At 48.3% G+C, this 72,089-nt stretch overlaps 3 non-coding genes and 1 pseudogene across 3 annotated transcripts; 2 read left to right on the forward strand and 2 right to left on the reverse strand.

The window, feature by feature from the left end:
- The first annotated feature begins 28,998 nt into the window (after window positions 1–28,998).
- LOC139242081 (U1 spliceosomal RNA) lies at window positions 28,999–29,162 on the forward strand. The gene has a single exon (XR_011589103.1). It is a non-coding gene; the product is annotated as a U1 spliceosomal RNA (small nuclear RNA).
- Window positions 29,163–30,394: 1,232 nt separating this feature from the next.
- On the forward strand, window positions 30,395–30,597 carry LOC139242083 (U2 spliceosomal RNA; annotated as a pseudogene).
- Window positions 30,598–32,205: 1,608 nt separating this feature from the next.
- Window positions 32,206–32,369, reverse strand: LOC139242080 (U1 spliceosomal RNA). Its single transcript, XR_011589102.1, has one exon. It is a non-coding gene; the product is annotated as a U1 spliceosomal RNA (small nuclear RNA).
- Window positions 32,370–36,306: 3,937 nt separating this feature from the next.
- LOC139242082 (U1 spliceosomal RNA) lies at window positions 36,307–36,466 on the reverse strand. The gene has a single exon (XR_011589104.1). It is a non-coding gene; the product is annotated as a U1 spliceosomal RNA (small nuclear RNA).
- Between the last annotated feature and the right edge of the window lie 35,623 nt (window positions 36,467–72,089).

Below are 72,089 nucleotides of genomic sequence, written 5' to 3' on the forward strand. Positions count from 1 at the left end.
CATCCATTATTTTACACAAATACAGTGGCCATTCAGCATTAAAAAATTAATTCTTATTATAAATTCGCCATCTCACATTAACATAGCTCATTTTGGACTCGCTCTGCCTTACAAAAGTCCTTTGTGGGGACCACCTCTTGGTAAGGCCCTTTTAAGACTCCCGGGTGTATTTCCTTTGTAAGGCGCCATCTTTGATGCAGGAGGATTCCACAAGGCTTCTCCTTGGGCGCCGCCATCTTTGATGCTCTGCTGCTCTGACACGATGCCGCCGCCATCTTCTTCTCCACCGCTCCGGATGCCCTCCGCCGTCGCAGCCTCCGCTCCCCTCCGCTGCCACCTGACTTGCCGCCTCTCCTGCGGCCGTAGTGGCCTCCCCTGCGGCCGCTGACCTCCAGCTGCTGTCGCCGCCCGACTCTCCCTTTGCGTGGGGCCCTCCGATCCGCCGGCCATCCTGGATACCTCGCACCCCGCCGGCTCACCCCCCCCCCCGCAACTAGGCCCCTCTCTGCAGGGCTGTTTGCCTGTGGGGGGGCTGGGGCTGCAGGATCTCTGTGTGAGGTCCAGGCCTGGGGCTTGCCTGTGGGGGGGTTGGGGCTGCAGGGTCTCTGTGTGAAATCTGGGCCTGGGACTTGCCTGTGGGGGGGGTTGAGGCTGCAGGGTCTCTGTGTGAGGTCCAGGCCTGGGACTTGCCTGTGGGGGGGTTGAGGCTGCAGGATCTCTGTGTGAGATCTGGGCCTGGGACTTGCCTGTGGGGGGGTTGGGGCTGCAGGGTCTCTGTGTGAGGTCCAGGCCTGGGACTTGCCTGTGGGGGGGTTGGGGCTGCAGGGTCTCTGTGTGAGGTCCAGGCCTGGGACTTGCCTGTGGGGGGGTTGGGGCTGCAGGGTCTCTGTGTGAGGTCCAGGCCTGGGACTTGCCTGTGGGGGGGTTGGGGCTGCAGGGTCTCTGTGTGAGGTCCAGGCCTGGGACTTGTCTGTGGGGGGGTTGAGGCTGCAGGGTCTCGGTGTGAGGTCCAGGCCTGGGACTTGCCTGTCGGGGGGTTGAGGCTGCAGCTCCAGCTCGGTCGGCGCTGCTCTCTGGGGTCCCGGGGCATGGCAGCACCCCGGGGAGCAGCAGCCTGTGGAGTGATGAAGTCTTCCCAGCTCCCACGGACCGTCCCCATCCACCTCCGGCCGAGGAGCGTCGGCCCATCGCCTGCAACGACCCACAGAGGTAAAGCGTGCGTCTCGACCCCGTGGGATACCTGCACCATCGCTCTGCCAAGAACAGGTATTAGTTCCCTGGTGTAGGTACACAGCTTCGCCGTGACCGGGACCAGCTTGGGTCGTGCAGCTGGGTTCATCCACAGTTGATCAAAAGTTCTCCGACTCATCAACGACGGACCCGAGCCTGTGTCCACTTCCATACTCACAGGGACTCCGTTGATTTTTACTTCCCTTATCACTGGGGGAGAATAGTCGGTGCACATATACAGTCCAAGCACCTCATCTTCTTCTACCTGCTCCTCGCTGAACAGTAGATCATCCCCCATCTCCTCAGCCACACGGTGAGTCGTGTTTCTTTTACACATACGCTGAAGGTGGCCTTTCATGTGGCAGGTATTGCATGTATACTCTGCAAACCTGCACCAGTGAGCCCCATGGCTTCCTCCACAGCGCCAGCATGGTGTTATTTGATTGGCCCCCCTCAGCGGACTCTGAGTTCCAGGACCCCGAGGTCCGTGCTCTCTGCCCCGGGCAGAGCCACGTTCTGCAGTTTTGTCCATAGTGGGCACTATCCTGTGGACAGTGCCTGCCGGGTTCGAGACTGTGTGGATCATTTGCTTGGTGCTGCAAGTCGAGGTCATATCTGCCCGGCTGATGGCGATGGCCTTTGTCAGAGTGACTGTGGGTTCCGTGGCTAGCAACTTGTGAAGGAGGCCCTCGTGGCCAATCCCCATGACGGAAATGTCCCGTAACGCCTTGTCAAGGTGTGCGCCAAAATCACACGGCGCCGCGAGACTCATGAGGTCCGCAGCATATTTGGTGATATCCTGGCCCTCGGGTCTGCAGTGATGGTAAAATTTGTATCTGGCTGTGAGGATGCTCTCCTTCGGTTTCAGCTGGTCACGAATGAGTTCAGTCAGCTCCTCTTATGACTTGTCCTTGGCGCTCCCGGGTGCCAGCAAATCCCTGACGAGACAGTAAACCTCATCGCCACAACTGGAGAGCAATATCGCCTTACGCTTCTGTCTCATTGTGTCCATGTCCTCCGTCAGGTCGTTTGCTGTGAAGTAGTACTTGAGCCTTTCCGTAAAGGCCTCCCAATCATTGCCCACGGTAAAATCCTTTCGCGAGCCCAGAGTAGCCATGGTTGCGTGGAGTTCGTCCGCTTCCTTGTCGCCAATGTGGTGTATGTAGCACCCAAATCACTGACTCCACACGGTCTGGTGTTAATCTAACTGCTGTGACCTTCGTCCTTTATTGTTCAGCTCCAGAGTGCCTCTCAGGTGTGGTGGTCAGCCTTTTATACTGCCTGTTGCAGGTACTTCCAGGTTTCCCACCACAGCGCCCTCTGTGGTGTACCATTGTGCTTATATTACATTTAAGGTACCAGGACGATACACACATCAATACATAACACTGACCTTGGTGCGTCTGTCCTCCCAGGGGATTTGCAGGATCTTGCGGTGACATTGTTGCTGGTATTTCTCCAGCGATTTGAGGTGTCTACTGTATATGGTCCACGTTTCTGAGCCATACAGAAGGGCGGGTATCACTACAGCCCGTAAACCATAAGCTTGGTGACAGATTTGAGGGCCTGATCTTCGAACACTCTCTCCCTCGGGTGGCCGAAGGCTGTGCTGGTGCACTGGAGGCGGAGTTGAACCTCGTCGTCGATGTCTGCCCTTGCTGATAATAGGCTCCCGAGATGTGGAAAGTGGTCCACGTTGTCCAGGGCCACTCCGTGGATCCTGATGACTGGAGGGCAGTGTTGTGTGGTGGGGTTAGGTAACATAACCACTATGCTACCACACTTCCTCTGCTCTTCTTCGAAATAGTACATGTTACATTTAGAATAACTCCAACAGACTGTACATCTTAAGCTCAAACTGTTGTGACCTCGGTCTCTTTATTGTAACTCCAGAGTCAGGAGGCAGCCTGGTAGACTGCCTTTTATACCTGCTTGGCCAGGGTATGCCGATGACCCTTGGGTCTTCCACAGGTGCACCCCCTGGTGGCAAGTCTTACACGTTGGTAATGTTTACATACATAACAGTAGCCATGGGATCTTTTGTGTTCACCTGAGAGAGCAGACGGAGCCTCGGTTTAACGTCTCTTCCAAAAGACGGCACCTCCGACAGAGCAGCGCTCCCTCAGCACTGCACTCGAGTGTTGGCCTAGATTTTTGTGCTCAAGTCTGTGGGGTGGGACTTGAACCATTGATGTATCATAGATTCAAAGCCGAGAGTGTTACAAACTGAGCCATGGCTGACACTATTCCTGAATTCCAGAGCTTAGTGCCTGAGCAGCTCAAGACATGGCCACCCAGGGAGGAGCGAAGGGGCTGGCAGAGGTACAAGAGACTAGTATTGAAGCGGTGTAAATATCTTGGAGGATTTTAGGAGGTTACAGAGATAGGCAGGGCCATTTCAGGAGGGCAGTTAAGAGGCAGCCACCTTGATGTGACGGGCCACATTGTCTGCATGCCCCGACACGAGACTCCCGAAACAAAGAGTAGGAATAAACAGGTCCTCTTCAGAATGGCAGGCAGTGACCAGTGGGGTACCGCAAGGTTCAGTGCTAAGACTCCAGCTATTTACAATATACATTAATGATTTAGACAAAGGAACTGAATGTAATATCTCCAAGTTTGCAGATGACACTAAGCTGGGTGGCAGTGTGAGCTGTGAGGGGGACGCTAAGAGGCTGCAGGGTGACTTGGACAGGTTAGGTGAGTGGGCAAATGCATGGCAGATGCAGTATAATGTGGATAAATGTGAGGTTGTCCACTTTGGTGGCAAAAACAGGAAGGCAGAATATTATCTGAATGGTGACAGATTAGGAAAAGGGGAGGTGCAACAAGACCTGGGTGTCATGGTTCATCAGTCATTGAAAGTTGGCATGCAGGTATAGCAGGCAGTGAAGAAGGCAAATAGTATGTTGGCCTTCATAGCGAGAGGATTTGAGTATAGGAGCAGGCAGGTCTTACTGCAGTTGTACAGGGCCTTGGTGAGACCACACCTGGAGTATTGTGTACAGTTTTGGTCTCCTAATCTGAGGAAGGACATTCTTGCTATTGAGGGAGTGCAGCGAAGATTCACCAGACTGATTCCCGGGATGGCAGGACTGACATATGAAGAAAGACTGGATCAACTGGGCTTATATTCACTGGAATTTAGAAGAATGAGAGGGGATCTCATAGAAACATATAAAATTCTGACAGGATTGGACAGGTTAGATGCAGAAAGAATGTTCCTGATGTTGGGGAAGTCCAGAACCAGGGGTCACAGTCTAAGGATAAGGGGTAAGCCATTTAGGACCGAGATGAGGAGAAACTTCTTCACTCAGAGAATTTTAAAACTGTGGAATTCTCTACCGCAGAAAGTTGTTGAGGCCAGTTCATTAGATATATTCAAGAGGGAGTTAGATATGGCCCTTACGACTAAAGGGATCAAGGGGTATGGAGAGAAAGCAACAGTGGGGTACTGAAGTTGCATGATCAGCCATGATCATATTGAATGGTGGTGCAGGCTCGAAGGGCCGAATGGCCTACTCCTGCACCTATTTTCTATGTTTCGATGTTTCGATGAAACAAGTGCTCTACTCGGAGCTCCGACACGGCGAGCGAGCCCCAGGTGGGCAGAGGAAACATTTCAAGGACACCCTCAAAGCCTCTTTGATAAAATGCAACAACCCCACCGACACCTGAGAGTCCCTGGCCAAAGACCGCCCTAAGTGGAGGAGGAGCATCTGGAAGGGCGCTGAGCACCTCGAGTCTCATCGCCGAGAGCATGCAGAAATCAAGCGCAGGCAGCAGAAGGAGCGTACGCCAATCCAAGCCCCCCCCACACCCACCCCTCCCTCCAACCACCGTCTGCCCCGCCCATGACAGAGACTGTAGATCCCACATTGGGCTCATCAGTCACTGGAGAACTCATATTAGGGTGGAAGCAAGTCATCCTCGACTCCGATGGACTGCCTAAGAAGAAGAAGACATTGCTGTGAGTCTGGACTGATGTATAGGATTTATTTGATGTAAATTGACCAATTGCGGTGGTGGGATTTAAACTCAGGTGTCCAGATTTTTAGTCCAGGCCGCTACGATTACTACTCCAGTCGTCCCCATCATCATCACAGGTGGTTCCTCGAACCAGAGTGACTTGCTTCCACATGAGTTCACAGATGTTTCAATGAAGGATCAGTCCTGATCGCCAATCGAGGGGATGGAAGATGTCTGTGCGTGGATTGTCTTAACCTGTGGTGACCGTTGCACACCAGCCACCACACGAGCACGACAGAGCTCAGCTTTTATCCAGTGGCAAGGATTAACCAGGAGGACTGGAGACCAGCTCTGCTGCACAGACCGAGTGCACACACATATCGCAGTGTGGGCTGGCCCTTGCTGCCCCTGGACACTCACCTCTTCTGGGCCCCGTACCCTCATTCACCGCTCCTCCGTCACAATCTCCCACCGCACCTCCGCACCAAACATTCACCGAACTTCCGTCACGATCACCCACCAAATCTGTAGAAAACTATCTGGACCCCTGGGTTAGATTCCCGCCTGTAACTCCCGAGTCCCAGGTATCCTGTATATAAACATGTGATCACCACACACACTCTGTTACTCAACACACAAGTTCCACAGTTTAGAGTCAGTGTCAAATTTTTTGTCTCGTAATACTCCTGTGAAGCGCCTTGGAACGTTTCACTACGTTAAAGGCGCTATATAAATACAAGTTGTTGTTGTTGTTGCAAGTAGCTAAAAGTACGACTGCCAAAGACATAATAACATAAGAAATAGGAGCAGGAATCGGACATTCAGCCCCTCGAGCCTGCTCCACCATTCAATAAGATCATGGCTGATCGTCTCCCTCACAGAATAAATCGAAGAGCAAGTTATTATTGAAACGGAGAAAAATTGCAAAGTGCTGCTGTGCAGCGGGACCTGGGGGGACTTGTGCATGAAACACAAAAGGTTGCTATGCAGGTACAGCAAGTGATCAGGAAGGCCAATGGTATCCTGGCCTTTATTGTAAAGGGGATGGAGTATAAAAGCAGAGAAGTCTTACTACAGTTATACAGGGTATTGGTGAGGCCACACCTGGAGTACTGCGTGCAGTTTTGGTTTCCATATTTACGAAAGGATATACTTGCTTTGGAGGCAGTTCAGAGAAGGTTCATGAGGTTGATTCCGGAGATGAGGGGGTTGACTTATGAGGAAAGGTTGAGTAAGTTGATCCTCTACTCATTGGAATTCAGAAGAAGGAGAGGTGATCTTATCGAAATGTATAAGATTATGAGGGGGCTTGACAAGGTGGATGCAGAGAGGATGTTTCCACTGATAGGGGAGACTAGAACTAGGGGGCATGGTCTTAGAAAAAGGGGCCACCCATTTAAAACTGAGATGAGGAGGAATTTCTTCTCTCAGTGGGTTGTAAATCTGTGCAATTCGTTGCCTCAGAGAGCTGTGAAAACTGGGACATTGAATAAATTTAAGACAGAAATAGACAGTTTCTTCACCGATAAGGGAATAAGGGAATAAGGGATTATGGGGAGCGGGGAGGGAAGTGGACTTGAGTCTATGATCGGATCAGCCATGATTGTATTGAATGGCGGAGCAGGCTCGAGGGGCCATATGGCCTACTCCTGCTCCTTTTTCTTATGTTCTTATGTTCTCAACTGCACTTTCCTGCACTATCCCATCCCTTGATTCCCTTAATATCCAAATATCTATTGATCTGTGTCTTGAATATACTCAAAGACTGAGCCTCCACAGCCCTCTGGGTAGAGAATTCCAAAGATTCACTACCCTCTGAATGAAAACATTTCTCCTCATCACAGTCCTAAATGGCCGACTCTGTGACCCCTGGTTCTCAGAGAATATAGGTGCAGTTTACTCAATCTCTCCTCATAGGACAATCCCCCCATCCCAGGAATCAGTCTGGTGAAGCTTTGTTGCACTCCCTCAATGGCCAGTATATCCTTCCTTAGGTAAGGAGACCAAAATTGCACACAATACTCCAGGTGCCGTCTCACCAGCGCCCGATATAATTGTAGTAATTGATGGTACAATTAAAATCGTGGATACACAAGGGGACAGAATTTAAGATTGCAGATATGTCAGAGGGTTGTCGGTCTGAAGGAGGTGAGGCGGGGCCATGGAGGGATTTGAAAACAAGGATGAGAATTTTGAAATTGATAATATAGGACTTCCATTTCCTTTCTCGGGCAAGTGTAACTGCACTCCAATTTCTGCCTCTTCCTTCATTTGAGAAATGTCATGAATTTGCATTTTGAGACCATTTCTTTTGGTTCAGCTTTTCAACCACATGGCCCATTACTTAATCTGACCTATGTTCCTTACGCCTGTTCTTCAGTACCATCGCATTTAGAACTGAATTGAGGAGGAATTTCTTCTCTCAGAGGGTTGTAAATCTGTGGAATTCGTCGCCTCAGAGAGCTGTAGAGGCTGGGTCATTGAGTAGATTTAAGACAGAGATAGACAGTTTCTTAACCGATAAGAGAATAAGGGGTTATGGGGAGCGGGCAAAAGTGGAGCTGAGTCCATGATCGGATCAGCCATGAGGCCCAACCTACTCAACCTTTCCTCATAAGTCAACCCCCTCATCTCTGGAATCAACTTAGTGAACCTTCACTCAACAGTCTCCAATGCAAGTATATCCTTCCTTAAATACGGAGATCAAAACTGCATGCAGTAGTCCAGGTGTGTCCTCACCAATACCCTGCACAGGTGTAGCAAGACTGCCCTGCTTTTATACTCCATCCCCTTTGCAATAAAGGCCAACATTCCATTTGCCTTCCTGATCACTTGCTGTACCTGTACTTTTTGTGTTTCATGCACAAGGACCCCCAGGTCTCTCTGTACTGCAGCACTTTACAATTTTTGTACAATTTAGTAATTTGTTTTTTTATTATTTCTGCCAAAGTGGATAACCTCACATTTTCCCACCTTCCAGATCACAACAACTCGCTGTGTAAAATTGTTTACTCATTTCATCTATGGCTCTTTTACCAGTCACCTTAAATCTCTGTCCTCTGGTTCCCGACCATTCTGCCTGCGGAAACCATGGGCCGGAGATTGCGGTTGGAGGCTTCATTCGTCCGAATGCCTCCGACCCGAAGAAAATCTGTGAAACTACCTCTTGGTCTCGGAGGACCGTAAGATCCCGGTCAGAGGCCGAGATTCACTGCGCAGCGCACGGGGAGATGCCTTTCAGGTACGGACAGGCTGGCGTCACCTGGGCCTGGACAGCCAATCACCATGCAGTATTCTCATTGATAAAAAGTGAACTCGGTTTGAACGGACTCCCATTATCATCAATGAGAAAAATCCCTAAAATACCCAAACACAGCATAATAAACAAATAAAGCACCTCACATATTTAAAATTTATTGAAATTAAATGTTTTGAAAACATATATATTTTTTTTTTTGTGTTTTAATAATGTTAAAAAAATAAACTTACCTTAATGGACAGGGTTTTTATTGTAAAAGTGTGTACTTAAATTTAAGTTTAATATTTTTTAATACACTTGTAAAATTCCCTGGATTCTGGGGTGGTCCCAGCAGATTGGAAAACTGCAAATGTAACGCCCCTATTTAAAAAAAAGATGCAGACAAAAAGCAGGAATCTATAGACCAGTTGGTCTAACATCTGTGGTTGGGAAAATGTTGGAGTCCATTATTAAAGAAGCAGTAGCAGGACATTTGGAAAAGCAAAATTCGGTCAGACAGAGTCAGCATGGATTTATGAAGGGGAAGTCGTGTTTGACAAATTTGCTGGAGTTCTTTGAGGATGTAACGAACAGGGTGGATAAAGGGGAACCAGTGGATGTGGTGTATTTGGACTTCCAGAAGGCATTTGAAAAGGTGCCACATAAAAGGTTACTGCACAAGATAAAAGTTCACGGGGTTGGGAGTAATATATTAGCATGGATAGAGGATTGGCTAACTAACAGAAAACAGAGAGTCGGGATAAATAGTTCATTCTCTGAATGGCAACCAATAACGAGTGGGGTGCCACAGGGATCAGTGCTGGGACCTCAACTATTTACAATCTATATTAACGACTTGGAAGAAGGGACCAAATGTAATGTAGCGAAGTTTGTTGATGATACAAAGATGGGAGGAAATGCAATGTGTGAGGAGGACACAAAAAATCTGCAAAAGGACATAGGTAGGCTAAGTGAGTGGGCAAAAATTTTGCAGATGGAGTATAATGTTGGAAAGTGTGAGGTCATGCACTTTGGCAGAAAAAAATCAAAGAGCAAGTTATTATTTAAATGGTGAAAGATTGCAAAGTGCTGCAGTACAGCGGGACCTGGGGGTAATTGTGCATGAAACACAAAAGGATAGTATGCAGGTACAGCAAGTGATCAGGAAGGCCAATGGTATCTTGGCCTTTATTGCAAAGGGGATAGAGTATAAAAGCAGGGAAGTCTTGCTACAGTTATACAGGGTATTGGTGAGGCCACACCTGGAATTCTGCGTGCAGTTTTGGTTTCCATATTTACAAAAGGATATACTTGTATCGGAGGCAGTTCAGAGAAGGTTCACTCGGTTGATTCCTGGGATAAGGGGGTTGAATTATGAGGAAAGGTTGAGTAGGTTGGACTCTACTCATCGGAATTCAGAAGAATGAGAAGTGATCTTATCGAAATGTCTAAGATTATGAGGGGGCTTAACAAGGTGGATGCAAAGAGGATGTTTCCACTGATGGGAGACACTAGAACTAGAGGGCATAGTCTTATAATAAGGGGACGCCCATTTAAAACAGAGATGAGGAGAAATTTCTTCTCTCTGAGAGTTGTAAATCTCTGGAATTCGCTGCCTCAGAGAGCTGTGGAAGGTGGGACATTAAATAAATTTAAGACAGAAATATACAGTTTCTTAACCAATAAGGGAATAAGGATTATGGGGAACGGGCAGGGAAGTCGAGCTGAGTCCATGATCAGATCAGCCATGATCTTATTAAATGGCGGAGCTGGCTCGAGGGGAATTTTAGGCCCATTATGTACGAATAATGAAGTGCGGGTGTTTGAGGTTTGTATTAAATGACGGCAAATTCCCGTGTGAAAATCTGTCAGATTTGTGGTCCTACAGTGCCCCCTACTGACTTGTATTTGTAACAGCGTGCATAAGAAATAGGAACAGGAGCAGGCCACACGACCCCTCGAGCCTGCTCCGCCATTCAATAAACTCATTGGCTGACCGATCATGGACTCAGGTCAACTTCCCCGCCCGCTCTCCATAACCCCTTATTCCCTTATCGGTTAAGAAACTGTCTATTTCTGTCTTAAGTTTATTCAATGTCCCAGCTTCCACAGCTCTCTGAGGCAGTGAATTGCACAGATTTACAGCCCTCTGAGAGAAGAAATTCCTCCTCATCTCAGTTTTAAATGGGCGACTTCTTATTCTGAGACTATGCCCCCTAGTTTTAGTCTCCCCTAGCGATGGAAACATCCTCTCTTCATCCACCTCATAATGGTATATGTTTCGATAAGATCACCTCTCATTCTTGTGAACTCCAATGAGTCGAGGCCCAAACTTCTCAACCTTTCCTCATAAGTCAACCCCCTCATCTCCGGAATCAACCGAGTGAACCTTCTCTGAACTGCCTCCAAAGCAAGGATATCCTTTCGTAAACATGGAAACCAAAACTGCACGCAGTACTCCAAGTGTGGTCTCACCAATACCCTGAACAGCTGTAACAAGACTTCCCTGCTTTTATGCTCCATTCCCTTTGCAATAATTAAAAATATAGCAGCCTTTAATGTCGTACAACATTTCAGAGCGCTTCCCAGGTGTGTTATAAAACAAAATTTGACACCTAACCACCTAAAGAGATGTTAGGACAGGTGACCAAAGACACGGTCAGAGAGACAGGATCTAAGGAGGGTCTTAAAAGAGGAGAGAAAGTCGGAGAGATTACGGGACAGAATCCCAGAGCTGAGAACCTCGGCATTTGAAGACACGGCCGACAATGGCGGAATGAAGGGTGTGTGTGAGGTACAAGAGGCCAGAGGCCAGAATTGGAGGAGTGCAGAGATCTCGGAGGGATGTCGGGGCTGGAGGAGATTACTGAGATAGGGAGGAGTGAGGCCATGGAAGAATTTGGATACAATGATGAGAATTTTAAAACTGATATTATAGGATTTCCATTTCCTCTCTCGGGAAAGTGTAACTCCCCTCCAACATCGGCCTCTTCTTCCATTTGCTAAACGTCATGAACTTGCATTCTTGCACCATTTCTTTCCAGTTCAGCTTTCCAAACACACGGCCTATTAATTAATCTGACGTACGTTCCTCCCTCCTGTCCTTCAGTACCATCACGTATACGTTGGGCTATGACTGACTGGGGCTCAACCTGTTGTGTAGCTCAGAATTCAAGTTAAGTTTAATCAGTTGTATTAATTTTACGACTGTGACCATTTTCAGTCTGTTTAACATCTGTTATGTATGCAATAAAGGTTCAAACTGAGCACTGTCTAACTGAACAAGGTACAAATTTGTTCCTGCTTTATTTAGGCCCAAAGTGTCTGACTCACAAAATAGCTGGCCTTTTATACCAGAGCAGCACCATGTGCGCGCTACTCAGGGGCCTCCAACAGTGACACCATCTAGTGGCTACAAACAGCATGTACATACATGACAATACCCTCCTCTGAGGTCTTATCACAGTCTTTCACAGGTTGGGACGGTCCGGTGCTTTACGCTCCCGGGTTGACCATCTCAGTTCGATTCCGACCTTGGGTGAATGTGTGGAGTCTGTTGTGGCTGGTGGCTGGATGGTTGACTTGTTGGGGGTGACAGTGGCCATGTCAGGAATTGCAAGTTCATTTTTACTGAACAAGTCGGTGATGGATATTCCGGGTTCACTGATGAGCCTTGAGTCCACTGAAGGCAGCTGGTGGGTTGGTTAATCGTCAATGGTTTCTTCATCCGACTGCTCTGGCTCGTCTGAGTGCCTCTGCTTGGTTTGATCCATGTGTTTCTGGCAAATTTGCCCATTCTTGAGCTTAATAACAAATACTTTGTTGCCTTCCTTGGCCATGACCATACCAGCGATCCATTGGGGACTCACTGGGGACCCTGACCATAATTCAAAACATATACCGGATCATTAACAGAAATCTCGCGTGACACTTGTTGATCTCTCTTCTGTATTCAACATGATTACTTCAATCTGGATGTGCAAGAGATAACTTGGTCTTAAGATGTCTGTTCATCATGAGTTCAGCAGGCGAGACCCCTGTGAGTGTGTGAGGTCTTGTCCTGTAACTCAGCAGCATGCAAGACAAGCGGGTCTGCAGTGAACCTCCAGTTACTCTCCTCATGCTTTGCTTGATAATTTGTACTGCACGTTCTGCTTGCCCATCGGACGCAGGCTTGAACTGTGCTGACCTTACATGTTTTATGCTGTTAAGTTTTACAAATTCCTGAAACGCCTGACTGGTGAAGCACAACCCATTGTCGCTCACCACTATGTCAGGCAGATCATGTATCGCGAACATAACATTGAGATTCTCTATGGTTGCCGTGGACGTACTGGATGACATGATTATGCATTCTATCCACTTCGAATAAGCATCCACCACCATTAAAAATATCTTGCCCAGGAAGGGACCTGCAAAATCTACATGGATCCTGGACCAAGGTTTGGATGGCCATGACCACAGACTCAGCGGCGATTCCGCTGGTGCTTTGCTGAGCTGCATGCAGGTGTTGCACTGATACTCGCATGCTTCTAGCTCAGAATCAATTCCTGGCCACCATATGGGGGGCCTGGCGATGGCCTTCATCATCACTATACCGTAAGTCAAAGGTCCTCCACCAGCCTGTCCTCACTGCACAGCACTGCCCCCCAGTCATCAAGATCCACAGCACGGCACTGGACACGTGGACCTCTTCCCATATCCCGGGAGCCTCCTATCAATAAGAGCAGGCATCGACGACGAGGTTCAACACCGCCTCCAGTGCGCCAGTGCAGCCTTCGGCCACCTGAGGAAAAGAGTGTTTGAAGACCAGGCCCTCAAAACTGCCACCAAGCTCATGGTCTACAGGGCTGTAGTAATGCCTGCCCTCCTGTATGGCTCAGAGACATGGACCATTTACAGTAGCCACCTCAAGTTGCTGGAGAAATATCACCAATGATGTCTCCGCAAGATCCTACAAATCCTCTGGGAGGACAGGCGCACCAACATCAGCGACCTCATTAAGGCTAACATCCCCAACATTGAAGCACTGACCGCACTCGATCAGCTCCGCTGGGCAGGCCACATAGTCCGCATTGCCAGACACGAGACTCCCAAAGCAAGTGCTCTACTCGGAGCTCCTTCATGGCAAACGAGCCAAAGGTAGGCAGCGGAAACGCTACAAGGACACCCTCAAAGCCTCCCTGATAAAGTGCAATATCCCCACTGACACCTGGGAGTCCCTGGCCATAGACCGCCCTAAGTGGAGGAAGTACATCCGGGAGGGCGCTGAGCACCTTGAGTCTCAACGCCGAGAGCGGAAAGAGCATTTGGCAAACCAGTCCCATCCACCCCTTCCCTCAACGATTATCTGACCCACCTGTGACAGAGATTGTGGTTCTCATATTGGACTGTTCAGCCACCAAAAAACTCACTTCAGGAGTGGAAGCAAGTCTTCCTCGATTCTGAGGGACTGCCAATGATGATGATGATGACCAGGATGTGTGCTGTGTAACTCACGCACAAACTTCTCTCTCCCTTTCTTAGGCATTACAACTTGATTGCCCCACAATATGTAATCTGCTTGAATAGACAGTTTGTCCTTGTGACGAATGTACGGTTTGTCCTCCTTGCACATTTGCTGAGGTATGGCAGACCAATCCCCTTTGAGGATGCAACCCTTTACCACCGATAATATCGGGTCCTGGCTGGTCCAGGTCTTAACTTGTTGAGCCGTGACAGGGGTACCTTCACTCTCAAAAGCATCCATGATTAACATTAAATCCGCCGGTTGTGGCATTTCCACTTCCGATGTGGGCAACGGCAACCGGCTCAAAGCATCGGCACAGTTCTCTGTGCCAGGTCTGTGACGAATGACATAATCATAGGCAGATAATATCAGCGCCCACCTTTGAATGCAGGATGAAACATTAGTATTGACACCTTTGCTCTCGGAAAACAACGAAATGAACGGCTTGTGATCGATCTCTAATTTGAACCTCAGACCGAACAGGTATTGATGCATCTTTTTAACACCATACACCACACGCTAAAGCTTCTTTTTCAACCATGCTGTAGGCTTAATCTGCTTCAGACAAAGTTTTGGATGCATACGCGACAGGTTGAAGTTTCCCCGACTCATTGGCTTGTTGTAACACACAACCAATTCCATATGATGATGCATCACAGGCCAAAACTAAACGTTTACATGGGTCATAATGTACCAGCAGCTTGTTCGAGCAAAGCAGATTGGTGGCTTTCTCGAAAGCTCTGTCTTGCAATGCACCCCACACCCAGTTGTTGCCTTTTCTCAATAGCATGTGCAGTGGTTCAAGTAAGGTGCTCAATTTAGGTAGGAAGTTACCAAAGTAGTTGAGTAGACCCAGGAACGAATGCAGCTCTGTCACGTTCTGTGGTTTGGGTGCATTCTCGATGGCTTTGGTTTTCATGTCAGTGGGTCTGATGCCATCAGCAGCAATTTTTCTCCCGAGGAATTCGACCTCTGGTGCCATGAAGATGCAATTCGAGCGTTTCAGTCTGAGTCATACTCTGTCCAAACGCTGTAGAACCTCTTCCAGGTTGTTCAGATGTTCCTTGGAGTCATGACCGGTGATCAGGATGTTATCTTGGAACAGGATGGTTCTGGGAACGGACTTCAGTAAACTTTCCATATTCCTCTAGAATATTGCTGCAGCCGAGCGAATTCCAAACAGGCACCTGTGGTAAATAAACAGTCCTTTGTGCGTGTTAATGCACCTAAGTCTCTTCGATGTCTCGACCAACTCCTGCATCATATAGGCCGACGTCAAGTCCAGTTTTGTAAACGACTTCCCTCCGCCTAGCATTGCAAACAAGTCGTCAGCCTTTGGTAACAGGTACTGATCTTGTTTCGAAACCCTGTTGCTCGTAGCCTTGTAGTCTCCGCAGATTCTGACTGTGCCATCACTTTTCAGTACAGGAACAATGGGGCTGGCCCATTCATTAATTCGACCGGTGATATGATCCCTTAACGCTGGAGTCTGTCCAGTTCAATTTTGACCTTCTCCCTCATCATACATGGCACTGCCCGAGCTTTATGATCGACTGGTCTTGCACCTGAGTCCACCTGGATCTGCACCTTGGCTCCCGTGAAGTTACCGATACCCGGTTCGAACAGCGAGGGGAACTTGCTCAATACTTGGGCACATGTATCTTCCTCCGACGACAACGCCTTTATGTCGTTCCAGTCGCATCTGATTTTCTCCAACCAGCTCCTGCCGAGCAGCGTTGGGCCATTGCCTGGAACAATCCACAGCGGTAACTCGGGCACCACACCGTTATACCACACGTTAATTTATGCACTGCCAATCATCTTTATCAGTTCTTTGGTGTACGTGCGCAGCTTGACGTTAACAGGGCTCAGCCTGGACCTCACAGTCTGAGTATCCCACAGCTTATAAAATGCCTCTCGTTCATGATCGATTGACTTGCCCCCATGTCCCGTTTCATCGATGCCGGTATCCCGTTAAACGTCACATTAATCAAAATTGGTTTACTCTTGGTTATGAAGGAGTACAGTCCATACACTTCCTCCTCTGGCATCTCGGATTGCGTATCCGGTTCCGCGCTAGTCTGACTCTCATCCTCCGTGTGGTGTGTCGCAGCTCGCTTGCTCATCTCGGACACTTGTGCTGGAGATGCCCCACTCTCAGGCAGCCTTTGCAACTATATTGCTTAAATCGGCACTGCTGGTGCCGGTGATTTCCTCCACAACGCCAACATGGAGAAGTCGGATACATTCCCGCTGGCAGACTTTGGGTAGCCACAGGTTTCGCGAACGCAGCCGGGTAGGCCCTGCCATGTGCCGCTCTGCCGAACGCTAAATCAATCGCATTTACAGTATTTGCCGAGGTTCGGTTCTTCACCGCTATTTGCTTTAGACTCCTGTCCGTCGTCACACATGATTGAGCGATCTGGATGGCCTTTTTTAAATCCAACTCCTCCACCGCCAGAAGTTTGCACAGGATCACCTCGTGGTTGATACCGATAACAAAGAAGTCCCGCAGCATGTCTGCCAACACCGTCCCGAACTTACACGGCCCCGCTAGACGTCTCAGGTCGGCAACGAATTCCGCCGCGCTCTGGCCCTCCGATCGAACGTGTGTATCAAACCTGTATCTCGAGATGATGATGCCGTCATCTGGCTTCAGGTGCTCCCGTACCAATGTACACAACTCCTGTACGTTTTCTCTGTTGGATCACTAGGCATGAGTAGATTCTTTATTGGACCATAGATCTTCGAACCGCACACAGTGAGGAACACGGCCCGGCGACGATCTGCATCGTCGACCCCCTTCATTTTGTTGGCCACGAAGTACTGGTTCAAATGGCTCACAAAGTCTGCCCAATCTTCTCCCTCCACGACTTGCTCTAAAAATCCAATCGTGCTCATTTTCCAAACAAAGGTTCTTGTATTCTCGTAGACAAATGTTATGTTTGCAATAAAGGTTCAAAGTGAATACTGTTTAACGAAGCAAGGTACAACCTTGCTCTGCTGCTTTATTTAGGCCCAAAGTGCCTGACTCACAAAATGGCTGGCCTTTTATACCTGAGCAGCACCATGTGCATGCTGCTCAGTGGCCTCCAACAATGACGCCATCTGGTGGCTACAAACAGAATGTACATACATGACAACATCATTAGCAGAGTTAGCTTGTGAGCACGACTGACTGGAAGTTCAGTTCACTGACTGGAATCATAGGATCGCAGACTGATACAGCACGGAAAGAGGCCATTCGGCCCATCGTCCCTGTGTTGGCTCTTGGGTACAGCTATCCAATCAATCCCACTCCCCCGCTCTCTCTCTGTAGCCCTGCAAATGTTTCTAATTCAACTATTCTTCCAATTCCCCTTTTGAAAGTTACTATTGAATCTGCGTGTTCCAGATCACAACAACTCGCTGCGTAAAATCCTGCTCCTCCTGTCGCCTCTAGTTCTGATGGCGATTATCGTCAATCTGTGTCCCTCTGGTTACCGACCCTCCTGCCCCTGGATACAGTTTCTCCTTATTCACTCCGTCACAACCATTCCCGATTTTGAACAACCTCTATCGAATCCGAAGTTCCTCATCCCTCGTACCATTCGAGTAAATCCAGACTATTGTATCGTTTGTGCTGCTCAGATGGAGAATATAAACTTTACAACTGAGGAAATGTGGAAGAAAACTGAAGTTCGGGTGATACCATCATCACCATCATCCTCGGGAGACCCTTGCATCGAGGATGAATTGCTTCCACGCCAAAAAGGGATGAGTTCACAGGTGTTTCAATACATGCTCCCTGTTCCCCAGTACATGCTCCGTGTTCCCCTGTACCCGCTGCCTGTTCCCCTGTACCCGCTCCCTGTTCCCCTGTACGTGCTCTGTGTTCCCCTGTACGTGCTCCAGATCCTGAACTAAATATTGAAGGGTGGAAGATGCCTGTGGGTGGATTTTTTTAACGTATGGTGGCCGTTGCACACCAGCCACCACACGGGCTTGACAGAGCGAGGTCTTGGTCCAGTGGCAAGGGTTAACCAGGACGACAGGAGACCTGCTCTGCTGCACGGACCTAGTGTGCTCACATATCGCAGTGTGGGCTGGGCCTGTGCTGCCCCTGGGCCCTCGCCTCTTCTGGGCCCTGAACTCACGCCTCTCCTGGGTCCCGGTCACGTCCCTCTACCAACTCTCGCCGCTCCTTCGCCCCGACCTCGCCGCTCCTGATGTACCTGCCCACGCTCCAATCACCGACCTGGACCTTGATGACGTTGCTCCTCGCTGCCGTCGCCCTCCTGCACCAGCTCGCGCTGGACCTTGCAGCGGTACCCCGCCACGCTGCCCATGGCCGCCGCTCACCGCTCCTTTTATGGCCCCGACCTGCCGCTGATGGTCTCTCGCAGGTCGGGGCCGTCACAGGGTGATTCAGGCTTGTAATGGATGATGGCGAAGTCACGTGCGAAACTGTCAGATTAGTGGTCTTGCAGTGCCCCCTGCTGACGTGTATTTATACAGCACCTTTAATGAAGTAAAACGGCCCAAGGCCCTTCGTAAGAAATAGGAGCAGGAGTCGGCCATTCGGCCCCTCGAACCTGCTCCCCATTCAATAAGATCATGATTGATCTGATCATGGACTCAGCTCCACTTCCCTGCCCGCTCCCCATAACCCTTTACTCCCTTATCGCTCAAAAATCTGTCTATCTCCACCTTAAATATATTCAATGACCCAGACTCCACAGCTCTCTGGGGCAGAGAATTCCACAGATTTACAACCCTCTGAGAGAAGAAATTTCTCCTCATCTCAGTTTTACATGGGTGGCCCCTTATTCTATGACTATGTCCCCAAGTTTTAGTTTCCCCGGAGTGGAAATATTCTCTCTGCATCCACCTTGTCGAGCCCCCTCATTATCTTATATGTTTCAATAAGATCACCTCTCATTCTTCTGAACTCCAGTGAGTAGAGGCCCAACCTACTCAACCTTTCCTCATAAGTCAAACCCCCTCATCTCCGGAATCAGCCTCGTGAGCCTTCTCTGAACTGCCTCCAATGCAAGTATATCCTTCCTTAAATACGGAGACCAAAACTGTACGCAGTACTCCAGGTGTGGCCTCACCAATACCCTGTACAGTTGTAGCAGGACTTCTCTGCTTTTATACTCGATCCCCCTTGCAATAAAGACCAACATTCCATTGGCCTTCCTGATCACTTGCTGTCCCTGCAGACAAACTTTTTGTGCTTCATGCACCAGGACCGTCAGGTCCCTCTGTACTGCAGCACTTTGCAATCTTTCTCCACCCGTGAGGGCGGGATTTCTGGGCCATTATTATGAATGAGAAACCCCCCCCCACCCCCCTCCTCCCAAACACCCAAACACCCAAATGTACGATAACAAATTTTTTAAAACACTTCACATGTTTAACATTAATTTAAATTAAAGTTAATGAAATGTGTTCGAAAAAAAAATGTGTTTTTTTTTAAGTGTTGTAATTCGGGTTTAAAATAAACTTACCTTAGCAGACATTTTAACATAAAAATGTGTTTTTAAATGTTATTTTACATGTTTTTTATATGTTTTAAAACTTTTACGCTGCTGAAAGTTGGTTATGAGCCGGCTTTTACCAGGCGCAAGAGTTTGAAGGACATTCGCTGGGCAAGAGATGGGCAAATAGCTCAATCTCGCCCGCGTGGATGTCCTGGCTGCAGGGATGCGTGCAATGTGTCAAGCTAAAACTTGACAGATCGGAAAAACTGGCTTTTGGCGCATGCGCATCGCGTGCCGAAAACGGGCTTTTCCGATATTTTCCCGAGTCCGTACACACTCCGTACGGACCCTGGGGAGGCCGGGATTTCAGGCCCAATATCTCCTAAGGAGGTAATGGGGTAGAAATTCCGACGTCACGGATCCGTACGAAGTTTCTACGGGCAGCTCACAGATATCTCGGGAGCAAGGACATTTCTTGAGCAAGCTTGCGGGATTTACGCAGATCTTGCCCGGCAAATGTCCTCAAAACTCTTGCGTCTGGTAAAAGCAGGCGCCTAGACTACTGTTACAGGCGTAAGAGTTTAAAAACCTATCAAAAACATGATTAAAATTAAAAACATTAAAACTTCTACATCTTAAAACCCTGCCCACTCAGGTAATGTTATTTTAAACCCGAACCCTAATTTTTTTTTTAAATTGGCAATTTTATTTTCTTTAAAAATTATGCATAATAACTTTAATTTCTATGAATGTATTGTGCGAGGTGTTTTTTAAATGTTTTATGTTGTGTTTGTGCATTTTGGGGTTTTCCTCATTCATAGTAATAGGAGCTTTGTAACTTCCGAAACTCCGATGACTGTGAATGAGAAAATACTTACCTGTGATTGGGTGTCCAGGCCCACGTGACTCCTGCGGACGTCCCGACGTGAACACGCTGCGTCGCGCAGTCATGAGAGGCCTCCAGACCGGGATCGCCAGCGCGCGCAGTAGCTTAAGGTAAGGCATTTTATTTCTATTCTGCAGTGCTTTGTCCGTGGGAGGTCCCCGAGAGGGATTTCGGGGCCATTATCTCCTTAGGTGGCTCAATGTCAAATGTTGTCCGATATCGCTCCGAGATGGCCCTTTGACCGAGATTTTGGTCACCTGTCCTAATATCTCCTTTGGTGGCTCTGTGTCAAACCTCTGTCTGATAACGCCCCTGTGAAGGGCCCTGGAACGTTTTTCTGTCTTAAAGTCGCTATATAAATACAAGTCACCAGGGGGCAGTAGAAGACATAGAAACATAGAAAATAGGTGCAGGAGTAGGCCATTCGGCCCTTCTAGCCTGCAACGCCATTCAATGAGTTCATGGCTGAACATTCAACTTCAGTACCCCATTCCTGCTTTCTCGCCATACCCCTTGATCCCCCAAGTCATAAGGACCTCATCTAACTCCTTTTTGAATATATTTAGTGAATTGGCCTCAACAACTTTCTGTGGTAGAGAATTCCACAGGTTCACCACTCTCTGGGTGAAGAAGTTCCTCCGCATCTCGGTCCTAAATGGCTTACCCCTTATCCTTAGACTGTGACCTCTGGTTCTGGACTTCCCCAACATTGGGAACATTCTTCCTGCATCTAACCTGTCTCACCCCGTCAGAATTTTAAATGTTTCTATGAGGTCCCCTCTCATTCTTCTGAACTCCAGTGAATACAAGCCCAGTTGATCCAGTCTTTCTTGATAGGTCAGTCCCGCCATCCCGGGAATCAGTCTGGTGAACCTTCGCTGCACTCCCTCAATAGCATGAATGTCCTTCCTCAGGTCCAGAACTTAAAGAAGGGTAACTTTGAAGGTATGAGGCGTGAATTGGCTAGGATAGATTGGCGAATGATACTTAAGGGGCTGACTGTGGATGGGCAATGGCAGACATTTAGAGACCGCATGGATGAACTACAACAATTGTACATTCCTGTCTGGCGTAAAAATTAAAAAGGGAAGGTGGCTCAACCGTGGCTATCAAGGGAAATCAGGGATAGTATTAAAGCCAAGGACGTGGCATACAAATTGGCCAAAAATAGCAGCGAACCCGGGGACTGGGAGAAATTTAGAACTCAGCAGAAGAGGACAAAGGGTTTGATTAGGGCAGGGAAAATGGAGTACGAGAAGAAGCTTGCAGGGAACATTAAGGCGGATTGCAAAAGTTTCTATAGATATGTAAAGAGAAAAAGGTTAGTAAAGACAAACGTAGGTCCCTGCAGTCAGAATCAGGGGAAGTCATAACGGGGAACAAAGAAATGGCAGACCAATTGAACAAGTACTTTGGTTCGGTATTCACTAAGGAGGACACAAACAACCTTCCGGATATAAAAGGGGTCAGAGGGTCTAGTAAGGAGGAGGAACTGAGGGAAATCTTTATTTGTCGGGAAATTGTGTTGGGGAAATTGATGGGATTGAAGGCCGATAAATCCCCAGGGCCTGATGGACTGCATCCTAGAGTACTTAAGGAGGTGGCCTTGGAAATAGCGGATGCATTGACAGTCATTTTCCAACATTCCATTGACTCTGGATCAGTTCCTATTGAGTGGAGGGTAGCCAATGTAACCGCACTTTTTAAAAAAGGAGGGAGAGAGATAACAGGGAATTATAGACCGGTCAGCCTGATCTCAGTAGTGGGTAAAATGATGGAATCAATTATTAAGGATGTCATAGCAGCGCATTTGGAAAAAGGTGACGTGATAGGCCCAAGTCAGCATGCACGAACCTGGTTTGCAGTACTTCCAGGAACGGTGCAGCCTTGGCTCTCGGCCTTTTGGCTAAGAGCAAAATCATTGGCGCAGAGTGATCTTTGTTTGGGCGCAAGGTTACCTTTGGCGTTTATGATCTGACAAGTTGATCTGACAAAGAATTGGAAAGATTGGCAACGAATAAAATATTTTTTTTTAAATGGATTTGTGAAAGGGAAATCATGCTTGACAAATCTTCTGGAATTTGTTGAGGATGTTTCCAGTAAAGTGGACAAGGGAGAACCAGTTGATGTGGTATATTTGGACTTTCAGAAGGCTTTCGACAAGGTCCCACACAAGAGATTAATGTGCAAAGTTAAAGCACATGGGATTGGGGGTAGTGTGCTGACGTGGATTGAGAACTGGTTGTCAGACAGGAAGCAAAGAGTAGGAGTAAATGGGTACTTTTCAGAATGGCAGGCAGTGACTAGTGGGGTACCGCAAGGTTCTATGCTGGGGCCCCAGCTGTTTACATTGTACATTAATGATTTAGATGAGGGGATTAAATGTAGTATCTCCAAATTTGCGGATGACACTAAGTTGGGTGGCAGTTTGAGCTGCGAGGAGGATGCTATGAGGCTGCAGAGTGACTTGGATAGGTTAGGTGAGTGGGCAAATGAATGGCAGATGAAGTATAATGTGGATAAATGTGAGGTTATCCACTTTGGTGGTAAAAACAGAGAGACAGACTATTATCTGAATGGTGACAGATTAGGAAAAGGGGAGTTGCAACGAGACCTGGGTGTCATGGTACATCAGTCATTGAAGGTTGGCATGCAGGTACAGCAGGCGGTTAAGAAAGCAAATGGCATGTTGGCCTTCATAGCGAGGGGATTTGAGTACAGGGGCAGGGAGGTGCTGCTACAGTTGTACAGGGCCTTGGTGAGGCCACACCTGGAGTATTGTGTACAGTTTTGGTCTCCTAACTTGAGGAAGGACATTCTTGCTATTGAGGGAGTGCAGCGAAGATTCACCAGACTGATTCCCGGGATGGTGGGACTGACCTATCAAGAAAGACAGGATCAACTGGGCTTATATTCACTAGAGTTCAGAAGAATGAGAGGGGACCTCATAGAAACGTTTAAAATTCTGACGGGTTTAGACAGGTTAGATGCAGGAAGAATGTTCCCAATGTTGGGGAAGTCCAGAACCAGGGGTCACAGTCTAAGGATAAGGGGTAAGCCATTTAGGACCGAGATGAGGAGAAACTTCTTCACCCAGAGAGTGGTGAACCTGTGGAATTCTCTACCACAGAAAATAGTTGAGGCCAATTCACTAAATATATTCAAAAGGGAGTTAGATGAAGTCCTTACTACTAGGGGGATCAAGGGGTATGGCGAGAAAGCAGGAAGGGGGTACTGAAGTTGCATGTTCAGCCATGAACTCATTGAATGGCGGTGCAGGCTAGAAGGGCTGAATGGCCTACTCCTGCACCTATTTTCTATGTTTCTATGTTTCTATGAGCGGTAAGAGACTGTGGAGGGACGTGATCGGGGCCCAGGAGAGGCGTGAGTTCGGGGACAGGGGCCCAGGGACAGCACGGGGCCAGCCCACATTGCGATATAAAAAGGGAGGGAGAGAGAAAGTGGGGAATTATAGAACGGTTAGTCTGACATCAGTGGTGGGGAAAATGTTGGAATCATTTATTAAAGATGAAATAGCAGCACATTTGGAAAGCAGTGACAGGATCGGTCCAAGTCAGCATGGATTTATGAAAGGGAAATCATGTTTGACAAATCTTAAGAATTTTTTTGAAGATGTAACTAGTAGAGTGGACAAGGGAGAGCCAGTGGATGTGGTCTATTTGGACTTTCAAAAAGCTTTTGACAAGGTCCCATTGGTGTGCAAAATCAAAGCACATGGTATTGGGGGTAATATACTGATGTGGAGAAAGAACTGGTTGGCAGACAGGAAGCAGAGAGTTGCGATAAACGGGTCATTTTCAGAATGGCAAGCAGTGACTAGTGGAGTGCCGCAGGGTTCAGTGCTGGGACCCCAGCTCTTTACAATATACATCAATGATTTGGATGAAGGAATTGAGTGTAATATCTCCATGTTTGCAGATGACACGAAACTGGGTGGCGGTGTGAGCTGTGAGGGGGATGCTAAGAGGCTGCAGGGTGACTTGGACAGGTTAGGTGAGTGGGCAAATGTATGGCAGATGCAGTATAATGTGGATAAATGTGAGGTTATCCACTTTGGGGGCAAAAACTCAAAGGCAGAATATTATCTGAATGGTGACAGATTAGGAAAAAGGGAGGTGCAACGAGACCTGGGTGTCATGGTTCATCAGTCATTGAAAGTTGGCATACAGGTGCAGCAGGCAGTGAAGAAGGTAAATGGTATGTTGGCCTTCATAGCTAGGGGATTTGAGTATAGGAGCAAGGAGGTCTTACTGCAGTTGTACAGGGCCTTGATGAGGCCTCACCTGGAATATTGTGTTCAATTTTGGTCTCCTAATCTGAGGAAGAATGTTCTTGCTGTTGAGGGAGTGCAGCGAAGATTCACCAGACTGATTCCCGGGATGGCTGGACTGACATATGAGGAGTGACTGGATCGACTGGGCCTTTATACATTGGAGTTTAGAAGGATGAGAGGGGATCTCATAGAAACATACAAGATTCTGACGGGACGGGACAGGTTAGATGTGGGTAGATTGTTCCCGATATTGGGGAAATCCAGAACCAGGGGACACAGTCTTAGGATAAGGGGTAGGCCATTTAGGACTGAGATGAGGAGAAACTTCTTCACTCAGAGAGTTGTTAACCTGTGGAATACTCTGTCGCAGAGAGTTGTTGATGCCAGTTCATTGGATATAGTCAAGAGGGAGTTAGATATGGCCCTTATGGCTGAAGGGATCAAGGGGTATGGAAAGAAAACAGGAAAGGGGTACTGAGGGAATGATCAGCCATGATCTTATCGAATGGCGGTGCAGGCTTGAAGGGCCGAATGGCCTACTCCTGCACCTATTTTCTATGTTTCTATGCGTGCGCAATACGAGAACCACAGTCCCTGTCACAGGTGGGACAGATAGTTGTTGAAGGAAAGGGTGGGTGGGGAGCCTGGTTTGCCGCACGCTCCTTCTGCTACCTGCGCTTGATTTCTGCATGCTCTCGGCAATGAGACTCGAGGTGCTCAGCGCCCTCCCGGATGCACTTCCTCCACTTAGGGCAGTCTTTGGCCAGGGATTCCCAGGTGTCGGTGGCGATGTTGCACTGTACACGACAGGTAACCAGGTATAAAAGGGAGCTCACCATGCTGTACCCTCACTCAGGAGCTGTAATAAATGGACTAAGGTCACCACAGTTCAAGTACAACACCTTACCTCGTGGACTCATTGCTAGAGTGCTCACAGACACAATAGTTTCAAGGAGTGACACATGTAATGTCATTTGTTGAATGTACTACAATGTATCCCGTATTGTACCGAATTGTACTTGAACTGAAAAGCAAGGAAATGTATTGAACGGAACTGCTGTCAGCACCCAAATGTAGTGTATGGGATTGCTGACCGCAGCTAAATGTCCTGAACTGCTTTTGAATGTACTGTATAAATTTTTATATGAATAAAGTATATTTTGAAATGAAAAAAAACAATAGTTTCAAGGACACCCTCAAAACCTCCTTGATAAAATGCAACATCGCCACTGACACCTGGGAATCCCTGGCCAAAGACTGCCCTAAGTGGAGGAAGTGCATCCGGGAGGGCGCTGAGCACCTGAGGCTTTACCTGAAAGAGAGTGCTGGCTCTTTTCATGCATTGCTGTTCAAAGGCTATCGCTTCTCGGCGTTTTGGCTAAGATCAAGTGTAGTATCTATTGATTGGGCATTGGGTACTCAAGAGTGATTACAAAGGTTGGAGAACCGTAAAACCCCTCTGCGATTCCCCGATGCACTGGTGGAAAACAATCAAGACAAACATCAAGAGGTTCTTCATCGCCAAAGGTGTTCAGGAGGCGAGAGGGAGACAGAGGCAATTGTCCCAACTCCAGAAGAGCATGCAAAACCTGCTCCTGCTGCAGTCGATGGGGGTCGATGTCACGGAGGAACTCGAAGAGGTGAAGGGCCAGCAAGCCTCGCTCTTTACCTCAGAGTCCTCCAAAATTATCTTCCTCTCCAGAGTCTGCTCTGTCTAGCAGGATGAGACGTGCTCGCGTTTCTTCTTCCAAAAGGTAACAGGGGGAGCTCTGTGATCACCAGCCTAAAGGAAGAAGACGGTTCTGTGACGTTTTCGCAGCCTGACATGCTGAGGATCAGCAAATTCTTCTATGCCAGGCTGTATGACGTCAAGCCCACAGACCGCGCGGCCTCCCAGTCTTTCCTGTCGTCTATTTCGGAGGTCCTAAACGACAGTGAGCAGGAGAGTCTGGACCACCCGCTAACTCTGGACAAGATGACAAAGACCGTCCGGTCCCTTGCGACGATTAAAACTCCCGGAAGCGACGGCTTACCGGTCGAGTTGTATTCGGCTCTGTGGGACTGGATGGGCCCAGACCTGCTGGAAGTGTATGGGGGTATGCTTCTGGCTGGTAGTATGTCAGAATCAATGAGGAAAGGCATCATCACCCTCATCTACAAGCAGAAGGGGGAGAGGGAGGAAATCAAAAGCTGGCGGCCCATTTCGCTGCTCAATGTGGACTACAAGATCCTGTCAAAGGTCATCGCCAACAGGGTCAAGTCTGCTGTTGAGCTGGTGATTCACCCGGACCAGACCTGCGCTGTCCCCGGCAGGAAGATCTCTGATAGCCTGGCGCTACTCAGGGATACGATCGCCTACGTGCGGGACAGGAGGGTGGACACCTGCTTAATCAGCTTAGACCAGGAGAAGGCCTTTGACAGGATATCGCACACGTACCTGATGGACGTGCTCTCCAAAATGGGGTTTGGGGAGGGTATCCGCAATTGGGTCAAACTGCTCTACAGAGACATCAGTCGTGCAGTTCTAATCAACGGGTGGGAAACTGAAAGCTTTCCGATCAGATCTGGAGTCAGGCAAGGCTGTCCTCTCTCGTCTCTCTTGTTTGTGTGTTGTATCGAGCCCTTTGCCGGGTCCATCAGGAAGGATGCGGGCATTAGAGGGGTGACGATCCCAGGCAGCAGAGGCGCTCAGTTCAAGACGTCCCTGTACATGGACGACGTAGCCGTCTTTTGCTCGGATCCGCAGTCGGTCCGCAGATTGCTCACAATCTGCGACCAGTTTGAACTGGCCTCGGGAGCAAAGGTCAATCGCAGCAAGAGCGAGGCCATGCTCTTTGGTCACGGGACAGACCGAGCCTCCATTCCCTTTTCCAAGTTTCGGCAAGACCAAAGAGTTTCTTTGACTGAGTTGATGGCCCTCCAGCAGCAGGTGATGTCAGTCTCGGTGTGTGTCCCTGGGAACAGCCCATAGAGCACAGAGTCCTGTGTTACGGAGCTACTTGGGATGAACCTCGACAGCAACCACTGCATCTCTTTCCAGACCTGCCTTGCGAAGGCGCAATGCTGAAGGATGTGGGTGACATTCTCGTCCGCCCCACAGCCGACTCGGGGGCACCGTGCCGTGTTGCTGAGACGCCGGCTGTGCATGAACGCTCTGACGGGTAGGGCCCTCCTCACCGCCAACCAAGCTACATCTTGGTGCTTGTGTGAAAGCTCTGGCGATGAGACGTTCTGCCAAACGAGTTTGACAATCTGCTCAGGGAACCACCCGACAGGGTCCACCCTCTCCTTCTTTCGTAGGGCGTCCAGGACCTTACGTGCTGACCACTGTTTTATGGCTTTGTGGTCAAAGGGTTTTTTTTGTGAAAAACTTTCCCACGAAGGACAGGTGGACAGGCATGGTCCAGCTGGTGGGGACGTTTCGCGGCAGCGTGGCCAGACCCATCCTTCGCAACACCGGGGACAGGTAGAACCTCAGCACGTAGTGACACTTGGTGTTTGTGTACTGGGGGTCTGTGCACGGCTTGATGCAGCCGCACACAAAGGTGGCCATCAGGATGAGGGCCACGTTCGGAACATCCTTTCCTCCACTGTCCAGAGATTTGTACATTGTGTCTCTGCGGACACGGTCCATTTTGGACCTCCAGACAAAGTGGAAGACGGCCCGGGTGACTGCCGCGGGACAGGAGCGAGAGATGGGCCAGACCTGTGCCACGTGCAGCAACCCCGAGAGCACCTCACTCCTGATGACCAGGTTCTTTCCTGCCATGGAGAGGAAGCGCAGCTTCCACCATCCCAGTTTTTGCTTCACTTTGGCGATACGCTCTTCCCAGTTTTTGGCGCACACCCCGTCCGCTCCGAACCATATTCCCAACACCTTCAGGTAATCTGGCTTAACGGTGAAGGGAATGGAGGCTCGCTCTTGCTGCGATTGACCTTTGCTCCCGAGGCCAGTTCAAACTGGTCGCAGATTGTGAGCAATCTGCGGATCCGAGCAAAAGATGGCTACGTCGTCCATGTATGGGGAGGTCTTGACCTGAGCACCTCCGCTGCCTGGGATCGTCATCCCTCTTTTCACATGAAGATTTGACAAACATTTACTTCACAGGCAATAAATATACATCGCGATTCTTTTTGCGGAAAACTTTCCCTGGCCCGAAGGCATGTGACTGAGGGAGCTTTGATTTCCTTTTAAGGGCAATATGCAAATAAGGACGGCATCTTCTGTGTTACTACAGTGTTTTCACAAGGTATATATCATTTGACATTGCAATATTTTAGCAGAATGGATATGTCAAAGCAGCAGCACTTTGTGAAAAGGGACATTGTGATTTTTTATACATGAGTCGTTGAGACGTTAAGAGGCAGCGGATGATGTCGGGAGGCAGTTGTGTGCGAAAATCAATCATACTTACCTGGCAGGGGAGTAACCATGATCACGAAGGTGGTTCTCCCAGGACGAGGCTAGCCCATTGCACTTCGGGTGTGCTGACGTCTGCGATGTCCCCAAATGCGGGATATTGGACTGTAAAATTTGTGGTAGTGGGGGACTGCGTTCGCGCTCTCCCCTGGCTTTACAGTTAATATTAGAATTAGTAACATATGCATTTGTAACTTCAATATTTATTCATCATTCTCAACCTAGACTTCAATTACAGCAGCAATACTTTATTTACAACAGAGGCATTGATAAAAATGGCCACTAACTCTGCGAAGCATATGAGACGTTAAGAGGCCATCACAAAACTCTCGGCTTCCTCCATTCCGACGAACTGCCGCATATCATCCTGCACAGACAATCCAACAGGGGACGACGGACAACTCGTGTGTAACTGTGCTGTCATACACACACAATCCAACAGTGGGACAATATTTCAGTCTGCAGCTTCAAGAAATCACATTTCACTGCCGAAAATGTCTCCCTTGGATCTCGGGGACCACAATTCGACACAGTACGGAAACTGTGGTCTCAGCAGAACATCACGCACTGTCAGCATCACGCACTTTCACTTGCTTTAGCCACATAGTTCATTCAACTTTCTTCACTGCTACTTTGGACAAATTGCTTGGGCATTTTCAGCATTAAATCAAGTCCCATTGACTGCAGCAGGAGCTCATTGCCGAGAGCAATGCAGAAATCAAGCGCAGGTAGCAGAAGGAGCGTGTGGCAAACCAGGCTCCCCACCCACCCTGTGACAGGGACTGTGGTTCTCGTATTGCGCACACATAGAAAATAGGTGCAGGAGTAGGCCATTCGGCTCTTCGAGCCTGCACCACCATTCGATAAGATCATGGCTGATCATTCCCTCAGTATCCCTTTCCTGTTTTCTCTCCATACCCCTTGATCCTTTAGCCATAAGGGCCATATCTAACTCCCTCTTGACTATATCCAATGAACTGGCATCAACAACTCTCTGCGACAGAGTATTCCACAGGTTAACAACTCTCTGAGTGAAGAAGTTTTTCCTCATCTCAGTCCTAAATGGCCTACCCCTCATCCTAAGACTGTGTCCCCTGGTTCTGGATTTCCCCAACATTGGGAACAATCTACCCTGTCCCGTCCCGTCAGAATCTTGTATGTTTCTATGAGATCCCCTCTCATCCTTCTGAACTCCAATGTAAAAAGACCCAGTCGATCCAGTCTCTCCTCATATGTCAATCCTGCCATCCCGGGAATCAGTCTGGTGAATCTTCGCTGCACTCCCTCAATAGCAAGAACATTCTTCCTCAGATTAGGAGACCAAAATTGAACACAATATTCCAGGTGAGGCCTCGCCAAGGCCCTGCAGAACTGCAGTAAGACCTCGCTTCTCGGCCTTTTGGCTAAGATCATGCGTAACTGACCTGACAGGGGAGTAACCACCATAACCCCAAGGTGGTTCTCCCTGGATCAGGAAGGTATTTGCTTGCTTTTTTAGAAATAGGAGTTGGGTGGGGTGGCTTGACCCATCCACCTCCATGGCACGAACCTGGTATTGCAGTACTTCCAGGAGTGGTGCAGTGGCTCTAGGCCTTTTGGCTAAGAGCATTGGCGCAGAGTGATCCTTGAATGGGCCCAAGGTGACCTCTGGCGTTTGTGATTTGACAAAGAATTGCAATGATTGGATATGAATTTCCAAAAAAAAAAAATTTGCCTTCTTTACCGCCTGCTGCACCTGTATGCCAACGTTCAATGACTAAAGAACCATGACACCCAGGTCTCGTTGCACCTCCCTTTTTCCTAATCTGTCACCATTCAGATAATATTCTGCCTTCGTGTTTTTGCCCCCAAAGTGGATAAGCTCACATTTATCCACATTATACTGCATCTGCCATGCATTTGCCCACTCACCGAACCTGTCCAAGTCACCCTGCAGCCTCTTAGCGTCCCCCTCACAGCTCACACCACCACCCAGTTTAGTGTCATCTGCAAACTCGTAGATATTGCACTCAATTCCTTCATCCAAATCATTAATGTATATTGTAAAGAGCTGGGGTCCCAGCACTGAGCCCTGCGGCACTCCACTAGTCACTGCCTGCCATTCTGAAAAGGACCCGTTTATCCCGACTCTCTGCCAACCAGTCGTCTATCCACGTCAGTACATTACCCCCAATACCACGTGCTTTGATTTTACACACCAATGGGACCTTGTCAAAAGCCTTTTGAAAGTCCAAATACACCACATCCACTGGTTCTGCCTTGTCCACTCTACTAGTTACATCCTCAAAAAGTTCCATAAGATTTGTCAAGCATGATTTCCCTTTCCTAAATCCGTGCTGACTTGGACCGATCCTGTCACTGCTTTCCAAATGCGCTGCTATTTCATCCTTAATAAATGAGTGCAACATTTTCCCCACCACTGATGTCAGGCTAAGCGGTCTACAATGACCCACTTTCTCTGTCCCTCCCTCCCTTTTTATATCGCAGCGTGGGCTGGCCCCGTGCTGTCCCTGGGTCCCTGAACTCAGGCCTCTCCTGGTCCCCGATCACGTCCCTCCAGTCTCTTCCCGCTCCTTCGCCCCGAACTCGTCGCTCCTGCTGTGTGTGCCCACGCGCCAATCAGCGACCTGATCCAAAATAAGTGTGCTAAGATAGCGACAGATGAATTGAAAGAGATTTGTGGGTTGGACTTGATTTAATGCTGAAAATGCCCAAGCAATTTGTCCAAAGTAGCAGTGAAGAAAGCTGAATGAACGATGTGGCTAAAGCAAGTGAAAGTGCGTGATGTTCTGCTGAGACCATAGCTTCCGTACTGTGTCGAATTGTGGTCCCCGAGATCCAAGGGAGACATTTTCGGCAGTGAAATGTGATTTCTGAAAGCTGCAGACTGAAATATGGTCCCCCTGTTGGATTGTGTGTGTATGACAGCACAGTTACACACGAGTTGTCCGTCGTCCCCTGTTGGATTGTCTGTGCATGATGATATGCGGCAGTTCGTCGGAATGGAGGAAGCCGAGAGTTTTGTGATGGACTCTTAACGTCTCATGTGCTTCGCAGAGTTAGTGGCCATTTTTATCAATGCCTCTGTTGTAAATAAAGTATTGCTGCTGTAATTGAAGTCTAGGTTGAGAATGATGAATAAATATTGAAGTTACAAATGCATATGTTACTAATTCTAATATTAATTGCAAAGCCAGGGGAGAGCGCGAACGCAGTCCCCCACTACCACAAATTTTGCAGTCGAGTATCCCGCATTTGGGGACATCGCAGGCGTCAGCACACCCGAAGTGCAATGGGCTAGCCTCGTCCTGGGAAAACCACCTTCTTGATCATGGTTACTCCCCTGCCAGGTAAGTATGCTTGTTGTTCGCACACAACTGCCTCCCGACATCATTCGCTGCCTCTTAACGTCTCAACGACTCATGTATAAAAAATCACAATGTCCCTTTTCACAAAGTGCTGCTGCTTTGACATGTCCATTCTGCTAAAATATTGCAATGTCAAATGATATATACCTTGTGAAAACACTGCAGTAACACAGAAGATGCCGTCCTTATTTGCATATTACCCTTAAAAGGAAATCAAAGCTCCCTCAGTCACATGCCTTCGGGCCAGGGAAAGTTTTCCGCAAAAAGAATCGCGATGTATATTTATTGCCTGTGAAGTAAATGTTTGTCAAATTTTCATGTGAAAACTAATTCAGAATCTGACGTGTTTGAAAAAGCAATGTTCCAGTTTTGCACAGGGGAAGATCAATAGGGAGGTGTGAGCATGTGGCCGGGAGTCTTCGTCACAACAACAGCAACAACAAAAACTTGTATTTATATAGCGCCTTGAACGCAGTGAAACGTCCCAAGGCATTTTTTAAAATTTCAAAATATACTTTATTCATAAAAAAATCTGTACAGTACATTCAATGGCATTTCAGTACATTTCGCTGCGGTCAGCAATCCCATACAATACATCTGGGTGCTGACGGCAGTTCCGTTCGTTACATTTCTTGTTTTTCAGTTCAAGTGCAATTCGGTCCAATAAACGGGATACATTGTGGTACATTCACACAAATTACGTTTCATGTGTCACAATACAGTGCCCGGAATGGGTGACGGTACATTTACATTTTTCTTTTCAAACATGCATTTCGTAACACACCTTGCATTGTACATGGCACGACATTGGTGTTTACAGATTTGGTGCTCAATGTACACAAAAAGTAAATTACAAATGCAGCCCGAGGGGGGTTTGTACAGATTCCATCCCCTGGGTTGACCGTGGCGGAAGGGCTTTAAACTGTGGCCCTTCCCCACCGTGCCTTTGCGGCGACTGCACCAATTTTTAGTGCGTCCCTCAGCACGTATTCCTGGATCTTGGATTGCGCCAGTCTGCAACACGCAGACGTGGACATCTCCTTGCTCTGGAAAACCAGCAAGTTTCGGCAAGACCAAAGAGCGTCTTTGACCGGGTTGATGGCCCTTCAGCAGCAGGTGATGTCTGTCTCGGTGTGTGTCCCTGGGAACAGCCCGTAGAGCACAGAGTCCTGTGTTACGGAGCTGCTCGGGATGAACCTCGACAGCAACCACTGCATCTCTTTCCAGACCTGCGTCGCAAAGGCGCAATCCTGAAGGAGATGGGTGACAGTCTCGTCCGCCCCGCAGCCGGCCCGGGGGCACCGTGCCGTGCTGTTGAGGCGTCGGCTTTGCATGAACGCTCTGACAGGTAGGGCCCTCCTCACCGCCAACCAAGCTACGTCTTGGTGCTTGTGTGAAAGCTCTGACGATGAGACGTTCTGCCAAACGAGTTCGACAGTCCGCTCAGGGAACCACCCGACAGGGTCCACCCTCTCCTTCTTTCGTAGGGCATCCAGGACCTTACGTGCTGACCACTGTTTTATGGCCTTGTGGTCAAAGGGGTTTCTTTTGAAAAACTTTCCCACGAAGGACAGGTGGACAGGCATGGTCCAGCTGGTGGGGGCGTTTCGCGGCAGCGTGGCCAGACCCATCCTTCTCAACAATGGGGACAGGTAGAACTTTAGCACGTAGTGACACTTGGTGTTTGCGTACTGGGGGGCTGTGCATAGCTTGATGCAGCCGCACACAAAGGTGGCCATCAGGATGAGGGCCACGTTCGGAACATCCTTTCCTCCACTGTCCAGAGATTTGTACATCGTGTCTCTGCGGACACGGTCCATTTTGGACCTCCAGACAAAGTGGAAGACGGCCCGGGTGACTGCCGCGGCGCAGGAGTGTGAGATGGGCCAAACCTGTGCCACGTACAGCAACACCGAGAGCACCTCACTCCTGATGACCAGGTTCTTGCCTGTGATGGAATGGTAGCGCTGCTCCCAAAATGCCAGTTTCTGTCTGACCTTGGCGATACGCTCGTCCCAGTTTTTGGCGCACGCCCCGTCCGCTCCGAACCATATTCCCAGCACCTTCAGGAAATCTGGCTTGACGGTGAAGGGAATGGAGGCTCGGTCGGTCCAGTGGCCAAAGAGCATGGCCTCGCTCTTGGTGCGATTGACCTTTGCTCCTGAGGCCAGTTCAAACTGGTCGCAGATTGAGAGCAATCTGCGGACCGACTGCGGATCCGAGCAAAAGACGGCGACGTGGTCCATGTACAGGGAGGTCTTGACCTGAGCGCCTCCGCTGCCTGGGATCGTCACCCCTCTAATGCCCGCATCCTTCCTGATGGACTTGGCAAAGGGCTCGATACAACACACAAACAAGACAGATGAGAGAGGACAGACTTGCCTGACTCCAGATCTGATTGGATATATTTAGTGAATTGGCCTCAACAACTTTCTGTGGTAGAGAATGCCACAGGTTCACCACTCTCTGGGTGAAGAAGTTTCTCCTCATCTCGGTCCCAAATGGCTTAGCCCTTATCCTTGGACTGTGACCCCTGGTTCTGGACTTCCCCAACATTGGGAACATTCTTCCTGCATCGAACCTGTCTGAACCCATCAGAATTTTAAACGTTTCTATGCGGTCCCCTCTCATTCTTCTGAACTCCAGTGAATATAAGCCCAGTTGATTCAGTCTTTCTTGATAGGTCAGTCCCACCATCCCGGGAATCAGTCTGGTGAACCTTCGCTGCACTCCCTGAATAGCAAGAATGTCCTTCCTCAAGTTAGGAGACCAAAACTGTACACAATACTCCAGGTGTGGCCTCACCAAGGCCCTGTACAACTGTAGCAACACATCGTGAAATAGGAGGTGTGTGGGGGGCCTGACCCATCCACCTCCATGGCACGAACCTGGTATTGCAGTTACTTCCAGGAACGGTGCAGTGGCTCTCGGCCTTTTGGCTAAGAGCATTGGCGCAGAGTGATCCTTGATGTGTGCAAGGTGACCTCTGGCGTTTGTGATTTGACAAAGAATTGGAAAGATTGGCTACGAATTTAAAACCCCCTCAAACCCCCTCGCTATGAAGGCCAACATGCCATTTGCTTTCTTAACCGCCTGCTGTTCCTGCATGCCAACCTTCAATGACTGATGTACCATGACACTCAGGTCTCGTTGCACCTCCCCTTTTCCTAATCTGTCACCATTCAGATAATAGTGTGTCTCTGTGTTTTTACCACCAAAGTGGATGACCTCACATTTATCCACATTATACTTCATCTGCCATGCATTTGCCCAGTCACCTAACCTATCCAAGTCACTCTGCAGCCTCATAGCATCCTCCTCGCAGCTGACACTGCCACCCAACTTCGTTTCATCGGCAAATTTGGAGATACTACATTTAATCCCCTCGTCTAAATCATGAATGTACAATGTAAACAGCTGGGGGCCCAGCACAGAACCTTGCGGTAGCGCACTAGTCACTGCCTGCCATTCTGAAAATTACCCATTTACTCCTGCTCTTTGCTTCCTGTCTGCCAACCAGTTCTCAATCCATGTCAGCACACACCCCCCAATCCCATGTTGTTTAACTTTGCACATTAATCATTAAGGGAGACATTTGAGCCACTGAAATGTGATTGAGTGTTGTTACTTTAAACGGCAGACTGACTCCCCCTGTTGGATTGTGTCTGTATCAGAGCTTCTCCCTCGCCCCATGTTGGATTTTCTGTGCATCCTCATGATCGGCAGTCGCTCGGAATGGAGGAAGCCTGTTGTTGCCTCGACTCCGAGAGTTCTGTGATGGCCTCTTAACGGTCAACGAAGCTTTGCAGGGTACTGGCCATTTTGAATCACTCCCTCTGTAAAAATGAAAGTATACCGTGACATTGATCAACAAACATTGAATTAACAAAGGCATATATTTATAATTCTGACAGTAATTGCATAAATCAGGGGAGATCGCGAACGCACTCCCCCACTACCACAAATTCTGCAGTCGAGGATCCCGCATTTTCATTTGGGAACATCGCAGGCAATGGCACACGAGGAAGTGCAATATAACCTGGGAACACCATCTTCTTGATCATGGTTAATCCCCTGCATGGTTTATGCTTAATTTTCGCACACACTGCCTCCCGACATCATCTGCTGCCTCTTAATGTCTCAGCGACTCATGTCTAAAAATCACAATGTCCCTTTTCACAAAGTGCTGCTGCTTTGACATGTCCATTCTGCTAAAATATTCCAATGTCTAATGATATATCCCTTGTGAAAACACTGCAGTAACACAGAAGATACCGTCCTTATTTGCATATTGCCCTTAAAAGGAAATCAAAGCTCCCTCAGTAACATGCCTTCGGGCCAGGGAAAGTTTTCCGCAAATATAATCGCGATGTATATTTATTGCCTGTGAAGTAAATGTTTGTCAAATCTTCACATGAAAACTAATTCAGAATCTGACGTGTTTGAAAAAGCAATGTTCCAGTTTTGCACAGGGGAAGATCAATAGGGAGGTGTGAGCTTGTGGCCGGGAGTCTTCGTCACAACAACAGCAACAACAAAAACTTGTATTTATATAGCGCCTTTAACGCAGTGAAACGTCCCAAGGCATTCCCCAGGACTAAGACCTGTGACATTCACCCCCTGCGGTGGAACCATTTCACCAATTTCCCATAACCCATCTCACTCCACCTTTTCTTGAAGTGGGGCTCCAATTTTTTGCAGAGCCGCTATCAGCGGGCGTGCTTTCAGCTGCCTTGGCCCGAAACACTGGAATTCCCCCCAAAACATCTGCTCCTTTAAGACGCTCCTTTAAGACGCTCTTTGACCAAACTTTAGGTCATCTGTCCTCACACCTCCTTATGTGGCTCGGTGTCAAGTTTTGTTTGATAACACTCCTGTGAAGTGCCTTGGAATGTTTTACTACGTTAAAGGCGCTATATAAATGACACATTGATCAGTAAATAAGGATAAACTTTTTCCAGTGTCAGAAGGTCATTAACCAGGGGACAGAGATTGAAGAAAATTTGCCAAAGAACGAGAGGCAACAGGAGGATGTCCGCTCCCCGACCTGAAGCGACTGAAGGTAAAACAACATTATGCAGCAAATTGTTGTGAGCTATGTGAAAAGGTGGTGGAAGCACATTGAATAGTAATGTGGAAAAGTTCATTTGGATAATACTTGAAGGAAAAATACTCATCACTGAAAGAGTGAAAAGAGTTGGCCGCATGCTCTGGCCCAGCATGTAACCATTCATATTAAAAACTGGAACCCAGCAATTTCTCTCACTTACTTTGTATACTTTTTTATGAATTGCAAAGTCTGCATGGCAGCCCCACAGTGTCCTGGTCAATATTTATTCCTTAATCAACATGACAAAAACAGATTATCTGGTCATTATCACATTGCTGTTTGTGGGAGTTTGCTGTGTGCAGATTGGCTGCCGTGTTTCCCACATTACAACAGTGACTTCACTCCAAAAGTACTTTATTGGCTGTAAAGCGCATTGAGACATAGAAAACGTGGAGGAACTCAAGAGGGATTACAAAGGTTGGAGAACCGTAAAACCCCTCTGCGATTCCCCGATGCACTGGTGGGAAACAATCAAGACGAACATCAAGAGGTTCTTCATCCTCAAAGGTGTCCAGGAGGCGAGAGGGAGACAGAGGGAATTGTCCCAACTCCAGAAGAGCATGCAAAACCTGCTCCTGCTGCAGTCGATGGGGGTCGATGTCACGGAGGAACTCGAAGAGGTGAAGGGTCAGCAAGCCTCGCTCTTTACCTCAGAGTCCTCCAAGATTATCTTCCTCTCCAGAGTCTGCTCCGTCGAGCAGGATGAGACGTGTTCGCGCTTCTTCTTCCAAAAGGTAACAGGGTGAGCTCTGTGATCACCAGCCTAAAGGAAGAAGACGGTTCTGTGACGTCTTCGCAGCCTGACATGCTGAGGATCAGCAAATCCTTCTATGCCAGGCTGTATGACGTCAAGCCCACAGACCGCGCGGCCTCCCAGTCGTTCCTGTCGTCTATTTCGGAGGTCTTAGACGACAACAAGTGAGAGAGTCTGGACCACCCGCTAACTCTGGACGAGATGACAAAGACCGTCCGGTCCTTCGAGACGAATAAAACTCCCGGAAGCGACGGCTTACTGATCGAGTTGTATTCGCTCTGTGGGACTGGATGGGCCCAGACCGGCTGGAAGTGTACGGGGGTATGCTTCTGGCTGGTAGTATGTCAGAATCAATGAGGAAAGGCATCATCACCCTCATCTACAAGCAGAAGGGGGAGAGGGAGGAAATCAAAAACTGGCGGCCCATTTCGCTGCTCAATGTGGACTACAAGATCCTGTCAAAGGTCATCGCCAACCGGGTCAAGTCTGCTGTTGAGCTGGTGATTCACCTGGACCAGACCTGCGCTGTCCCCGGCAGGAAGATCTCTGATAGCCTGGCGCTACTCAGAGATACGATCGCCTACGTGCGGGACAGGAGGGTAGACACCTGCTTAATCAGCTTAGACCAGGAGAAGGCCTTTGACAGGATATCGCACACATACCTGATGGACGTGCTCTCCAAAATGGGGTTTGGGGAGGGTGTCCGCAATTGGATCCAACTGCTCTACAGAGACATCAGTCGTGCAGTTCTAATCAATGGGTGGGAAACTGAAAACTTTCCGATCAGATCTGGAGTCAGGCAAGGCTGTCCTCTCTCGTCTGTCTTGTTTGTGTGTTGTATCGAGCCCTTTGCCGGGTCCATCAGGAAGGATGCGGGCATTAGAGGGGTGACGATCCCAGGCAGCGGAGGTGCTCAGGTCAAGACCTCCCTATACATGGACGACGTAGCCATCTTTTGCTCGGATCTGCAGATTGCTCACAATCTGCGACCAGTTTGAACTGGCCTCGGGAGCAAAGGTCAATCGCAGCAAGAGCGAGCCTCCATTCCCTTCACCGTTAAGCCAGATTACCTGAAGGTGTTGGGAATATGGTTCGGAGCGGACGGGGTGTGCGCCAAAAACTGGGAAGAGCGTATCGCCAAAGTGAAGCAAAAACTGGGATGGTGGAAGCTGCGCTTCCTCTCCATGGCAGGAAAGAACCTGGTCATCAGGAGTGAGCTGCTCTCGGGGTTGCTGCACGTGGCACAGGTCTGGCCCATCTCTCGCTCCTGTGCCGCGGCAGTCACCCGGGCCGTCTTCCACTTTGTCTGGAGGTCCAAAATGGACCGTGTCCGCAGAGACACAATGTACAAATCTCTGGACAGTGGAGGAAAGGATGTTCCGAACGTGGCCCTCATCCTGAGGGCCACCTTTGTGTGCGGCTGCATCAAGCTGTGCACAGACCCCCGGTACACAAACACCAAGTGTCACTACGTGCTGAGGTTCTACCTGTCCCCGGTGTTGCGAAGGATGGGTCTGGCCACGCTGCCGCGAAACGCCCCACCAGCTGGACCATGCCTGTCCACCTGTCCTTCATGGAAAGGTTTTTCACAAAAAAAACCCTTTGACCACAAAGCCATAAAACAGTGGTCAGCACGTAAGGTCCTGGACGCCCTACGAAAGAAGGAGAGGGTGGACCCTGTCGGGTGTTCACTGAGCGGACTGTCGAACTCGTTTGGCAGAACGTCTCATCGCCAGAGCTTTCACACAAGCACCAAGATGTAGCTTGGTTGGCGGTGAGGAGGGCCCTACCCGTCAGAGCGTTCCTGCACAGCCAGCGCCTCAGCAACACGGCACGGTGCCCCCGAGTCGGTTGTGGAGCGGACGAGACTGTCACCCATCTCCTTCAGCATTGCGCCTTCGCAAGGCAGGTCTGGAAAGAGATGCAGTGGTTGCTGTCGAGGTTCATCCCAAGTAGCTCCGTAACACAGGACTCTGTGCTCTACGGGCTGTTCCCAGGGACACACACCGAGACTGACATCACCTGCTGCTGGAGGGCCATCAACTCAGTCAAAGAAACTCTTTGGTCTTGCCGAAACTTGGAAAAGGGAATGGAGGCTTGGTCTATCCCGTGACCAAAGAGCATGGCCTCGCTCTTGCTGCGATTGACCTTTGCTCCCGAGGCCAGTTCAAACTGGTCGCAGATTGTGAGCAATCTGTGGACCGACTGCGGATCCGAGCAAAAGATGGCGATGTCGTCCATGTACAGGGAGGTCTTGACCTGAGCACCTCTGCTGCCTGGGATCGTCACCCCTCTAATGCCCGCATCCTTCCTGATGGACCCGGCAAAGGACTCGATACAACACACAAACAAGAGAGACGAGAGAGGACAGCCTTGCCTGACTCCAGATCTGATCGGAAAGCTTTGAGTTTCCCACCCGTTGATTAGAACTGCACGACTGATGTCTGTGTAGAGCAGTTGGATCCAATTGCGGATACCCTCCCCAAACCCCATTTTGGAGAGCACGTCCATCAGGTACGTGTGCGATATCCTGTCAAAGGCCTTCTCCTGGTCTAAGCTGATTAAGCAGGTGTCCACCCTCCTGTCCCGCACGTAGGCGATCGTATCCCTGAGTAGCGCCAGGCTATCAGAGATCTTCCTGCCGGGGACAGCGCAGGTCTGGTCCGGGTGAATCACCAGCTCAACAGCAGACTTGACCCTGTTGGCGATGACCTTTGACAGGATCTTGTAGTCCACATTGAGCAGCGAAATGGGCCGCCAGTTTTTGATTTCCTCCCTCTCCCCCTTCTGCTTGTAGATGAGGGTGATGATGCCTTTCCTCATTGATTCTGACATACTGCCGGCCAGAAGCATACCCCCGTACACTTCCAGCCGGTCTGGGCCCATCCAGTCCCACAGAGCCGAATACAACTCGACCGGTAAGCCGTCGCTTCCGGGAGTTTTAATCGTCGCAAGGGACCGGACGGTCTTTGTCAGCTCGTCCAGAGTTAGCGGGTGGTCCAGACTCTCCTGCTCACTGTCGTTTAGGACCTCCGTGATAGACGACAGGAAAGACTGGGAGGCCGCGCGGTCTGTGGGCTTGACGTCGTACAGCCTGGCATCGAAGGATTTGCTGATCCTCAGCATGTCAGGCTGCGAAAACGTCACAGAACCGTCTTCTTCCTTTAGGCTGGTGATCACAGAGCTCCCCCTGTGTACCTTTTGGAAGAAGAAACGCGAGCACGTCTCATCCTGCTCGACGGAGCAGACTCTGGAGAGGAAGATAATCTTGGAGGACTCTGAGGTAAAGAGCGAGGCTTGCTGGCCCTTCACCTCTTCGAGTTCCTCCGCGACATCGACCCCCATTGACTGCAGCAGGAGCAGGTTTTGCATGCTCTTCTGGAGTTGGGACAATTCCCTCTGTCTCCCTCTTGCCTCCTGAACACCTTTGGCGATGAAGAACCTCTTGATGTTTGTCTTGATTGTTTTCCATCAGTGCATCGGGGAATCGCAGAGGGGTTTTACGGTTCTCCAACCTTTGTAATCACTCTTGAGTACCCAATGCCCAATCAATAGATACTACACTTGATCTTAGCCAAAACGCCGAGAAGCGATAGCCTTTGAACAGCAATGCATGAAAAGAGCCAGCACTCTCTTTCAGGTAAAGCCTCAGGTGCTCAGTGCTCTCCCGGATGCACTTCCTCCACTTAGGGCAGTCTTTGGCCAGGGATTCCCAGGTGTCAGTGGCGATGTTGCATTTTATCAAGGAGGTTTTGAGGGTGTCCTTGAAACTATTGTTTTTTTTCATTTCAAAATATACTTTATTCATATAAAAATTTATACAGTACATTCAAAAGCAGTTCAGTACATTTCGCTGCGGTCAGCAATCCCATACACTACATTAGGGTGCTGACGGCAGTTCCGTTCAATACATTTCCTTGCTTTTCAGTTCAAGTACAATTCGGGATACATTGTAGTACATTCAACAAATGACATTACATGTGTCACTCCTTGAAACTATTGTGTCTGTGAGCACTCTAGCAATGAGTCCACGAGGTAAGGTGTTGTACTTGAACTGTGGTGACCTTAGTCCATTTATTACAGCTCCTGAGTGAGGGTACAGCATGGTGAGCTCCCTTTTATACCTGGTTACCTGTCGTGTACAGTGCAACATCGCCACCGACACCTGGGAATCCCTGGCCAAAGACTGCCCTAAGTGGAGGAAGTGCATCCGGGAGGGCGCTGAGCACCTCGAGTCTCATTGCCGAGAGCATGCAGAAATCAAGCGCAGGTAGCAGAAGGAGCGTGCGGCAAACCAGGCTCCCCACCCACCCTTTCCTTCAACGACTATCTGTCCCACCTGTGACAGGGACTGCGGTTCTCGTATTGCGCACACATAGAAACATAGAAAATAGGTGCAGGAGTAGGCCATTCGGCCCTTCGAGCCTGCACCGCCATTCGATAAGATCATGGCTGATCATTCCCTCAGTACCCCATTTCCTGTTTTCTTTCCATACCCCTTGATCCCTTTAGCCATAAGGGCCATATCTAACTCCCTCTTGACTATATCCAATGAACTGGCATCAACAACTCTCTGCGACAGAGTATTCCACAGGTTAACAACTCTCTGAGTGAAGAAGTTTCTCCTCATCTCAGTCCTAAATGGCCTACCCCTTATCCTAAGACTGTGTCCCCTGGTTCTGGATTTCCCCAATATCGGGAACAATCTACCCACATCTAACCTGTCCCGTCCCGTCAGAATCTTGTATGTTTCCATGAGATCCCCTCTCATCCTTCTAAACTCCAATGTATAAAGGCCCAGTCGATCCAGTCACTCCTCATATGTCAGTCCAGCCATCCCGGGAATCAGTCTGGTGAATCTTCGCTGCACTCCCTCAACAGCAAGAACATCCTTCCTCAGATTAGGAGACCAAAATTGAACACAATATTCCAGGTGAGGCCTCATCAAGGCCCTGTACAACTGCAGTAAGACCTCCTTGCTCCTATACTCAAATCCCCTAGCTATGAAGGCCAACATACCATTTACCTTCTTCACTGCCTGCTGCACCTGTATGCCAACTTTCAATGACTGATGAACCATGACACCCAGGTCTCGTTGCACCTCCCTTTTTCCTAATCTGTCACCATTCAGATAATATTCTGCCTTTGTGTTTTTGCCCCCAAAGTGGATAACCTCACATTTATCCACATTATACTGCATCTGCCATACATTTGCCCACTCACCTAACCTGTCCAAGTCACCCTGCAGCCTCTTAGCATCCCCCTCACAGCTCACACCGCCACCCAGTTTCGTGTCATCTGCAAACATGGTGATATTACACTCAATTCCTTCATCCAAATCATTAATGTATATTGTAAAGAGCTGGGGTCCCAGCACTGAACCCTGCGGCACTCCACTAGTCACTGCCTGCCATTCTGAAAATGACCCGTTTATCGCAACTCTCTGCTTCCTGTCTGCCAACCAGTTCTTTCTCCACATCAGTATATTACCCCCAATACCATGTGCTTTGATTTTGCACACCAATGGGACCTTGTCAAAAGCTTTTTGAAAGTCCAAATAGACCACATCCACTGGCTCTCCCTTGTCCACTCTACTAGTTACATCTTCAAAAAAATTCTTAAGATTTGTCAAACATGATTTCCCTTTCATAAATCCATGCTGACTTGGACCGATCCTGTCACTGCTTTCCAAATGTGCTGCTATTTCATCTTTAATAAATGATTCCAACATTTTCCCCACCACTGATGTCAGACTAACCATTCTATAATTCCCTACTTTCTCTCTCCCTCCCTTTTTATATCGCAATGTGGGCTGGCCCCGTGCTGTCCCTGGGCCCCTGTCCCCGAACTCACGCCTCTCCTGGGCCCCGATCACGTCCCTCCACAGTCTCTTACCGCTCATAGAAACATAGAAACATAGAAAATAGGTGCAGGAGTAGGCCATTCAGCCCTTCTAGCCTGCACCGCCATTCAATGAGTTCATGGCTGAACATGCAACTTCAGTACCCCCTTCCTGCTTTCTCGCCATACCCCTTGATCCCCCTAGTAGTAAGGACTTCATCTAACTCCCTTTTGAATATATTTAGTGAATTGGCCTCAACTACTTTCTGTGGTAGAGAATTCCACAGGTTCACCACTCTCTGGGTGAAGAAGTTTCTCCTCATCTCGGTCCTAAATGGCTTACCCCTTATCCTTAGACTGTGACCCCTGGTTCTGGACTTCCCCAACATTGGGAACATTCTTCCTGCATCTAACCTGTCTAAACCCGTCAGAATTTTAAACGTTTCTATGAGGTCCCCTCTCATTCTTCTGAACTCTAGTGAATATAAGCCCAGTTGATCCTGTCTTTCTTGATAGGTCAGTCCCACCATCCCGTGAATCAGTCTGGTGAATCTTCGCTGCACTCCCTCAATAGCAAGAATGTCCTTCCTCAAGTTAGGAGACCAAAACTGTACACAATACTCCAGGTGTGGCCTCACCAAGGCCCTGTACAACTGTAGCAGCACTTCCCTGCCCCTGTACTCAAATCCCCTCGCTATGAAGGCCAACATGCCATTTGCTTTCTTAACCGCCTGCTGTACCTACATGCCAACCTTCAATGACTGATGTACCATGACACCCAGGTCTCGTTGCAACTCCCCTTTTCCTAATCTGTCACCATTCAGATAATAGTCTGTCTCTCTGTTTTTACCACCAAAGTGGATAACCTCACATTTATCCACATTATACTGCATCTGCCATACATTTGCCCACTCACCTAACCTGTCCAAGTCACCCTGCAGCCTCTTAGCATCCCCCTCACAGCTCACACCGCCACCCAGTTTCGTGTCATCTGCAAACATGGAGATATTACACTCAATTCCTTCATCCAAATCATTAATGTATATTGTAAAGAGCTGGGGTCCCAGCACTGAACCCTGCGGCACTCCACTAGTCACTGCCTGCCATTCTGAAAATGACCCGTTTATCGCAACTCTCTGCTTCCTGTCTGCCAACCAGTTCTTTCTCCACATCAGTATATTACCCCCAATACCATGTGCTTTGATTTTGCACACCAATGGGACCTTGTCAAAAGCTTTTTGAAAGTCCAAATAGACCACATCCACTGGCTCTCCCTTGTCCACTCTACTAGTTACATCTTCAAAAAAATTCTTAAGATTTGTCAAACATGATTTCCCTTTCATAAATCCATGCTGACTTGGACCGATCCTGTCACTGCTTTCCAAATGTGCTGCTATTTCATCTTTAATAAATGATTCCAACATTTTCCCCACCACTGATGTCAGACTAACCATTCTATAATTCCCTACTTTCTCTCTCCCTCCCTTTTTATATCGCAATGTGGGCTGGCCCCGTGCTGTCCCTGGGCCCCTGTCCCCGAACTCACGCCTCTCCTGGGCCCCGATCACGTCCCTCCACAGTCTCTTACCGCTCATAGAAACATAGAAACATAGAAAATAGGTGCAGGAGTAGGCCATTCAGCCCTTCTAGCCTGCACCGCCATTCAATGAGTTCATGGCTGAACATGCAACTTCAGTACCCCCTTCCTGCTTTCTCGCCATACCCCTTGATCCCCCTAGTAGTAAGGACTTCATCTAACTCCCTTTTGAATATATTTAGTGAATTGGCCTCAACTACTTTCTGTGGTAGAGAATTCCACAGGTTCACCACTCTCTGGGTGAAGAAGTTTCTCCTCATCTCGGTCCTAAATGGCTTACCCCTTATCCTTAGACTGTGACCCCTGGTTCTGGACTTCCCCAACATTGGGAACATTCTTCCTGCATCTAACCTGTCTAAACCCGTCAGAATTTTAAACGTTTCTATGAGGTCCCCTCTCATTCTTCTGAACTCTAGTGAATATAAGCCCAGTTGATCCAGTCTTTCTTGATAGGTCAGTCACACCATCCCGTGAATCAGTCTGGTGAATCTTCGCTGCACTCCCTCAATAGCAAGAATGTCCTTCCTCAAGTTAGGAGACCAAAACTGTACACAATACTCCAGGTGTGGCCTCACCAAGGCCCTGTACAACTGTAGCAGCACCTCCCTGCCCCTGTACTCAAATCCCCTCGCTATGAAGGCCAACATGCCATTTGCTTTCTTAACCGCCTGCTGTACCTGCATGCCAACCTTCAATGACTGATGTACCATGACACCCAGGTCTCGTTGCAACTCCCCTTTTCCTAATCTGTCACCATTCAGATAATAGTCTGTCTCTCTGTTTTTACCACCAAAGTGGATAACCTCACATTTATCCACATTATACTTCATCTGCCATGCATTTGCCCACTCACCTAACCTATCCAAGTCACTCTGCAGCCTCATAGCATCCTCCTCGCAGCTCAAACTGCCACCCAACTTAGTGTCATCCGCAAATTTGGAGATACTACATTTAATCCCCTCATCTAAATCATTAATGTACAATGTAAACAGCTGGGGCCCCAGCATAGAACCTTGCGGTACCCCACTAGTCACTGCCTGCCATTCTGAAAAGTACCCATTTACTCCTACTCTTTGCTTCCTGTCTGACAACCAGTTCTCAATCCACGTCAGCACACTACCCCCAATCCCATGTGCTTTAACTTTGCACATTAATCTCTTGTGTGGGACCTTGTCGAAAGCCTTCTGAAAGTCCAAATATACCACATCAACTGGTTCTCCCTTGTCCACTTTACTGGAAACATCCTCAAAAAATTCCAGAAGATTTGTCAAGCATGATTTCCCTTTCACAAATCCATGCTGACTTGGACCTATCATGTCACCTCTTTCCAAATGCGCTGCTATGACATCCTTAATAATTGATTCCATCATTTTACCCACTACTGAGATCAGGCTGACCGGTCTATAATTCCCTGTTATCTCTCTCCCTCCTTTTTTAAAAAGTGCGGTTACATTGGCTACCCTCCACACAATAGGAACTGATCCAGAGTCAATGGAATGTTGGAAAATGACTGTCAATGCATCCGCTATTTCCAAGGTCACCTCCTTAAGTACTCTAGGATGCAGTCCATCAGGCCCTGGGGATTTATCGGCCTTCAATCCCATCAATTTCCCCAACACAATTTCCCGACGAATAAAGATTTCCCTCAGTTCCTCCTCCTTACTAGACCCTCTGACCCCTTTTATATCCGGAAGGTTGTTTGTGTCCTCCTTAGTGAATACCGAACCAAAGTACTTGTTCAATTGGTCTGCCATTTCTTTGTTCCCCGTTATGACTTCCCCTGATTCTGACTGCAGGGACCTACGTTTGTCTTTACTAACCTTTTTCTCTTTACATATCTATAGAAACTTTTGCAATCCGCCTTAATGTTCCCTGCAAGCTTCTTCTCGTACTCCATTTTCCCTGCCCTAATCAAACCCTTTGTCCTCCTCTGCTGAGTTCTAAATTTCTCCCAGTCCCCGGGTTCGCTGCTATTTTTGGCCAATTTGTATGCCACTTCCTTGGCTATAATACTATCCCTGATTTCCCTTGATAGCCACAGTTGAGCCACCTTCCCTTTTTAATTTTTATGCCAGACAGGAATGTACAATTGTTGTAGTTCATCCATGCGGTCTCTAAATGTCTGCCATTGCCCATCCACAGTCAGCCCCTTAAGTATCATTCGCCAATCTATCCTAGCCAATTCACGCCTCATACCTTCAAAGTTACCCTTCTTTAAGTTCTGGACCTGAGGAAGGACATTCTTGCTATTGAGGGAGTGCAGCGAAGGTTCACCAGACTGATTCCCGGGATGGCGGGACTGACCTATCAAGAAAGACTGGATCAACTGGGCTTGTATTCACTGGAGTTCAGAAGAATGAGAGGGGACCTCATAGAAACATTTAAAATTCTGACGGGGTGAGACAGGTTAGATGCAGGAAGAATGTTCCCAATGTTGGGGAAGTCCAGAACCAGAGGTCACAGTCTAAGGATAAGGGGTAAGCCATTTAGGACCGAGATGCGGAGGAACTTCTTCACCCAGAGAGTGGTGAACCTGTGGAATTCTCTACCACAGAAAGTTGTTGAGGCCAATTCACTAAATATATTCAAAAAGGAGTTAGATGAGGTCCTTATGACTAGGGGGATCAAGGGGTATGGCGAGAAAGCAGGAATGGGGTACTGAAGTTGAATGTTCAGCCATGAACTCATTGAATGGCGGTGCAGGCTAGAAGGGCCGAATGGCCTACTCCTGCACCTATTTTCTATGTTTCTATGTCTTCTACTGCCCCCTGGTGACTTGTATTTATATAGCGACTTTAAGACAGAAAAACGTTCCAGGGCCCTTCACAGGGGCGTTATCAGACAGAGGTTTGACACAGAGCCACCAAAGGAGATATTAGGACAGGTGACCAAAATCTCGGTCAAAGGGCCATCTCGGAGCGATATCGGACAAAATTTGACATTGAGCCACCTAAGGAGATAATGGCCCCGAAATCCCTCTCGGGGACCTCCCACGGACAAAGCACTGTAGAATAGAAATAAAATGCCTTACCTTAAGCTGCTGCGCGCTGGCGATCCCGGTCTGGAGGCCTCTCATGACTGCGCGACGCAGCGTGTTCACGTCGGGACGTCCGCAGGAGTCACGTGGGCCTGGACACCCAATCACAGGTAAGTATTTTCTCATTCACAGTCATCGGAGTTTCGGAAGTTACAAAGCTCCTATTACTATGAATGAGGAAAACCCCAAAATGCACAAATACAACATAAAACATTTAAAAAACACCTCGCACAATACATTCATAGAAATTAAAGTTATTATGCATAATTTTTAAAGAAAATAAAATTGCCAATTTAAAAAAAAAATTAGGGTTCGGGTTTAAATTAACATTACCTGAGTGGCAGGGTTTTAAGATGTAGAAGTTTTAATGTTTTTCATTTTAATCATGTTTTTGATAGGTTTTTAAACTCTTACGCCTGTAACAGTAGCCTAGGCGCCTGCTTTTACCAGACGCAAGAGTTTTGAGGACATTTGCCGGGCAAGATCTGCGTAAATCCCGCAATCTTGCTCAAGAAATGTCCTTGCTCCCGAGATATCTGTGATCTGTCCGTAGAAACTTCGTACGGATCCGTGACGTCGGAATTTCTACCCCATTACCTCCTTAGGAGATATTGGGCCTGAAATCCCGGCCTCCCCAGGGTCCGTACGGAGTGTGTACGGACTCGGGAAAATATCGGAAAAGCCCGTTTTCGGCACGCGATGCGCATGTGCCAAAAGCCAGTTTTTCCGATCTGTCAAGTTTTAGCTTGACACATCGCACGCATCCCTGCAGCCAGGACATCCACGCGGGCGAGATTGAGCTATTTGCCCATCTCTTGCCCAGCGAATGTCCTTCAAACTCTTGCGCCTGGTAAAAGCCGGCTCATAATCTACTTTCAGCAGCGTAAAAGTTTTAAAACATATAAAAAACATGTAAAATAACATTTAAAAACACATTTTTATGTTAAAATGTCTGCTAAGGTAAGTTTATTTTAAACCCGAATTACAACACTTAAAAAAAAAGACATTTTTTTTTTCGAACACATTTCATTAACTTTAATTTAAATTAATGTTAAACATGTGAAGTGTTTTAAAAAATTTGTTATCGTGTATTTGGGTGTTTGGGTGTTTGGGAGGAGGGGGGTGGGGGGGGGTTTCTCATTCATAATAATGGCCCAGAAATCCCGACCTCACGGGTGGAGAAAGATTGCAAAGTGCTGCAGTACAGAGGGACCTGACGGTCCTGGTGCATGAAGCACAAAAAGTTTGTCTGCAGGGACAGCAAGTGATCAGGAAGGCCAATGGAATGTTGGTCTTTATTGCAAGGGGATCGAGTATAAAAGCAGAGAAGTCCTGCTACAACTGTACAGGGTATTGGTGAGGCCACACCTGGAGTACTGCGTACAGTTTTGGTCTCCGTATTTAAGGAAGGATATTCTTGCATTGGAGGCAGTTCAGAGAAGGCTCACTAGGCTGATTCCGGAGATGAGGGGGTTTGACTTATGAGGAAAGGTTGAGTAGGTTGGGTCTCTACTCACTGGAGTTCAGAAGAATGAGAGGTGATCTTATTGAAACATATAAGATAATGAGGGGGCTCGACAAGGTGGATGCAGAGAGAATATTTCCACTCTGGGGAAACTAAAACTTGGGGACATAGTCATAGAATAAGGGGCCACCCATGTAAAACTGAGATGAGGAGAAATTTCTTCTCTCAGAGGGTTGTAAATCTGTGGAATTCTCTGCCCCAGAGAGCTGTGGAGTCTGGGTCATTGAATATATTTAAGGTGGAGATAGACAGATTTTTGAACGATAAGGGAGTAAAGGGTTATGGGGAGCGGGCAGGGAAGTGGAGCTGAGTCCATGATCAGATCAATCATGATCTTATTGAATGGGGAGCAGGTTCGAGGGGCCGAATGGCCGACTCCTGCTCCTATTTCTTACGAAGGGCCTTGGGCCGTTTTACTTCATTAAAGGTGCTGTATAAATACACGTCAGCAGGGGGCTCTGCAAGACCACTAATCTGACAGTTTCGCACGTGACTTCGCCATCATCCATTACAAGCCTGAATCACCCTGTGACGGCCCCGACCTGCGAGAGACCATCAGCGGCAGGTCGGGGCCATAAAAGGAGCGGTGAGCGGCGGCCATGGGCAGCGTGGCGGGGTACCGCTGCAAGGTCCAGCGCGAGCTGGTGCAGGAGGGCGACGGCAGCGAGGAGCAACGTCATCAAGGTCCAGGTCGGTGATTGGAGCGTGGGCAGGTACATCAGGAGCGGCGAGGTCGGGGCGAAGGAGCGGCGAGAGTTGGTAGAGGGACGTGACCAGGACCCAGGAGAGGCGTGAGTTCAGGGCCCAGAAGAGGCGAGGGCCCAGGGGCAGCACAGGCCCAGCCCACACTGCGATATGTGAGCACACTAGGTCCGTGCAGCAGAGCAGGTCTCCTGTCGTCCTGGTTAACCCTTGCCACTGGACCAAGACCTCGCTCTGTCAAGCCCGTGTGGTGGCTGGTGTGCAACGGCCACCATACGTTAAAAAAATCCACCCACAGGCATCTTCCACCCTTCAATATTTAGTTCAGGATCTGGAATATTAGGTCCTTCATTGAAACACCTGTGAACTCATCCCTTTTTGGCGTGGAAGCAATTCATCCTCGATGCAAGGGACTCCCTAGGATGATGGTGATGATGGAATCACCCGAACTTCAGTTTTCTTCCACATTTCCTCAGTTGTAAAGTTTATATTCTCCTTCTGAGCAGCACAAACGATACAATAGTCTGGATTTACTCGAATGGTACGAGGGATGAGGAACTTCGGATTCGATAGAGGTTGTTCAAAATCGGGAATGGTTGTGACGGAGTGAATAAGGAGAAACTGTATCCAGGGGCAGGAGGGTCGGTAACCAGAGGGACACAGATTGACGATAATCGCCATCAGAACCAGAGGCGACAGGAGGAGCAGGATTTTACGCAGCGAGTTGTTGTGATCTGGAACACGCTGCCTGAAAGGTCGGTGGGAGCAGATTCAATAGTAACTTTCAAAAGGGGAATTGGATGAATAGTTGAATTGGAAACATTTGCAGGGCTACAGAGAGAGAGCGGGGGAGTGGGATTGATTGGATAGCTGTACTCAAGAGCCAACACAGGGACGATGGGCCGAATGGCCTCTTTCCCTGCTGTATCAGTCTGCGATCCTATGATTCCAGTCAGTGAACTGAAGTTCCAGTCAGTCGTGCTCACAAGCTAACTCTGTTAATGATGTTGTCATGTATGTACATTCTGTTTGTAGCCACCAGATGGCGTCATTGTTGGAGGCCACTGGGCAGCATGCACATGGTGCTGCTCAGGTATAAAAGGCCAGCCATTTGTGAGTCAGGCACTTTGGGTCTAAATAAAGCAGAGCAAGGTTGTACCTTGCTTAGTTAAACGGTATTCACTTTGAACCTTTATTGCAAACATAACATTTGGCGACGAGAATACAAGAACCTTTGTTTGCAAAATGAGCATGATTGGATTTTTAGAGCGATTCGTGGAGGGAGAAGATTGGGCAGACTTTGTGAGCCATTTGAACCAGTACTTCGTGGCCAACAAAATGAAGGGGGTCGACGATGCAGATCGTCGCCGGGCCGTGTTCCTCACTGTGTGCGGTTCGAAGATCTATGGTCCAATAAAGAATCTACTCATGTCTAGTGATCCAACAGAGAAAACGTACAGGAGTTGTGTACATTGGTACGGGAGCACCTGAGGCCAGATGACGGCATCATCATCTCGAGATACAGGTTTGATACACACGTTCGATCGGAGGGCCAGAGCGCGGCGGAATTCGTTGCCGACCTGAGACGTCTAGCGGGGCCGTGTAAGTTCAGGACGCTGTTGGCAGACATGCTGCGGGACTTCTTTGTTATTGGTATCAACCACGAGGTGATCCTGTGCAAACCTCTGGCAGTGGAGGAGTTGGATTTAAAAAAGGCCATCCAGATCGCTCAATCATGTGTGACGACGGACAGGAGTCTAAAGCAAATAGCGGTGAAGAACCGAACCTCGGCAAATACTGTAAATGCGATTGATTTAGCGTTCGGCAGAGCGGCACATGGCAGGGCCTACCCGGCTGCGTTCGCGAAACCTGTGGCTACCCAAAGTCTGCCAGCGGGAATGTATCCGACTTCTCCATGTTGGCGTTGTGGAGGAAATCACCGGCACCAGCAGTGCCGATTTAAGCAATATAGTTGCAAAGGCTGCCTGAGAGTGGGGCATCTCCAGCACAAGTGTCCGAGGTGAGCAAGCGAGCTGCGACACGCCACACGGAGGATGAGAGTCAGAGAAGCACGGAACCGGATACGCAATCCGAGATGCCAGAGGAGGAAGTGTATGGACTGTACTCCTTCATAACCAAGAGCAAACCAATTTTGATTAACGTGAAGTTTAACGGGATACCGGCATCGATGAAACGGGACATGGGGGCAAGTCAATCGATCATGAACGAGAGGGCATTTTATAAGCTGTGGGATACTAAGACTGTGAGGTCCAGGCTGAGCCCTGTTAACGCCAAGCTGCGCACGTACACCAAAGAACTGATAAAGATGATTGTCAGTGCATAAATTAACGTGTGGTATAACGGTGTGGTGCCCGAGTTACCGCTGTGGATTGTTCCAGGCAATGGCCCAACGCTGCTCGGCAGGAGCTGGTTGGAGAAAATCAGATGCGACTGGAACGACATAAAGGCGTTGTCGTCGGAGGAAGATACATGTGCCCAAGTATTGAGCAAGTTCCCCTCGCTGTTCGAACCGGGTATCGGTAACTTCACGGGAGCCAGGGTGCAGATCCAGGTGGACTCAGATGCAAGACCAGTCGATCATAAAGCTCGGGCAGTGCCGTATATGATGAGGGAGAAGGCCAAAATTGAACTGGACAGACTCCAGCGTGAAGGGATCATATCACCGGTCGAATTTAATGAATGGGCCAGCCCCATTGCTCCTTTGCTGAAAAGTGATGGCACAGTCAGACTCTGCGGAGACTACAAGGCTACGAGCAACAAGGTTTCGAAACAAGATCAGTACCTGTTACCAAAGGCTGATGACTTGTTTGTGACGCTAGGCGGAGGGAAGTCGTTTACAAAACTGGACTTGACGTTGGCCTATATGATGCAGGAGTTGGTTGAGACATCGAAGAGACTTACGTGCATTAACGCGCACAAAGGACTGTTTATTTACCACAGGTGCCCGTTTGGAATTCGCTCGGCTGCAGCAATATTCTAGAGGAATATGGAAAGTTTACTGAAATCCGTTCCCAGAACCATCGTGTTCCAAGATAACATCCTGATCACCGGTCATGACTCCAAGGAACATCTGAACAACCTGGAAGAGGTTCTACAGCGTTTGCACAGAGTAGGACTCAGACTGAAACGCTCGAATTGCATCTTCATGGCACCAGAGGTCGAATTCCTTGGGAGAAAAATTGCTGCTGATGGCATCAGACCTGCTGACATGAAAACCAAAGCCATCAAGAATGCACCCAAACCACAGAACGTGACAGAGCTACATTCGTTCCTGGGTCTACTCAACTACTTTGGTAACTTCCTACCTAAATTGAGCACCTTACTTGAACCACTGCACATGCTATTGAGAAAAGACAACAACTGGGTGTGGGGTGCATTGCAAGACAGAGCTTTCGAGAAAACCACCAATCTGCTTTGCTCGAACAAGCTGCTGGTACATTATGACCCATGTAAACGTTTAGTTTTGGCCTGTGATGCATCATCATATGGAATTGGTTGTGTGTTACAACAAGCCAATGAGTCGGGGAAACTTCAACTTGTCGCGTATGCATCCAAAAGTTTGTCTAAAGCAGATTAAGCCTACAGCATGGTTGAAAAATAAGCTTTAGCGTGTGGTGTACGGTGTTAAAAAGATGCATCAATACCTGTTCGGTCTGAGGTTCGAATTAGAGATCGATCACAAGCCGTTCATTTCGTTGTTTTCCGAGAGCAAAGGTGTCAATACTAATGTTTCATCCTGCATTCAAAGGTGGGTGCTGATATTATCTGCCTATGATTATGTCATTCATCACAGACCTGGCACAGAGAACTGTGCCGATGCTTTGAGCCGGTTGCCGTTGCCCACATCGGAGGTGGAAACGCCACAACCGGCGGATTTAATGTTAATCATGGATGCTTTTGAGAGTGAAGGTACCCCTGTCACGGCTCAACAAGTTAAGACCTGGACCAGCCAGGACCCGATATTATCGGTGGTAAAGGGTTGCATCCTCAAAGGGGATTGGTCTGCCATACCTCAGCAAATGTGCAAGGAGGACAAACCGTACATTCGTCACAAGGACAAACTGTCTATTCAAGCAGATTACATATTGTGGGGCAATCAAGTTGTAATGCCTAAGAAAGGGAGAGAGAAGTTTGTGCGTGAGTTACACAGCACACATCCTGGTCATCATCATCATCATTGGCAGTCCCTCAGAATCGAGGAAGACTTGCTTCCACTCCTGAAGTGAGTTTTTTGGTGGCTGAACAGTCCAATATGAGAACCACAATCTCTGTCACAGGTGGGTCAGATAATCGTTGAGGGAAGGGGTGGATGGGACTGGTTTGCCAAATGCTCTTTCCGCTCTCGGCGTTGAGACTCAAGGTGCTCAGCGCCCTCCCGGATGTACTTCCTCCACTTAGGGCGGTCTATGGCCAGGGACTCCCAGGTGTCAGTGGGGATATTGCACTTTATCAGGGAGGCTTTGAGGGTGTCCTTGTAGCGTTTCCGCTGCCTACCTTTGGCTCGTTTGCCATGAAGGAGCTCCGAGTAGAGCTCTTGCTTTGGGAGTCTCGTGTCTGGCAATGCGGACTATGTGGCCTGCCCAGCGGAGCTGATCGAGTGCAGTCAGTGCTTCAATGTTGGGGATGTTAGCCTTAATGAGGTCGCTGATGTTGGTGCGCCTGTCCTCCCAGAGGATTTGTAGGATCTTGCGGAGACATCATTGGTGATATTTCTCCAGCAACTTGAGGTGGCTACTGTAAATGGTCCATGTCTCTGAGCCATACAGGAGGGCAGGCATTACTACAGCCCTGTAGACCATGAGCTTGGTGGCAGTTTTGAGGGCCTGGTCTTCAAACACTCTTTTCCTCAGGTGGCCGAAGGCTGCACTGGCGCACTGGAGGCGGTGTTGAACCTCGTCGTCGATGCCTGCTCTTATTGATAGGAGGCTCCCGGGATATGGGAAGAGGTCCACGTGTCCAGTGCCGTGCCGTGGATCTTGATGACTGGGGGGCAGTGCTGTGCAGTGAGGACAGGCTGGTGGAGGACCTTTGACTTACGGTATAGTGTTGATGAAGGACATTGCCAGGCCCCCCGTATGGTGGCCAGGAATTGATTCTGAGCTGGAAGCATGCGAGTATCAGTGCAACACCTGCATGCAGCTCAGCAAAGCACCAGCGGAATCGCCGCTGAGTCTGTGGTCATGGCCATCCAAACCTTGGTCCAGGATCCATGTAGATTTTGCAGGTCCCTTCCTGGGCAAGATATTTTTAATGGTGGTGGATGCTTATTCGAAGTGGATAGAATGCATAATCATGTCATCCAGTACGTCCATGGCAACCATAGAGAATCTCAATGTTATGTTCGCGATACATGATCTGCCTGACATAGTGGTGAGCGACAATGGGTTGTGCTTCACCAGTCAGGAGTTTCAGGAATTTGTAAAACTTAACAGCATAAAACATGTCAGGTCAGCACAGTTCAAGCCTGCGTCCGATGGGCAAGCAGAACGTGCAGTACAAATTATCAAGCAAAGCATGAGGAGAGTAACTGGAGGTTCACTGCAGACCCGCTTGTCTTGCATACTGCTGAGTTACAGGACAAGACCTCACACACTCACAGGGGTCTCGCCTGCTGAACTCATGATGAACAGACATCTTAAGACCAAGTTATCTCTTGTACATCCAGATTGAAGTAATCATGTTGAATACAGAAGAGAGATCAACAAGTGTCACGCGAGATTTCTGTTAATGATCCGGTATATGTTTTGAATTATGGTCAGGGTCCCCAGTGGGTCCCCAATGGATCGCTGGTAGGGTCATGGTCAAGGAAGGCAACAAAGTATTTGTTATTAAGCTCAAGAATGGGCAAATTTGCCAGAAACACATGGATCAAACCAAGCAGAGGCACTCAGACGAGCCAGAGCAGTCGGATGAAGAAACCATTGATGATTAACCAACCCACCAGCTGCCTTCAGTGAACTCAAGGCTCATCAGTGAACCCGGAATATCCATCACCGACTTGTTCAGTAAAAATGGACTTGCAATTCCTGACATGGCCACTGTCACCCCCAACAAGTCAACCATCCAGCCACCAGCCACAACAGACTCCGCACATTCACCCGAGGTCGGAATCGAACTGAGACGGTCAACCCGGGAGCGTAAAGCACCGGACCGTCCCAACCTGTGAAAGACTGTGATAAGACCTCAGAGGAGGGTATTGTCATGTATGTACATGCTGTTTGTAGCCACTAGATGGTGTCACTGTTGGAGGCCCCTGAGTAGCGCGCACATGGTGCTGCTCTGGTATAAAAGGCCAGCCATTGTGTGAGTCAGACACTTTGGGCCTAAATAAAGCAGGAACAAATTTGTACCTTGTTCAGTTAGACAGTGCTCAGTTTGAACCTTTATTGCATACATAACAGATGTTAAACAGACTGAAAATGGTCACAGTCGTAAAATTAATACACCTGATTAAACTTAACTTAAATTCTGAGCTACACAACAGGTTGAGCCCCAGTCAGTCACAGCCCAACGTATACGTGATGGTACTGAAGGACAGGAGGGAGGAACGTACGTCAGATTAATTAATAGGCCGTGTGTTTGGAAAGCTGAACTGGAAAGAAATGGTGCAAGAATGCAAGTTCATGACGTTTAGCAAATGGAAGAAGAGGCCGATGTTGGAGGGGAGTTACACTTTCCCGAGAGAGGAAATGGAAATCCTACAATATCAGTTTTTAAATTCTCATCATTGTATCCAAATCCTTCCATGGCCTCACTCCTCCCTATCTCAGTAATCTCCTCCAGCCCCGACATCCCTCCGAGATCTCTGCACTCCTCCAATTCTGGCCTCTGGCCTCTTGTACCTCACACACACCCTTCATTCCGCCATTGTCGGCTGTGCCTTCAAATGCCGAGGTTCTCAGCTCTGGGATTCTGTCCCGTAACCTCTCCGACTTTCTCTCCTCTTTTAAGACCCTCCTTAGATCCTGTCTCTCTGACCGTGTCTTTGGTCACCTGTCCTAACATCTCTTTAGGTGGTTAGGTGTCAAATTTTGTTTTATAACACACCTGGGAAGCGCTCTGAAATGTTGTACTACATTAAAGGCTGCTATATTTTTATTTATTGCTAAGGGAATGGAGAATAAAAGCAGGGAAGTCTTGTTACAGCTGTACAGGGTATTGGTGAGACCACACTTGGAATACTGCGTGCAGTTTTGGTTTCCATATTTACGAAAGGATATACTTGCTTTGGAGGCAGTTCAGAGAAGGTTCACTCGGTTGATTCCGGAGATGAGGGGGTTGACTTATGAGGAAAGGTTGAGAAGTTTGGGCCTCGACTCATTGGAGTTCACAAGAATGAGAGGTGATCTTATCGAAACATATACCATTATGAGGTGGATGAAGAGAGGATGTTTCCACCGCGAGGGGAGACTAAAACTAGGGGGCATAGTCTCAGAATAAGAAGTCGCCCATTTAAAACTGAGATGAGGAGGAATTTCTTCTCTCAGAGGGCTGTAAATCTGTGGAATTCACTGCCTCAGAGAGCTGTGGAAGCTGGGACATTGAATAAACTTAAGACAGAAATAGACAGTTTCTTAACCGATAAGGGAATAAGAGGTTATGGAGAGCGGGCAGGGAAGTTGACCTGAGTCCATGATCGGTCAGCCATGAGTTTATTGAATGGCGGAGCAGGCTCGAGGGGCCGTATGGTCTACTCCTGTTCCTATTTCTTATGCACGCTGTTACAAATACAAGTCAGTAGGGGGCACTGTAAGACCACTAATCTGACAGATTTTCGCACGTGAATTTGCCGTCATTTAATACAAACCTCAAGTACCCGAACTTCATTATTCGTACATAATGGGCCTAAAATTCCCCTCGAGCCAGCTCCGCCATTTAATAAGATCATGGCTGATCTGATCATGGACTCAGCTCGACTTCCCTGCCCGTTCCCCATAATCCTTATTCCCTTATCGGTTAAGAAACTGTATATTTCTGTCTTAAATTTATTTAATGTCCCACCTTCCACAGCTCTCTGAGGCAGCGAATTCCAGAGATTTACAACTCTCAGAGAGAAGAAATTTCTCCTCATCTCTGTTTTAAATGGGCGTCCCCTTATTATAAGACTATGCCCTCTAGTTCTAGTGTCCCCCATCAGTGGAAACATCCTCTTTGCATTCACCTTGTTAAGCCCCCTCATAATCTTATACATTTCAATAAGATCACTTCTCATTCTTCTGAATTCCAATGAGTAGAGTCCAACCTACTCAACCTTTCCTCATAAGTCAACCCCCTTATCCCCGGAATCAACCGAGTGAACCTTCTCTGAACTGCCTCCAAAACAAGTATATCCTTTCATAAATATAGAAACCAAAACTGCACGCAGTATTCCAGGTGTGGCCTCACCAATACCCTGTATAACTGTAGCAAGATTTCCCTGCTTTTATACTCTATCCCCTTTGCAATAAAGGCCAACATACCATTGGCCTTCCTGATCACTTGCTGTACCTGCATACTATCCTTTTGTGTTTCATGCACAATTACCCCCAGGTCCCGCTGTACAGCAGCACTTTGCAATCTTTCTCCATTGAAATAATAACTTGCTCTTTGATTTTTTTCTGCCAAAGTGCATGACCTCACACTTTCCAATCTGCTGGGACCGCCCCAGAATCCAGGGAATTTTACAAGTGTAAGAGTATTAAAAAATATTAAAATTAAATTTAAGTACACACTTTTACAATAAAAACCCTGTCCATTAAGGTAAGTTTATTTTTTAACATTATTAAAACACAAAAAAAACCCCAAAATATATATGTTTTCTAAAACATTTAATTTCAATTAATTTTAAATATGTGAGGTGCTTTATTTGTTTATTATGCTGTGTTTGGGTATTTTAGGGATTTTTCTCATTGATGATAATGGGAGTCCGTACAAACCGAGTTCACTTTTTATCAATGAGAATACTGCATGGTGATTGGCTGTCCAGGCCCACGTGACGCCAGCCTGTCCGTACGTATCTGAAAGGCATCTCCCCGTGTGCGGCGCAGTGAATCTCAGCCTCCGACCGGGATCTTACGGTCCTCCGAGACCAAGAGGTAGTTTCACAGATTTTCTTCGGGTCGGAGGCATTCGGACAAATGAAGCCTCCAACCGCAATCTCCGGCCCATGGTTTCCGCAGGCAGAATGGTCGGTAACCAGAGGACAGAGATTTAAGGTGACTGGTAAAAGAGCCATAGATGAAATGAGTAAACAATTTTGTGGTTCTCCTATGCTTTTTGGAAATAGGAGGTGGGTGGGGGGGACCTGACCCATCCACCTCCATGGCACGAACCTGGTATTGCAGTACTTCCAGGAACGGTGCTTGGGCTCTAGGCCTTTTGGCTAAGAGCATTAGTGCAGGGTGATCCTTGATGTGTGCAAGGTGACCTCTGGCGTTTGTGATCTGACAAAGAATTGGAAAGATTGGCTACGAAAAATTAAAAAAAATTAAAAAAAAAAAACAATTTTACGCAGCGAGTTGTTGTGATCTGGAAGGTGGGAAAATGTGAGTTATCCACTTTGGCAGAAATAATAAAAAAACAAATTACTAAATTGTACAAAAATTGTAAAGTGCTGCAGTACAGAGAGACCTGGGGGTCCTTGTGCATGAAAAACAACAAGTACAGGTACAACAAGTGATCAGGAAGGCAAATGGAATGTTGGCCTTTATTGCAAAGGGGATGGAGTATAAAAGCAGGGCAGTCTTGCTACACCTGTGCAGGGTATTGGTGAGGACACACCTGGACTACTGCATGCAGTTTTGATCTCCGTATTTAAGGAAGGATATACTTGCATTGGAGACTGTTGAGTGAAGGTTCACTAGGTTGATTCCAGAGATGAGGGGGTTGACTTATGAGGAAAGGTTGAGTAGTTTGGGCCTCTACTCATTGGAGTTCACAAGAATGAGAGGTGATCTTATCGAAACATATAAGATTATGAGGTGGCTGCAGAGAGGATGTGTCCACTGATAGGGGAGACTAAAATTAGGGGGCATAGTCTCAGAATAAGTGGTCGCCTATTTAAAACTGAGATGAGGAGGAATTTTTTCTCTCAGAGGGTTGTAAATCTGTGGAATTCGCTGCCTCAGAGAGCTGTGGAAGTTGGGTTCTTGAATATATTTAAGACAGAGATAGACAGTTGCTTAACCGATAAGGGAATAAAGGGTTATAGGGAGCGGGCAGGGAAGTGGACCTGAGTCCATGAGCGGATCAGCCATGAGTTTATTAAATGGCGGAGCAGGCTCAAGGGGCCGTATGCATACTCCTGCTCCAATTTCTTATGGGCGTTGTCACAAATACAAGTCAGTAGGGGGCACTGCAAGACCACTAATCTGACAGATTTTCGTACGTTAATTTTCCGTCATTTTATACAAAGCTGAATCACCCAAACGTCATTATTCGTACACAATGGGCTTAAAATTCCGTCCTCGATGGTCCGTACGAAGTCCGCACCGATCCCGCGAGGTCTCGCAAAAGCCGGATTTTCTGATCATTCAAAAATTTCTCCAGACAGATCCAGCGCCTCCCCGGCAGAAGGACATTCGCGCGGGAGAGATCGGGCTATTTGCCCAACTAATGCCCAGAGAATGTCCTTCAAACTCTTAAACCTGGTGAAAGCAGGCACATAGCTTACTTTTACCGGTTTAAGAGTATTAAAAAATATAAAAATTACATTTAAATACACATTTTTGCAGTAAAAATCCTGTCCATTGAGAGAAGTTTATTTTTTAACATTATTAAAACACGTAAAAAAACTTCCAAAAATATATATTAGTTTTAAATATGTGAGGTGCTTTATTTGTTTATTATGCTGTGTTTGGGTATTTTAGGGATTTTTCTCATTGATGATAATGGGAGTCCATCCAAACCGAGTTCACATTTTTATCAATGAGAATACTGCATGGTGATTGGCTGTCCAGGCCCAGGTGACGCCAGCCTGTCCGTACCTGAAAGGCATCTCCCCGTGTGCGGCGCAGTGAATCTCAGCCTCCGACCGGGATCTTACGGTCCTCCGAGACCAAGAGGTAGTTTCACAGATTTTCTTCGGGTCGGAGGCATTCGGACGAATGAAGCCTCCAACCGCAATCTCCGGCCCATGGTTTCCGCAGGCAGAATGGTCGGGAACCAGAGGACAGAGATTTAAGGTGACTGGTAAAAGAGCCATAGATGAAATGAGTAAACAATCTTACACAGCGAGTTGTTGTGATCTGGAAGGTGGGAAAATGTGAGGTTATCCAGATTAATAGACAAGCAAATTACTATTTAAATGGAGAAAAATTGCAAAGTGCTGCAGTACAGAGGGACCTGGGGGTATTGTGCATGAAACACAAAAAGTTAGTCTGCAGGTCCAGGAAGTTATCAGGAAGGCAAATGGAATGTTGGCCTTTATTGAAAGGGGGATGGAGTATAAAAGCAGAGAAGTTCTGCTACAACTGTACAGGGTATTGGTGAGGCCACACCTGGAGTACTGTATAGAGTTTGGGTCTCTGTATTTAAGGAAGGATATATTTGCATTTGAGGCTGTTCAGAGAAGGTTCACTAGGTTGATTCCGGAGATGAGCGGGTTGACTTATGAGGATAGATTCAGTAGTTTGGGCCTATACTCATTGGAGTTCAGAAGAATGAGAGGTGATCTTATTGAAACTTATAAGATAATGAGGGGGCTCGACAAGGTGAATGCTGAGAGGATATTTCCACTCACAGGGGAAACTAAAACTAGGGGACATAGTCTCAGAATAAGGGGCCGCCCATTTAAAACTGGGATGAGGAAGAATTTCTTCTCTCAGAGGGTTGTAAATCTGTGGAATTCTCTGCCTCAGAGAGCTGTGGAGACTGGGTCATTGAATATATTTAAGGTGGAGATAGACAGATTTTTGAGCGATAAGGGAGTTAAGGGTTATGGGGAGCGGGCAGGGAGGTGGAGCTGAGTCCATTATTGAATGGCGGAGCAGGCTCGAAGGGCCAAATGGCCGACCCCTGCTCCTATTTCTTACGTTCTTATGGAACGCTCTGCCTGAAAGGGTGGTGGAAACAGATTCAATCATAACTTTCAAAAGGTAATTGGATGAATATTTGAATTGGAAACATTAGCAGGGCTATGGGGAGAGAGCAGGGGAGTGGGATTAATTGGATATTTGTACCAAAGTGCTGGCACAGATACAATGGGCCGAATGGCCTCATTCTGTGCTGTATCACTCTGTGATCCTATGATTCTAATCGGTGGATATAAATTTCAGTCATTGGCGCTCACATAATTAAACCGACTGAAAATGTTGACTGTTGTAAAATTAATACATCTGATTAAAACCGATCTTGAAATCTGCCCAACACAACAGACTCAGCCTGAGTAAGTCACATCCTGACATATTAAAGAACATGAGAAATAGGAGCAGGAGTAGGCCATACGGCCCCTCGAGCCTGCTCCGCCATTTAATAAGATCATGGCTGATCCGATCATGGACTCAGCTCCACTTCCCTGCCCGCTCCCCATAACCCCTTATTCCCTTATCGGTTAAGAAACTGTCTATCTCTGTCTTAAATCTACTCAATGACCCAGCCTCTACAGCTCTCTGAGGCGACGAATTCCACAGATTTACAACCCTCTGAGAGAAGAAATTCCTCCTCAATTCAGTTCTAAATGCGATGGGACTGAAGAACAGGCATAAGGAACAGAGGTCAGATTAAGTAATGGGCCATGTGGTTGAAAAGCTGAACCAAAAGAAATGGTCTCAAAATGCAAATTCATGACATTTCTCAAATGAAGGAAGAGGCAGAAATTGGAGTGCAGTTACATTTGCCCGAGAAAGGAAATGGAAGTCCTATATTATCAATTTCAAAATTCTCATCCTTGTTTTCAAATCCCTCCATGGCCCCGCCTCACCTCCTTCAGACCTACAACCCTCTGAGATATCTGCAATCTTAAATTCTGTCCCCTTGTGCATCCACGATTTTAATCGGACCATCAGTTACTGCAATTATATCGGGCCCTGGTGAGACGGCACCTGGAGTATTGTGTACAATTTTGGTCTCCTTACCTAAGGAAGGATATACTGGCCATTGAGGGAGTGCAACAAAGCTTCACCAGACTGATTCCTGGGATGGGGGGATTGTCCTAACTGCACCTATATTCTCTGAGAACCAGGGGTCACAGAGTCAGCCATTTAGGACTGTGATGAGGAGAATTTTTTTCATTCAGAGGGTAGTGAATCTTTGGAATTCTATACCCAGCGGGCTGTGGAAGCTCAGTCTTTGAGTATATTCAAGACACAGATCAATAGATATTTGGATATTAAGGGAATCAAGGGATGGGATAGTGCAGGAAAGTGCAGTTGAGAACATAAGAACATAAGAACATAAGAAAAAGGAGCAGGAGTAGGCCATATGGCCCCTCGAGCCTGCTCCGCCATTCAATACAATCATGGCTGATCCGATCATGGACTCAAGTCCACTTCCCTCCCCGCTCCCCATAATCCCTTATTCCCTTATCGGTGAAGAAACTGTCTATTTCTGTCTTAAATTTATTCAATGTCCCAGTTTCCACAGCTCTCTGAGGCAACGAATTCCACAGATTCACAACCCACTGAGAGAAGAAATTCCTCCTCATCTCAGTTTTAAATGGGTGGCCCCTTTTTCTAAGACCATGCCCCCTAGTTCTAGTCTCCCCTATCAGTGGAAACATCCTCTCTGCATCCACCTTGTCAAGCCCCCTCATAATCTTATACATTTCGATAAGATCACCTCTCCTTCTTCTGAATTCCAATGAGTAGAGGATCAACTTACTCAACCTTTCCTCATAAGTCAACCCCCTCATCTCCGGAATCAACCTCATGAACCTTCTCTGAACTGCCTCCAAAGCAAGTATATCCTTTCGTAAATATGGAAACCAAAACTGCACGCAGTACTCCAGGTGTGGCCTCACCAATACCCTGTATAACTGGAGTAAGACTTCTCTGCTTTTATACTCCTTCCCCTTTACAATAAAGGCCAGGATACCATTGGCCTTCCTGATCACTTGCTGTACCTGCATAGCAACCTTTTGTGTTTCATGCACAAGTCCCCCCAGGTCCCGCTGCACAGCAGCACTTTGCAATTTTTCTCCGTTTCAATAATAACTTGCTCTTCGATTTATTCTGTGAGGGAGACGATCAGCCATGATCTTATTGAATGGTGGAGCAGGCTCGAGGGGCTGAATGTCCGATTCCTGCTCCTATTTCTTATGTTATTATGTCTTTGGCAGTCGTACTTTTAGCTACTTGCAACAACAACAACAACTTGTATTTATATAGCGCCTTTAACGTAGTGAAACGTTCCAAGGCGCTTCACAGGAGTATTACGAGACAAAAAATTTGACACTGACTCTAAACTGTGGAACTTGTGTGTTGAGTAACAGAGTGTGTGGTGATCACATCGTTTATATACAGGATATCTGGGACTCGGGAGTTACAGGCGGGAATCTAACCCAGGGGTCCAGATAGTTTTCCACAGATTTGGTGGGTGATTGTGACGGAAGTTCGGTGAATGTTTGGTGCGGAGGTGCGGTGGGTGATCGTGACGGAAGTTCGGTGAATGTTTGGTGCGGAGGTGCGGTGGGAGATTGTGACGGAGGTTCGGCAAATGTTTGATGCGGAGGTGCGGTGGGTGATCGTGACGGAAGTTCGGTGAATGTTTGGTGCGGAGGTGCGGTGGGTGATCGTGATGGAGGTTCGGCAAATGTTTGATGCGGAGGTGCGGTGGGAGATTGTGGCGGAGGAGCGGTGAATGTTTGGTGCGGAGGTGCAGTGGGAGATTGTGATGGAGGTTCGGTGAATGTTTGGTGCGGAGGTGCGGTGGGAGATTGTGGCGGAGGAGCGGTGAATGAGGGTACGGGGCCCAGAAGAGGTGAGTGTCCAGGGGCAGCAAGGGCCAGCCCACACTGCGATATGTGTGTGCACTCGGTCTGTGCAGCAGAGCTGGTCTCCAGTCCTCCTGGTTAATCCTTGCCACTGGATAAAAGCTGAGCTCTGTCGTGCCCGTGTGGTGGCTGGTGTGCAACGGTCACCACAGGTTAAGACAATCCACGCACAGACATCTTCCATCCCCTCGATTGGCGATCAGGACTGATCCTTCATTGAAACATCTGTGAACTCATGTGGAAGCAAGTCACTCTGGTTCGAGGAACCACCTGTGATGATGATGGGGACGTCTGGAGTAGTAATCGTAGCGGCCTGGACTAAAAATCTGGACACCTGAGTTTAAATCCCACCACCGCAATTGGTCAATTTACATCAAATAAATCCTATACATCAGTCCAGACTCACAGCAATGTCTTCTTCTTCTTAGGCAGTCCATCGGAGTCGAGGATGACTTGCTTCCACCCTAATATGAGTTCTCCAGTGACTGATGAGCCCAATGCGGGATCTACAGTCTCTGTCATGGGCGGGGCAGACGGTGGTTGGAGGGAGGGGTGGGGGCTTGGGTTGGCGTACGCTCCTTCTGCTGCCTGCGCTTGATTTCTGCATGCTCTCGGCGATGAGACTCGAGGTGCTCAGCGCCCTTCCAGATGCTCCTCCTCTACTTAGGGCGGTCTTTGGCCAAGGACTCTCAGGTGTCGGTGGGGATGTTGCATTTTATCAAAGAGGCTTTGAGGGTGTCCTTGAAATGTTTCCTCTGCCCACCTGGGGCTTGCTCGCCGTGTCGGAGCTCCGAGTAGAGCACTTGTTTCATAGAAACATCGAAACATAGAAAATAGGTGCAAGAGTAGGCCATTCGGCCCTTCGAGCCTGCACCACCATTCAATATGATCATGGCTGATCATGCAACTTCAGTACCCCACTGCTGCTTTCTCTCCATACCCCTTGATCCCTTCAGTCGTAAGGGCCACATCTAACTCCCTCTTGAATATATCGAATGAACTGGCCTCAACAACTTTCTGCGGTAGAGAATGCCACAGTTTTAAAATTCTCTGAGTGAAGAAGTTTCTCCTCATCTCGGTCCTAAATGGCTTACCCCTTATCCTTAGACTGTGACCCCTGGTTCTGGACTTCCCCAACATCAGGAACATTCTTTCTGCATCTAACCTGTCCAATCCTGTCAGAATTTTATATGTTTCTATGAGATCCCCTCTCATTCTTCTAAATTCCAGTGAATATAAGCCTAGTCGATCCAGTCTTTCTTCATATGTCAGTCCTGCCATCCCGGGAATCAGTCTGGTGAATCTTCACTGCACTCCCTCAATAGCAAGAATGTCCTTCCTCAGATTAGGAGACCAAAACTGTACACAATACTCCAGGTGTGGTCTCACCAAGGCCCTGTACAACTGCAGTAAGACCTTCCTGCTCCTATACTCAAATCCTCTCGCTATGAAGGCCAACATACTATTTGCCTTCTTCACTGCCTGCTATACCTGCATGCCAACTTTCAATGACTGATGAACCATGACACCTAGGTCTTGTTGCACCTCCCCTTTTCCTAATCTGTCATCATTCAGATAATATTCTGCCTTCCTGTTTTTGCCACCAAAGTGGACAACCTCACATTTATCCACATTATACTGCATTTGCCCACTCACCTAACCTGTCCAAGTCACCCTGTAGCCTCTTAGCGTCCCCCTCACAGCTCACACTGCCACCCAGCTTGGTGTCATCTGCAAACTTGGAGATATTACACTCAATTCCTTTGTCTAAATCATTAATGTATATTGTAAATAGCTGGAGTCTTTGCACTGAACCTTGCGGTACCCCACTGGTCACTGCCTGCCATTCTGAAAAGGACCTGTTTATTCCTACTCTTTGTTTCGGGAGTCTCGTGTCGGGGCATGCGGACAATGTGGCCCATCACAGCAAGGTGGCTGCCTCTTAACTGCCCTCCTGAAATGGCCTTGCCTATCTCTGTAACCTCCTGAAATCCTCCAAGATATTTACACCGCTTCAATACTAGTCTCTTGTACCTCTGCCAGCCCCTTCGCTCCTCCCTGGGTGGCCATGTCTTGAGCTGCTCAGACACTAAGCTCTGGAATTCAGGAATAGTGTCAGCCATGGCTCAGTTTGTAACACTCTCGGCTTTGAATCTATGATACATCAACGGTTCAAGTCCCACCCCACAGACTTGAGCACAAAAATCAAGGCCAACACTCTAGTGCAGTGCTGAGGGAGCGCTGCTCTGTCGGAGGTGCAGTCTTTTGGAAGAGAGCACGGACCTCGGGGTCCTGGAACTCAGAGTCCGCTGAGGGGGGCCAATCAAACAGCACCATGCTGGCGCTGTGGAGGAAGCCATGGGGCTCACCGGTGCAGGTTTGCAGAGTATACGTGCAATACCTGCCACATGAAAGGCCACCTTCAGCGTATGTGTCAAAGAAACACGACTCACCGTGTGGCTGAGGAGATGGGGGATGATCTACTGTTTAGCGAGGAGCAGGTAGAAGAAGATGAGGTGCTTGGACTGTACACGTGTACCGATGATTCGCCCCCAGTGATAAGGGAAGTAAAAATCAACAGAGTCCCTGTGAGTATGGAAGTGGACACGGGCTCGGGTCCGTCGTTGATGAGTCGGAGAACTTTTGATAAACTGTGGATGAACCCAGCTGCACGACCCAAGCTGGTCCCGGTCACGGCGAAGCTGTGTACCTACACCAGGGAACTAATACCTGTTCTCGGCAGAGCGATGGTGCAGGTATCCCACGGGGTCGAGACGCACACTTTACCTCTGTGGGTCGTTGCAGGCGATGGGCCGACGCTCCTCGGCCGGAGGTGGATGGGAACGGTCCGTGGGAGCTGGGAAGACTTCATCACTCCACAGGCTGCTGCTCCCCGGGGTGCTGCCATGCCCCGGGACCCCAGAGAGCAGCGCCGACCGAGCTGGAGCTGCAGCCTCAACCCCCCCACAGGAAAGTCCCAGGCCTGGATCTCACACAGAGACCCTGCAGCCTCAACCCCCCCACAGGCAAGTCCCAGGCCTGGACCTCACACAGAGACCCTGCAGCCTCAACCCCCCCGACAGGCAAGTCCCAGGCCCAGACCTCACACAGAGATCCTGCAGCCTCAACCCCCCCACAGGCAAGTCCCAGGCCCAGATCTCACACAGAGACCCTGCAGCCCCAGCCCCCACAGGCAAACAGCCCTGCAGAGAGGGGCCTAGTTGCGGGGGGGGGGTGAGCCGGCGGGGTGCGAGGGATCCAGGATGGCCGGCGGATCGGAGGGGCCCACGCAGAGGGAGAGTCGGGTGGCGACAGCAGCTGGAGGTCAGCGGCCGCAGGGGAGGCCACTACGGCCGCAGGAGAGGCGGCAAGTCAGGTGGCAGCGGAGGGGAGCGGAGGCTGCGACGGCGGAGGGCATCCGGAGCGGCGGAGAAGAAGATGGCGGCGGCATCGTGTCAGAGCAGCAGAGCATCAAAGATGGCGGCGCCCAAGGAGAAGCCTTGTGGAATCCTCCTGCATCAAAGATGGCGCCTTAAAAAGGAAATGCACCCGGGAGTCTTAAAAGGGCCTTACCAAGAGGTGGTCCCCACAAAGGACTTCTGTAAGGCAGAGCGAGTCCAAAATGAGCTATGTTAATGTGAGATGGCGAATTTATAATAAGAATTAATTTTTTAATGCTGAATGGCCACTGTATTTGTGTAAAATAATGGATGAAGTACAATTAATGATAACGGCAAACAAGGAAATCAAGGATCCGTTACCAGTCAATAACTAGTTAATGTACCAGATAATATGTACCATACTAACGCACTGTCTATGCCTACCTGCCTTTCGTTGGACCAGTGTGATGTTATGTAATGATGTGTGTATCGTCCCAGTACCTTAAATGTAATGTAAGCACTATGCCACACCACAGAGGGCGCTGTGGTGGGAAACCTGGTAGTACCTACAACAAGGGCTATATAAGGCTGACCACCACACCTGAGAGGCACTCTGGAGCTGAATAATAAAGGACGAAGGTCACAGCAGTTAGATTTACACCAGACCGTGTGCAGTCAGTGATTTGTGTGTTACATACACCACAGTTGGCATGTAGGGAAGGAGACTTTTTGGATTGAAAGTAAAGGACTAGACGTGGAATAGTGGAACTAACGGGATTTTCGGCAACAAGAATCCAGCCAATTTCCCGGACTAGTCTGAGTAGAAAGAGGAAAGCTGCCTCTTTCCAATAGTTACCACTGACGAGACTTTTCCAAGTGCCCAAAACAGTGATTATCGTGCATTGCTATTTAGGGAGAGAACAGGGCTAATTTTAACTTCAGGCACATAATGGTCAGGCATTTAGATGCCTGGGCTTTATTGACATGCTTCGTTGAGCTGTGGGCACCAATCAGGGACATCGCTGCAGCTTGACGGCTTTGGGAGAGATATTCAGAACCGGTGGGGGGGGTGAGGGGATACAGGGCAGAAAGGCAATCCGGTGGGTGAGGGGGGAGAGGCAATCTCGGGGCAGGGGGCAGCAGGCTATGGATTTTGTGGGCCCGGGGGAGCACTCCAACTCCTTCTGCCCCGCGCCAAAAAATAAGAAATACTACGTGTGTGGTTTTTTGAGTGGCCTCCAGTGACTGGGACAATGGGCAGAGCATGCTTCACACACATTCTGTCCATTTGAACCTCAAAATTACAGAGTCCTGTGTACGTCATAGGATTTGTGTATTACAGATGGCCCCCTGCCTGAAACAGGCGGTCATTCTGGCCGCCCATCTCAGGACCCTACCCAAGATGGAGGCAGCCAGAGCAGCAGCCTAAACAGGGCAGTAAGTGACCTGACGCCATTTTCTGCCGTTACCGTCCCATTTACGCTAAGTGCAGCAAGTTAAAATTGGCCCTGCTGTACCTGATTGCAGCCCGACTGTCTGGGATCAGATTTGAGTGTAGCCATAGCCTTTTCTGTCTACACTGAGGGCTGAAGGGAGCAGGAACTGTTGAAAACCATTACATCCCTCAAAGGAGGAGGACGCATATCATGATTTACAAAAATTGTGCACTGCGAGTTTGAGATTCCCAGGGCCTGAGCTGGAGGGGTGTGAGGAACCAGGACATGCACATATACAAACACTGCACTGGCACTTTTCAACATTTCGGAAAATTGGATCTGGATCACCACAGTACAGGACAATAGGGACATTCTACCATGTGGGTCTTCGCATTGCTGGATTAAGGTAAAGGCCAAAACTGATCCACCTGCTCCCTCGACCTAATTCCCACCAAATTGCTGACCAACCAATCCAAATTCCTGGCCCCCATGTTAGCTGACATTGTTAACGGTTCTCTCGCCACAGGTACAGTCCCCACCCCCTTCAAATCTGCATCATCACCCCTCTCCTAAAAAAAAACAACCTTGCAAAATACCGTCCCACCTCCAATCTCCCTTTCCTCTCAAAAGTCTGGAATGTGCTGTCAACTCACAAATCCATGCCCATCTTTCCTGGAACTCCATGTTTGTATCCCTCCAATCACATTTCCACCTCTGCCACAGTACCGAAACGGCACTCATCAAAGTCACAAATGACATCCTATGTGACTGGAAACATGGCAAACAATCCCTCCTCATCCTTCTCAACCTGTCTGCAGCCTTTGACACGGTTCACCCCACCATCCTCCTCCAACGCCTCTCCTCCATCGTCCAGCCGGGTGGGACTGCACTCGCCTGGTTCCATTCTTATCTATACACTCGTAACCAGAGAATCACCTGCAATGGCTTCTCTTCCTGCTCCTGCACCGTTACTTCGAGAGCCCCCAAAGATCTATCCTTGGCCTCCTCCTATTTCTCATCTATATGCTGCCCCTCGGCGACATCATCCGAAAACACAACGTCAGGTTCCAGCTCTAAGCTGCCGAAACCCAGCTTTATCTCACCAGCACCTCCCTGACCTCCCCACTGTCTCTAAATTGTCAGACTGCTTGTCCGACATCCAGTACTGGATGAGAAGAGATTTCCTCCAAGTAAATATTGCAAAGACCGAAGCCATTGTCTTCTATCCCCGCCACAAACTCCATTCCCTAGACACCGACTCTATCCCTCTCCCTGGTAACTGGCTGATGCTGAACCTGACTGTATGCAACCTTGGTGTGGTATTTGACCCTGAGATGACCTTCCGACCACATATCCACACCATCACTAAGACCGCCAACTTCCACCTCGGTAACATTGC

Source organism: Pristiophorus japonicus, unplaced genomic scaffold, assembly GCF_044704955.1.
Source record: "Pristiophorus japonicus isolate sPriJap1 unplaced genomic scaffold, sPriJap1.hap1 HAP1_SCAFFOLD_1207, whole genome shotgun sequence".
NCBI classification, from domain to species: Eukaryota; Metazoa; Chordata; class Chondrichthyes; family Pristiophoridae; genus Pristiophorus; species Pristiophorus japonicus.